The 72,089-nt window shown below is 39.7% G+C and overlaps 1 protein-coding gene across 8 annotated transcripts; it reads right to left on the bottom strand.

Annotated features, from left to right (window-relative positions):
- Positions 1–20,618: 20,618 nt before the first annotated feature.
- On the bottom strand, positions 20,619–68,800 carry akap11 (A kinase (PRKA) anchor protein 11). 8 transcript variants are annotated; one of them, XM_057852557.1, is made up of 13 exons: positions 68,521–68,798; positions 65,438–65,618; positions 63,136–63,222; positions 58,152–58,259; positions 58,024–58,077; positions 57,306–57,437; positions 56,913–57,171; positions 52,269–56,343; positions 50,041–50,169; positions 46,919–47,005; positions 36,074–36,120; positions 26,600–26,799; positions 20,620–24,145 (listed from the first exon to the last, which is right to left on the bottom strand). In XM_057852557.1, exons 3-13 carry the CDS (start codon positions 63,196–63,198, stop codon positions 23,972–23,974), a joined length of 5,328 nt encoding a protein of 1,775 aa, XP_057708540.1. In that variant the 5' UTR covers positions 63,199–63,222; positions 65,438–65,618; positions 68,521–68,798; the 3' UTR covers positions 20,620–23,971. The 8 variants fall into 8 exon arrangements, with proteins under 8 accessions (XP_057708538.1, XP_057708540.1, XP_057708542.1 ...); XM_057852559.1 differs by having other exon boundaries at positions 65,438–65,613; XM_057852558.1 differs by lacking the exon at positions 68,521–68,798 and adding an exon at positions 65,713–65,808.
- Positions 68,801–72,089: the final 3,289 nt, after the last annotated feature.

Below are 72,089 nucleotides of genomic sequence, written 5' to 3'. Positions count from 1 at the left end.
CCCCTGAAACCCTCGTTTACAGACATCGCGCAACCGCTTTTGTTTCAACCCAGCCATAAAACGAAGGTAATTTACTCATATTTATTATTCAAAATGTCTGTTATTTTTAGCTTAGAATCATGAATTGATGTCTAATATTCTGCTTAAAAAACGACTTTGAAAAATTATTCACTCACATATTTTAAACTTTTAAACAATTTACGTCACAATGGAAAAAATGGTGTCTGTAAAAAAGTCACGAATACCTACCTCATAACTATTGCTTAATTCTTTTTTTTTTTTTTAATGTCGCATCTTCTCCAATATGTTAGATGATAAATAATCAATCCAAACAAAAAAAAATTGAAAAAAAAAGTTTAATAGAGTAAATACATGAAAAAGAACATCTCGACCACTCCTTGATGTCTGAGATTTCTGCATCGCGACCCTTGTTATATGACCTTGTTTCACCCATAAAATCCCCCCAAAATCCGGCAGTGACCATTTACAGCTGTGTCTTGAATCTAAAATCATGGCGTCTTTAATTATGCTCTTGTGTGCTCTCATCTCCAATTAGGATTTTGCTGTTAATTTTTTTTTTTTTTTAATGCCCTCCTGTTCAAAAATTTTCCTCCCCCTGAAAATTAAGATTTTAAGCTTTCCAACGATGTATCACACATGCATATAGGACAATTTTGAAATTTGGCCAAATTGAGGGTCTCAGAGCTGAACTTCAAGTCACCTGAGTGTTTTCCGCCATATATATCTCTCTCTATATATATATGTATGTATGTATGTATACATACATACACACACGTAATATATATGTGTATTGCATTTTTGCATCGGGAGAAAATACTTTTACTTAAGTAAAAAAAAGAAAAAAAAAGCGAGAACTTCATCCTACATTGATTAAATATTTGGTCAAGTAGTGGACCTTGAAATATTTTACACGAGATATCTGAAACTGTCTGAGACGCTTGGTGTTGATTAAAACAAGAAGGCAATTGATGTTGAATGAGATAAAGAAAATGGTGGAAATGAGTCAGCAGCAGGTCATCCCCCCCTCTCGCCTCACTCTTTCCTCCCCTCCCTAACTAATTCATGAAGCTTCACACCTATTAAATGTGTGCTGATGAAAGACTGCGCACATGAAACAAAACAATGGAGAGTTTCTTCCTGGCGAGGTAAACAAAAGGCCCAGGCGGGATGATGTAGCCGGTTTTCCCCTTCGACACAAAGCCCTGCTCACAGGAATTATGGATTCCACGGATTTGACTCAACCAACACCCCCTTCCTCCACTCCTCCCCCCGTCCAGTGGACTCTCCCAACAACCCAGCCGTTTGTTGCTGTTGGGTGGGAAGTGATGTCAGCAGGGGATGCACCACGCCAGAACCCGGCCTATCTGATGTCACTCTTGTCTGTGCATAGAAGACAAGACACAACACTCTCTGGATTGCTGACTGATGATTTTCTGCTACACAATGACTGGCGGACTTCATAAGTGCGTGTGTGAAATTGGTTGAATAGAAAGATAACCTTATAGCCTGAGCAACATTCCAGTGGTTTCCACTCGATGGATGAGGGCTTTCTGTGGTTTCGCGATTCCGACTGACGCAACGTCAAAAGTAATAATGGTTACCGGCTAAACCACACCAACGTTATTTGTCTCGCCGAGTATCAAGGCTATGTATGCACTGATAACATAATGTGACCACATCTATTACAGAATACAGGGCCATGTGAAGGACCATGGAGAAGTTTGATGGTGGATTACACCTAAACCGCCAACTATTATGTTCCCATACGACTAGACTGTAAAACATTTTTTTCTTGACAATTATATCGATTAAAGACATTTTAGGAGCGTCCAAGTCCCCAAACTTGTCACCATCGCTTACAACTTGACAGAAAACATGTAGAGGTTTAATCACAGTAGGGTTGGATAACGTTTACTTTACCCTTGATTTTTTATTTGTTCCTTTGTTTTAATTTGGCGTAAACTTTCTTCATTTTACTGCTGCTTTTAGTTCATCTAAATAGCTGACAAAAGAATGAACATTGGTGTGCTTCCATAGCTGGTAAGCTAATTTTTGGATGTCTCTGTTGGTATGTTATCAGTACTTTTCAAAAGAAATCCAAATGTTGCTTGGATTCTTGAGAGTACCGTATTTTTCGGACTATACAGTAAGTTGTACCTGAGTATAAGTCGCACCAGCCAAGAAATGCACAAAGAGGGGAAAAAAATCATATATAAGTCGCACCAGAGTATAAGTCGCATTTTTGGGGGACATTTATTTGGTAAAGTCCAACACCAATAACAGAAATGTCATCTTGAAAGGCAATTTAAAATAGTAGAATAGAGAACAACAGGCAGTTTAAGTATATAGTATGCTCACGCTACATGACGCAAAAACAACAAACTGAGAACGTGCCCGGGATGTCAATGTAACATACAGTCATGTGAAAAAATTAGGACACCCCATGAAATATTCAGTTCTTTATGAAGAAATGTTCACATATAAATGTATCATCTTGTTTTTCTTTATCTCTGGAAAAGAAAGTGATTTATTTGCAGGTCCACAACAAAATTAACATTGTTTTACTCATTAAAGCAAATATATCAACAAGAATGCATATTCTAACTGAAGAAAAAGTTATGACACCCTGACACCTAATAGCTAGTGCAAGCACGTTGGCTGAATTAACTTCAGTGAAACGCTTTTTGGAGCCATCTACCAGTCTTTGACAACGGTCTGAAGAAAGTTTGCCCCACTCCTCAACGCAGAATACTTTCAGCTGTGAGATGTTTGAAGGGGTTTCTTGTATGTACAGCCTGTTACAGCATCTCAATGGGATTGAGATCTAGGCTTTGACTTGGCCATTCCAGGACTAACCATTTCAGCCAGTCCTTGGCAGTGTTGGGCACGTCACTTTAAAAAAGTAATTAGTTATGGTTACTCACTACTTCTTCCAAAAAGTAACTGAGTTAGCAACTGAATTACTCTCCAGTAAAAGTAACTAGTTACCAGGGAAAGTAACTATTTCTGTTACTTTAAAAAGAAGTTGTTGTATGTCAAAGAATTTGAAATTTTCTGAGCAGTATTCGAGTCAGTTGAATACAGAAGAAAAGACAGGTAGTTGTGTTATAGAACCTTGTAATATTTATTGCACCTCAACAGCAAAAGATTTATCCTACACTTGAAGTGCAACAAAAATAAACAGATTTTAATTGCTAACCACAGATGTCGACAAAAGCTTTGCCCCAGGACATAAATTACACTTTACATGCGCGTTCTTTCCTTTAATTTCGACCAACTTGAAATACTGTTTATATCTCCACCTCGTAAAGGACAAATTTTCCTCTGAATGCTCTGCCATCATATCCCTCTGCATCTGTTTTGCGTGTGTGTGTTTGCCGCGCGCGCTGTTCCGGTTTGTGTGTGAAAACACCGGCTCTGAAGTAAGTGCGCTATTAGGCTCGAGCGTTTACGTCACAGAATGGGGAATCACGTGGGATTTGACAACAACGCAGCCATATTGGAAGCAGGTCTGGCTCGCGGGACATTAAACTTTAACTTGCCAGTTCGATAAAGAGACAAACTCGTTACTAAGGCGAAGAACAGATATGTGATCAATTTTAAGGATGTGAACAATGTTGACCCTTATGGGCAAGCCAAAGACAAATGGAGTAAAGATGTCGACGGGCTTCTACAATTACGCAAAATGGACATTCTGCTGTATTTGTTGTTTGGTGTATGTTACTAAACTCATCAGCGATTCCGAAATTACAAATCGCTACAAAGCTACGAACAGTTTTGCTGCGGATAGGTGCAGAACCTGCACATTATGACCGTATCAAACGGCAACTCCATCGTTCTTGCAAAGGTAGGCTATGTGTGTTTACTATTTTCTGTCAGGGAATGCGCGGGCAGGCAGGTTGTGTGGACCCAAAAGCAGAGAAACAAAAATGCAAGGCAGGAGGCAGATGGCGATGAACTCAAAAAACGTTTTAATGATATCTAACAAAAACACAATGTACAACCAAAACCACTGGGGATCATAAGGGCAAGATTCAAACAAAACTTAATTAAATCGGAAGGACGGATACACGAGGGCTTGGACAGGATCTTGGCTTTTACACGGACATAGACGCTGACATTGACATAGACAATGACGCAACAAGGAGTGACAAGAAACTGGGTCATTATATACACACGCAGACAAGGGGTAACGAGACGAGGAACAGCTGAGTAACACAGGTGGATGCAGATTGCAGGATACACTGGGAGAACACACAGGTGAGAGCAATGGGCAATCACAGGGACATGTCACACTAGGAGAAACCAACACAAAACCTAACAATTTTCATTGCCATGAACCTGAACGCACCCCAAGTCTTGGATGACAAACAGAGCAGACTCGCTACGGGTGGTAGTTTCTTCTATTTATTCAAAGTAAGTAACGCACCGCTTTTGACTGTCAGTAACAGTAACGGCGTTGTAACGGCGGAAAAAATAATTAGTTAGATTACCCCATTACTGAGAAAATAACGCTGTTATGTAACGGCGTTATTTATAACGGCGTTATTCCCAACACTGGTCCTTGGTGGATTTACTGGTATGTTTTGGGTCATTGTCATGTTGCAGGGTCCAATTTCGCTTCAGCTTTAATTTTTTCACAGATGATCTCACATGTTCCTCAAGCACCCTCTGATACACGATCGAATTCATGGTGAATTCATTGATGAGCTGGCCAGGTCCTGCTGCAGCAAAGCATCCCCAAACTATGACACTTCCACCTCCATGCTTCACAGTTGGTATGAGGTTCTTTTCCTGGAATGCTGTATTGGGTTTACGCCTAAAATATCCTCTGTTCTGGTGTCCAAATAATTCAATTTTAGATTAATCTGTCCAAAGAACATTATTCCAGAAGTCCTGGTCTTTGTCTTCATTCACTCTGACCTTCATGTTCTTCTTGGAGAGCAAAGGATTCTTCCTTGCACACCTCCCATGAAGGTTGAACTTGTGAAGTCTCTTTCTGATTGTAGAGTCATGCACTTTCAAATCAACAGTTGTAAGAGCCTGCTGTAGGTGCCGTGATGACATTTTAGGGTTTTTGGAGACTTCTTTTAGCATCTTGTGGTCTGCGCTCGGGGTGAACTTGCTTGGACAGCCAGACCTGGGCATGGCTGATTTCATATTCTTTTGAGATCTTTTGAAATCCCTTACCAGACTCATAAGCATCTACAATCTTCTTTCTGAAGACCTCAGACAGCTCCTTTGATCATCTCACCATGGTGTTTTCTCTCACTTCAACAGTCCGGGGCAAACCAAACTTAATGTGAGGATTAAATAAGGCAAGCCTAGTTCAAAACACTGGGTAATGGTGTGATACCCCTGTGTGTGATTTTAGCCATTTTAAGTGGGATTGAATGTGGGGGTGTCCTAATTTATTCCTCAACACGAATTGCAAAATTTCATTTTACAGAAAGTTATTAAAAAAAAAAAAAAATTGTTTTGTTTAGTCCTATTACTTGAATCCCTCAAGATGTTTAAAATTGATATTAAATATCCATATGACCAAACATGTTGGAAAACACACAGGATTCCATTGGGTGTCCTAATTTTTTTTACATGACTGTAGCTATTAAGAGTTATTCAGATAACTATAGCATAAAGCACATGCTCACAAGTTTATCAAACCATCAGTGTCACTCCAAAATACAATAATGTGTTAATAATTTCCCTCCAGAGTATAAGTCGCACCCCTAAACAATGAAAAAAACTGTGACTTATAGCCCGAAAAATACAGTACTTCTTATGTAACTACGTCAATATTTCAGCTGTTGGAGTCACTGATCTTGTGGTTTACTCGCTTGGTTGGTTAAATTCCCACTCAGTGAGGGTGTGAATGTCAGCTTGAGTGGTCTATGCCCTGTGAACGACGGGTGATCAACTGGTGTGGTCTGCTTTGGCCCAAGTCAATTGGAATAGAGTCAGAGTTCTTGGTGGTGCCTTAAATAAGAAGTTGGGTGTACAAGATTTCTGAGTTGCTCTGGACCTCATTGTTGTGGAATGATGTAGGCATTCCCGTACCTTGTCACTTGAAGACTCATATAAGAATTTTGCTCAACAATGACTTGAGTTGGAAATCTGTTCCACCTAGTTTTCCCTCGATTCTTTGTTTTGTATTTCTATGTAATAGTGTATTCTTTTAGATTCTAAAATCCAGTTTCACGAGTATGAGTTTCAAATAACAAATATATTAATATATCTTTGAATTATTTGTAAAAATTGGGGTACTTTCTCTTTTAATGTTGGAAGGCGATGGTTCCATCAATTCATTGAGTTTCAATTGTCACTGTTAAATGAAAGTTCATGATCTAGTACATATTTTAGGTAAAGGAAAATTAAATGGAATGTATGTTGGCCCCGTGAACATTTTGTGAATGAGTTAATTCTCTTGCCAACAGTTCATTTTCATTCAAGAGGCATATGAACACCGGAATCTAGCAACTGCGGTCACCAACAGTTGTACGGTGCATGCATTATCTACATGAGACACGTGCTTGGAGGCAATAAAAACTCAAAGACGCCCTGATACACTTTGAGCAGCAGTATAAGCAGACCTGATGAACGGATTGAGCTTTCTGGCAATGAAGAGAACTGTAGTATGTTCAATTTATTATTATGATAAATCCAACTCTGGAGCAGTTTAGAAAAGAAGTGAAAAAAAAACCATAGACAACCAAGATTTATTCAAGCTGCTTCAAAAACAATACACCACATCCATTTTGGCTTCACAATAAAAGCAACCAAGAGAATCGCTCAACAGTAGGAGCTTACTGTGGCACATTAAATGGCAGCTGAAGAGCTTTTTGGATTTCGGTGGGATTTTACGAATGTAAACTTTGGACGAGTTCGTCAAAACAACCATGCCATTTTTAATGCGTAACTGTGAGGCTAATTGGCGTTTTTTTTTTTGCACTCCGTTGATAGTCCCTTCCCAAACCCGGAAGTGTGATGTAAATTCCCGAACGCAACAGAAGACTATCCACAGCGAGCATAGCAGCAGCAACGATATGAGTAATATTTCCAACAAAAGTAGCCATTCAGGATCACTCTTTCGTGACGCTAACCATAGAAAAGGCCCCCAGGAAAGATTATCCACAATACATTCATACTGTTTGACCCTGAGGCGTCAGATTACGATGGTTTACTCGGCACAGCAGACATTGGTGGTAGGCATCTAGCATCAAGATTTCTCTCAGAACTTTTCCCAGTCATCCTGTGATCCAATTATCAGTAATTGCAAAAACGTATGTCTTTGAAAAACCAAGGTTGTATCCTCCTGGCTTTCAAAGCTGTTGTCGTTGAAATGTTGAAAACAAAGACGTGATTAATGATCCGGGAAGAAGTTCTTCCGCTTGATACTCACAAAAGATGTCCAAATTCCTGCAGAACAAATTTTTTGGGCCACACATGGAAAATGTTTGCAATCTATTGCCAGGATAGCATTGTGCTATACTTTTGTATTGAAGTACTTGCTGGTAAGGTCTTCAGGAATTTACATCATCAGGTAGCGTCCCTCATTGCTAAGGTGTTGCTATGACAGTAACTCAAAAACCACGTGGTTAATTCAAAAATATTTTGGGTAATATGAGTTTTGTGACAGCGAATGATGCATTCCATACAATTTAACCGAGTAAAACACTCATGAATTGAAGTCTTCACCTGCCCTTTGATAAATACTGATAAACGTACTGATAAGTGTAAATAATATATTTAATCCCCTTTTCATTAAATATTAGTTGCACATTTATAATCCAATTGAATTTACGTATATTTAAACAAACCTTTCTTGACTACTTCACAATACCTGTCTCCAGGGGCGCCGTATAGGGGGTGAAAAGTGATTTTGATTCTAAGGGCCCATGCCCTGATTGGGCCCACATAGAAAATTAGAACATTAGGTAATCGTTTGCAAATTTAAATATTAATCATCATAATTTTAATAGGAATAAAATGAAGGGTTTATTTTTCTTGTTTTGTTTTTGGCAAAAAAGTAAACACCCAGAAAGCATATGTATTTTATTCACCCCCCCCAACAACCCCTGTATTTTCATTAAATGGTTTGGTCCGCCCTTCCTTCGATCAGACCAGGAGCAGCGGTGCGCATTTACACCAGTCAATGACTCGGAGTGCGCCGTACTGCAGAAATGTTTTCAAAACAAAAATCGGGTTATCACAAGAGGAAAGAAAAGACAGCAAAACAGGAGAGGTGTAGAAAAGGCCAACAGCATGTGACAAAGTACTTTACAAAGGAAGGTGTGTGTCTTGTAGTGCTGAAAATTAACCTGTTATCTTAGCCCACTCCAGCCCCATCTGGAACCTTGCGATGTCTATTACAAAGCTCCGAAGCGAGGTCCAAGCTCACTCCATAAGAAATACGGGATTTTCCCGGCCTCAATGAGCAACATTCACCTATTCAAAAACATAAATTCCAAATAATTACGGCATTTTTTTGGTATCCTACAGATGTTAAAAGTTGGTGTGGAAATTTTCTTTTTGAAAATCGGCTTTAATCCAGTTTGTCAAGAATTTATTGAATTTATTTTTTCATCAATTGAATGTAGTTTGTTAACAAGGGACCTCGCTTCGGAGATGCAGCCTATAGTGGAGATCGCGGGTTTCCAGATGGGGCTAAGCCTACTTCATAATGAAATACTGTAATTGTTTGCTAGCTAGTGTTTGCTCCATTTTTAGTTTACATTTAATCAGTACAGCAAGCAAACCCTTAGCAAGCTCTTCATACTAAAACAGTTGTATACTGTATACTGTAATGTATACTGTAGCATAGTTAAGTTAAAACAAAACATTTATTCTAAGTCATTCCTTATGGTATTTGCTTTGAGAATATTTCTAATAAAAATATATTTAGATTGTAAAAGATGGCCTTTGTACATTTCCTATAGATGATATCAGTCTATTCATTTTTGCTCTATACGCTGTATGTTTACATAAATATATTTTCATCTTAAATTAATGCAGAAAATGCACTTATCAGTGTGTAAAGATTCACCAGACTGCAGGAAATTACGTAGTTGATACTCTAAATGTGTGTGTCTCCACCGGCGCTGGTGGTGGGGCCCAAAGTGATATCTTTTAATTGGGCCCCAAATCCCTGGCAGCGCCCCTGCCTGTTTCAGGAAATGATAAGTATCCTCCCATAAGGGTACTCAAGAATTGTCAATGGCTTTGGCCAAAGCACATTTTTGGAATTTTACTCACTGCAGAAAAAATGGAAGTATTGTCAATGACCTTGGACTCTAACTCATATTACGTTATGGTTATTTTTTGTTTCACTTACTAATGCAATTATTACTGTATTAATATTGCAACTTTATGACCTTCACAGTGATCCCTCGCTACTTTAAACTTCGCGCCCTCAATCCATCCATTTTTTATCCATTTTATTAAGGTAAACGATGAATGACAGACGTTTAATGTTTGAAGTTTGCTTAACTTGTTAAACAGTTACTCAAACGGCAACTCAGTGTGTGTAAGTGAGCAGCTGGGAGGGTGGAGAGTGTTGGGGCTGATCAGGCTGACCGCTGCTTTCTTCACTCAATGAAGTTTTTAATAAAGCCAAGCATTTTCTGCTTTATTTTTTGTTTAAAAATGGTTCGGTGGGACAGTAAAATGTTTAAAACTTATCATAATTTATTACATTTGAAGTACTTATAAACCATTTTTAAAAATATATATGTACATAAGTTTTTTTTATTATTATAATTTGGGAAAAAAGTAAAAAAACATGTCTTATATATACTGTTTCTTTCCAATGCTAAATCTGAATAAAGTACTTCACAGTTTTTGACTTTTCGCGGCAGGTTCTGGTCCTTAAACCATTTTTTAAAATATATATGTACATAAGTTTTTTTTATTATTATAATTTGGGGAAAAAAAGTGAAAAAACATGTTTTATATATACTGTTTCTTTCCAAGGCTAAATCTGAATAAACTACTTCACAGTTTTTGACTTTTTGCGGCAGGTTCTGGTCCCTATTAACCGCAAAAACAAGGGATCACTGTATTCTTAAAGTCAGAGAAAAAAAAAAAACATTCAGAAGCAATTGCAAAGTAATGGAGCACACAGAAATGCTTTGGGGGACTATGAACTAGCTCAACTTTTCAGTAATGAACTATGAACCGAAATAGTTGATTTAAAACATTTTTGAACCTCACTTATTACTATTATTATTAATATTTTTTTTACAAAAACTTGTTCAAACTTTCTCAACACTGTCTACCATTGGCGGAGTTTGACTTTTGGGGCGGGGGGGGGGTCACAACATGTTGATGACCCCGAAACGCAGTTTCAGCAATAAAATTAACTTAAAAGAATATTTATAATAATAAGTTGACAGTGAGCATTTTTTTGTTTCCCATCATTCTTGAGGGGAATTCTAAATCAGGCTGCTTAGGGAATACTTTTCGCCAAGATCGTCATCCATTGAATACGGTACGCCTGGCGGTGTTGTGCCAATTTAGTTACCCAGTCAAAAATTATACAGTGCCCTCCATAATTATTGGATATATAAAAATTAAAAAGGGGTGCTAATAATTGTGACACACATTATTTGATGTCAGATAATTATTTCTTTATGTGGGATTTTCCCCCCACTGAATAAATGCACTTGTATTGAAGGTTGGATTTTTCTCTTTTTTCCATTAAGGTCCCATTTTATTTAGAATAAAAATATACTGTATATATTAGAAGCTAAAAAACACACAGTTATTATAAATCCAATAATTATGGAGGGCACTGTATACCCTGGGCGGAGACATATGGCGGTAGATTTGTGTCTTTAGTATTCAATCAAAAAACAAACAAACAAAAAAAAAAACAAAAAAAAAAAAAGATGCATCAAAATATATATTTTCAACCAAAAAAAAAAGTCCCTTCATTAAAAAAAAATGTGTTTGAATGCAAAAATAACTTTGAAACTCCAAAAAACGCATGTGAAAGCTATTTTTCTTTGATTTAAAAAAAAAAAAAAAAATTGGGGTTGAAGTCAAGTTTTTTTTGACTGAAGTAATTTGGTTTGTGTTAGGGCCACATTTTGGCTAGGACATTTTTGTCTTTATTATTCAATCAAAAAATAAGTTGCTTAAAAAAAATCACATCAATCAAAAAAAAAAAAAAAACAAAAAAAAAAAAAAAAAGAAAAATTTAAATCATGGAAAAAGTTTTTAAAGCAAAAAAAATATTAGAGATTGAAAAATTTGCATTTGAACACTTAATTTTTTGTCGAAAAAGTTTTCTTTGATTGAAGCAATCCTTTTTGTGTTTGGGTCATATTATGGGTAGGACATTTTTTGTGTAAATCATTTAACCCCCCCCCCAAAAAAGTTGCTTCAATCCAAAAAAACAATATTTTCAATCAAAGAGAAAAATAATTTGAAAAATAAAATTGCCCTCCTCTAAATTTTTTTTTTTATAAGCAAAATTATAATTTGCTTATAACCATAAAGTTATAAGCAAAGCAAATGACCGTCTAAGTTGCTAGTCACATGATCTGTTTGAAAAATTATTTTGACCCATTATAAAAATATATTTCTTTTGTTCATATCATTCATTTCTGTTGCAGTTTTATTGCTTTACAACTTTTATATATATAGGGAAGTCAATTACATGCAATGACACTTTTCGGCCACCCCTGGGCCCCCCTTAAAATCCGCTTATGCTGTCTACACCATTTGACTTCATTTAGGTTATGAGTTTGCTGCAGCCTTAGCCAGCTGACTTTAGGCAAGACGCTGATCAATAGTCTTTTAAAGATTAATCTGTTATTGGGTGACAAAGATGAAAATAAGCCATAACATACATAAACAACAACAAACAAACATAAGCCAAACATTTTGAAGAAATCTGATCCAAAAACAAAACAATTGGTCGCTGTTCAGCGAAAAGAGAATCCAAATGTTCGAATTTCTTTGTCTTATTTTCTGATAAACTAAAGAATCGAAAAGATTTGAACCCTGAACAGGATGGAATGGATATACATTCTTTTGCTAAGTGAAACCTGAACAAATGATTACAACACACATCAACCTTCTGCGTCAAACCTCAAGTACAAATCACACGCTGGATGATATTCATGAAACGGTATCAAAGAAATGATAACATTTCTCAAAAAGACAAATTGAGTGTGGATGAAACATCACGCCCTTTCAGCAAAATTAACCTTCTTTGTCGCCGATGGGAAGCCGACGGTTTCCCGCTGCAAAGTGTTTGGACAACAGCCTTGGAATCATGGCTCGGAGTGGGGATCAAACGGCGGTTTCCCACGGAAAGACAGTCCGCTGTTTTGTTGACCCAGCTGTGCACTCTGGCGCCCTCCCAAGTGCAAAAAAACCTCCTCCTCCTCGCCAGATTGCAACGTCATTCGATTCCCTCGCCAGCGCTCAGACGAAACTGACACTAGAAAATGGAGTCAGGTGTTGGGGAACCACCAAGAAACTTCCAAACTACCTCAGTAAAGATTGTGTAAGCTTCTGGAAAGACGATACTGGAATTTTACGATAGCAATTATACAGCAAGCCATTGCTGGAACACTTTAAGTGACATTTTTAGATACATTACTCACAGTGTATATTACTTACTTCCTTTCGTGTATTACAAGGAACAGATATGCATGCTCTCAAAGTGGACTCCCGCATGCAATTTTGGATGTTTGTACCGTTTGAATAGTGCGTCTAAGTAGATCTATTGATAGGAGTGGACAAAGGGATTCTATTATACTTTTTAAAGACGACTACAAAGAGCTCTAGAACAGATCCATGAGGGACATCACTTGGATAAATTGTGTTTTTAAAAGTTGCTTTTAGACCAAAAGGTCACGCACAATGTTCTTCTTGTTGAGCATTCTATCTAAAAATTTACTGTTATATTCTAGGGATGTACTGTACTGAATACTCAGCAATCCTCTGATTAATTGATTGCAGATTTGGTAGACGTAACGTTGTACAGATCACGAAACATTCATCAGGGGTATCTTACTATTAACTAACTAGCTAACTATTACTATTAACTCATTCAATACCAATGATGTGTTATTACTGCTTTTTCTTTCGGTGTGATATAGTACAGTGGTACCTCTACATCCAAATTTAATTCGTTCCAGGACCTGGTTTGTAAGTCGAAATGGTCGTATGTCGAGTGGGATTTTCCCATATGTATACATTATAATTCAATTAATTTGTTGCACAGGCCAAAATCCTACACTAAATCCTTAATAAATATTGCAAGGACGTAGATTTGGTCTCAACATCGGTAGGGACGAAATAACAGCATAACCTGCATGTACACTTTTTGCTGGCTATGGGACATTAATAAAACCAAACAGATTGGGTGAACTGGGTTCAGGGCTACATTTCTCATGAATATGAATCTAATTAATTGATAGGCTGAATAATCAATTCAAAATAAATCTCCATTAACTTATACTAACTTTCATGTATATTGGTTCCGGTGATACAATGTTTGATTCAAACCTTTGTTTGCAAAAACTACTAAAGAAACCTTTTGAGGTGCTAGTCCCTTTTTAAAAAAAAAAAAACCCAAAAAAAAAAAAAAAAAAAAAACAGGAAGCTATCCAAAAATTGGTCCAATTCTGGGAGACACTGGAGCACCACGGGACACAAACTAAACTATTGTAATATTAAAGTGATCCGGGAAAAAAATTAATGAGAAAAAATCTGACATATCTAATGACCGATCTACATCTGAGGCATACTACCAAGACTCGAACCAAAGTACTCTCATGTAATTCTGATGTGTGATCTCATTTCAGATTTTTTTTTTTTCCATGTCAGTTCGTATTCATGTCAGTGTCCCTCTGAAGTGGACCCATTCTTGGGACTTGCACTCTGAAGCCAACACGTTGTATTACGGAAATGCACATAACATAATGATCCAAATGAGGGAGGGCTACCTTGGCTTAGTTGTTCCTTGTGGAGGCTGGCCTGACCGCAGTAGTTTTGCAATTTAGCAAGTTCACACAGATTAATGCTATTCTAACTCTGATGCAGGTCGGACTTTTAGTAGCAAAATTAGTGGTGTTTCCCCCACCTCCTCAACATGAACGTCTTTTTACATTACTTACAGTGGCTTGTGCTGGCCGAAAAACTTCTCATATCCCTCTTCGAAGGGGGTGGAGGTGGCGGCATGTTGTATTTCTGTCAGTGGGTTGTGTGAGTGTTCGTCTGTGTGGCGGGAGGAGGGGGCGGGGGCTCAAGCCATCAGCCAATCAAACATTGGTTTGAGGATTCGTCAGAACACCTGCACATACAACAAGTGAAAAGGGATAAATGTAAGTCTGAACATAATAAAAATAATTCACTTAATAATGGTAGGCTCTATTCTATCCTTCCAAAATATGGGAAGACAATTTACGTTTCTTATATAACCGAACTAATTATATATAATGCAAATAAGGTTGCTTAAAAGTTGGTGGGGACAGTTTGAGCATCAGAAAAGTTGGTAGTGTTATGTCCCTACTGTCCCTATGCAAACCTAAGCCCTTGAAATACTGCAAGTACAATAACAAATAGCAATTACACATAGCAAAACACAAAAATTATTAACACATTTCGGAATAATATTAATAAATCGGAAATAAAAAAGCGCTTTTATTCTCACCTTTACTTATGAAGACTGGCAAACGGAGGTCAGAGGAGACTGCAGGTGAAGGTAGAGGAGGAGGAGGACCGTTTTCAGAGATTCAGATTCAGAGATTTAGAGATTTTATTTGTCATTGACACCAGCTCTCAGAAGATGATAACAAATGCAACGAAATTACGTTCGATGAGTGAGCATCGGGCCGCTGCAGACTTTGTTCCGCACCGCCACTTCTCTCTCTTCTTCAGAAATTACAGAGCAAGGTACAAGTAGACACACATATATCATACAACATTGAGATGGTGGACATATGCAGGCCGTATTGTTAGGCAGTTCACTGACGTGCACACCACGCTCATATCTTTTTATCATTTCCTTCTTAATTTCAATAGGTAAGCGTTACCTTTTTCCGTTTTTCACCACCTGATCTTCAGTGTTGTTTTCGTCAACGATGACTGTAAGGAAAACATTTCGTCAACGAAAATTTTTTATGACGATGATGAAACGATAACGAGCTAACAACGTGTCTTAGGAGACTAAAAGATAACGAGATTATTGGCAATTTTCTTCTGACGAGATGAACATGCGCCATAATTTCCATCACATGTTAATGTGTAGTTAGACTGCATAATAGCAGTGTCTGGTTGTGTCACTCATATGACGTGCTGCACCCCCCAACTCACCATTATCCTCTCCCGTCTCCAAACTGGCACACACGGTAAGATTTTTCTTATGTTGACAAGACAGAGCATGCAATGTTGCTTTAGCCTTTAAAGGTCTGTGCTGAGTGATCATTATACACTAAATGTAACTCGTAATGTTAGCATTAGGCTAATGCTAATGGCGGGCGTTCTCTTAAACTGTGTGACTTTTTATATATATATATATATATATGGTCCAAGTGGGTATAATTTAAAATAATGAACTGTTTTCCTGCTGGGTGTATTATCGCCAGGAAGTTGGTGTTGTCCTTGTAGACACTACATCGTCAGTCAGCGTTCATTCGAAATACTTGGAAACCTTTTTTATTTATTTTTTATTTTATTTTTGGAGTAAAACTTTTGAATTTTACACACAAATTTTTTTTGGAGTAAACGCCGACTAAAACTAGACAAAATTTGTTTTTCGTCAACAAAAACTAGACAAAGACATTTTGAAATGACTAATATATGACTAATACTAATAAGTATTATCGTCCAAAAGACTAAGATGAAAATTAAAAGGGCTGCCAAAAACAACACTGCTTGGGACCCATGTTGATTTCTCTCACAAGAAAATCTGCCGTGCTGCCGCCTTGTGGGAAAACAATGAAATTACGATGCTGTCGTAAATGGCGTACCGCACGCAGGCTATTTTTAGACCGTGACGTCGCATCGTAAAGCGGAAGTAAAGCCGAAGTGGGACATTATAGACCCGCCCTCGCATAGACTCAGCGTAAAAAGTGCTACTTTTCTCCGGTAATCTTTCAAAAACAAACATGCCGATCACGCATTGCTTTTTTGGGACATTACGACCATGAAGGATGTTTTCTTCATACGTTCCCGGAAACCAAAAACTCAGGAGGAAAAAATGTGAAGACCAATCAACTTGCGCGGACTTTAACACCAGCTCGGCGAATCCATTCACGTTTCATGTGCAGTAAACATTATGTTGGGTTGACATGGTCTTTCAGAGGACAAAGAGGTAAGACGTTTTTATATTTTTAACTTCTTTTTTTAGAGTAACGTTGTGCCGTACTGCTTCTGTCTGACAATGAATGACCTCAAAAGAATTACAATGGTATCTGACTGCCACTGTTACCGTTTCTGTTATATATATATATATATAAAAACAACTTTAGTAAGGGGGAAGTGTAAAGAAATGATAGGATTAAGATGTGTTATCAATGAAAAAATTAAAAGTGTTCGTTGGCTGTCACTGAGTAGCATTTGCGACCGCTACACAAAGCTAACTAAATTACCCCCAAGAACGGTAAGAGACGTAGGACAACCAGAGGATATATAAGAAAGACAGGGCTGATGGTAAAGGATAGCTTGTTAAAACTGGAGAATGTCATTGTCAGTCGCGTCGATAAAAAAGCTAAAGCTATGCTTAGGTCGGCTCGTTTTTTTCGTCTTTTTCAGCCTTCGACACTAAAGCCATCTCTTTAACTGAACATTTTTATGTTCTTCCACATCTATGCCAGTCAATTTGGCACCAGGCACATCATTTTCGGAGAGAATTGGTAGGTTTAGCGCTGTAAACATCTCCTTCGTACACGATTTCCATTCATTTCCTATTAGGGACAAACGGTGGCTTGTCCTAGCTTTGTCCCAGCTTAGCAACAGTAGCTAATGCCATGAATATTAATGACCGGAAGTGACGTGTTGCTTGCGGTACGCCATTGTCGTATTTCGAGCATGACGTCATATGTCGAGACTAATGACGAGTCAAAATTTTACGTCGGATGTCGAAAGGATCGTATGTTGATGCAGTCGTGTGTAGAGGTATCCCCTGTAATCTAAAATCATTGATAATGTTTTCTGCTATTTAAAATGGTTGAGTTTTTCTTGCAAGCCTTAGGAGTCGTCCACATTTTTTATTACCTGAACCCAAGCTTTCCATAGTGACATCACTCATTTTCTAAATTTTATTTTGGTTTGCTTACGGAGAGGTGGTTGTCATACACACTCCTTGCCTGCAGCATCATTCAAAATAGCCTGCAATTAAAGTTTCTACCATGTATTCATTCTTCTCCCTTTTTTTTTGTCACCTCACTCTCCGTGTAAAACAGATACTTTCATTCATGAGCACCACACACGCACAGACACACACCCATGAGTGTTGTCTTATTACACGTAGGCCGTAATAATAGTCATCAAATCACACAGCAACAGAAATTTTGTTTTTACCTCTGTTATTGAGACCATCTTTGATACAAGACTACAAGACTTGTTTGTTTTGGTACCTGCCGGGCAGACTACTCTCGACATACTTTTACGTGCAATTACAGCACGCTTGTTAACTGTGACTCAATGTGTGTTGGCCCTTGGAATGACAAGCAACAACAGGTATTTGAATAAACCTGTCCGCAATCACCTTCCCAACAGGATTACACCATTACTATTATTAAATATCAGATGTGTTGGTGTTGGCAGCTAATGTCTGGCATTAATGCTGTGGTTGACAAATTAGAGTGCATTGTGGGAATTGTAGCCAGCTAATTGATAGTATTCAACAATTGCATGAATTCATCCGAGACATTGAGTAAAACTCAAATATTACCAGAACAAAATACAAAAAATAAGCACACTAAAAGTTTATTTCTGTGTATATTATAACATAATGGACAAATTATTTTTGTCATTATTTTGTTTTAATTCTAAACAGATTCTGTGGAACAACTTGTGGAGTAGGGGGCACAGGGATTGAAGGATACGTCACACAGAGAACAACCATTGTTTGAACATAGAAAAAGCATACAGAGGGGCAAATAAGTATTTAGTCAACCACTAATTGTGCAAGTTCTCCCACTTGAAAATATTAGAGAGGCCTGTAATTGTCAACATGGGTAAACCTCAACCATTAGAGACAGAATGTGGAAAAAAAAACAGAAAATCACATTGTTTGATTTTTAAAGAATTTATTTGCAAATCATGGTGGAAAATAAGTATTTGGTCAATACCAAAAGTTCATCTCAATACTTTGTTATGTACCCTTTGTTGGCAATAACAGAGGCCAAACGTTTTCTGTAACTCTTCACAAGCTTTTCACACACTGTTGCTGGTATTTTGGCCCATTCCTCCATGCATCTCCTCTAGAGCAGTGATGTTTTGGGGCTGTCGTTGGGCAACACGGACTTTCAACTCCCTCCACAGATTTTCTATGGGGTTGAGATCTGGAGACTCCAGGACCTTGAAATGCTTCTTACAAAGCCACTCCTTTGTTGCCCTGGCTGTGTGTTTGGGATCATTGTCATGCCGAAAGACCCAGCCACGTCTCATCTTCAATGCACTTGCTGATGGAAGGAGATTTTCACTCAAAATCTCTCGATACATTCATTCTTTCCTTTACACAGATCAGTTGTCCTGGTCCCCTTGCAGAAAAACAACCCCAAAGCATGATGTTTCCACCCCCATGCTTCACAGTGGGTATGGTGTTCTTCGAATGCAATTCAGTATTCTTTCTCCTCCAAACATGAGAAACTTTGTTTCCACCAAAAGTTTCTATTTTGGTTTCATCTGACCATAACACATTCTTCCAGTCCTCTTCTGGAGCATCCTTTGAACTTTAAACAAATGCTCTCTAGCGAACCGCAGACGGGCCTGGACGTGTACTTTCTTCAGCAGGGGGACACGTCTGGCAATGCAGGATTTGAGTCCCTAGCGGCGCATTGTGTTACTGATAGTAGCCTTTGTTACTGTGGTCGCAGCTCTCTGTCGGTCATTCACTAGGTCCCCCCGTTTGGTTCTGGGATTTTTGCTCACTGTTCTTGTTATCATTTTGACGCCACGGGGTGAGAACTTGCATGGAGCCCCAGATCGAGGGAGATTATCAGTAGTCTTTTATGGCTTCCATTCTAATAATTGCTCCCACGGTTGATTTCTTTCCATCAAGCGTTTTACCTATTGCAGATTCAGTCTTCCCAGCCTGGTGCAGGTCTACAATTTTGTCTCTGGTGTCCTTCGACAGCTCTTTGGTCTTGACCATAGTGGAGTTTGGAGTGTGACTGACAGATTGTGGACAGGTGTCTTTTATACCGATAATGAGTTAAAACAGGTGCCATTAATACAGGTAACGAGTGGAGTCTCGTTAGAAGAAGTTAGACCTCTTTGACAGCCAGAAATCTTGCTTGTTTTTAGGTGACCAAGTACTTATTTTCCACTCTAATTTGGAAATAAATTCTTTAAAAATCAAACAATGTGATTTTCTGTTTTTTTCCACATTCTGTCTCTCATGGTTGAGGTTTACCCATGTTGACAATTACAGGCCTCTCTAATATTTTCAAGTGGGAGAACTTGCACAATTGGTGGTTGACTAAATACTTATTTGCCCCACTGTAGCTGTCATGTTGTACTTTTATTTCTGCTACTGAAAAGCAATATTGCTACCTAATATAAGGGGTCTATGTTGTGATGAGTTTCACAAGGAAAAGAGATTATGACCTCCAGGCATAAATACTTTCTAGCAGCAGCTGATTCATAGACCATTGCCAGAGGGGCAACGTTTACCATACTGTCCATAGTCATGCTACCATGGGGAAGCCAAGGGGTGGGGATTAATTGTGGTTAAAGTGCGTATGACAGGATTTAAAAAAAAAAAAAAAAAAAAAAAAGTCTTAAATAGCATTATGATGTGAATTAGTATCATATTTTGAGACGATTCGACTATAAACAACAATTTGGCAAAGTGCAGATGACGAGAAATTAGTCTTTTAACCTGCCGTTGAGCCACGCCTACCATTTTAGGGCTCTAGAGTCCCCAACAGAACGATGAAGTCGGCAAGGTCATGGTTTCATCCGATTTTGAATTCAGCTCATTGATGGGGAATCATTCAGAACGAGGAAAATGTGACGAAGAGAGCAGCAAAATGTAATTCTTTCAATCTCTACTCCAATATTTTTACAGGATATTGGGGAAAAATACTTGGATAAAAAATCCAAGTATTTTTCCCCATTTGCTAAATAAATGGTATGGTCATGACAAATAAGTTTTGTGCTAAATGGAATATGAAATATTAAAAATGCATTTATTCAGTACGACATGGCAAAAAATTACTCCATAATGGTCAAAACTGTTGACTTCACCTTTACTGTTGCACCTCCCGAACAATATTTTATGCCACGTACTTAGTCCGGCTTTTGTCATTTCCCTGCCCCGGCTTCGGAGAATGTAAACAAAGAGGTGTGACAGCTAGCCGACATGCTAACCCGAACGGATTGACATTTTAAGTCTTATTTGCGCTTTTTGAAGCGAAAAATCACACAAAACTAGCCCGGGTCATCTCACACGGTGGCAGGGTTGTCGACTGTCTTCGCCAATCGGCAACCCGCCCTGCGGCGAGCAAGTTACAGCTGTTGTTCCCCTGCTGCAGGCAGAAGAGCTCATTTTTGGGGAAGCAGCTGGACAATGACCGCCGGACAAACCGGCCAACATTGGAGGAGCGTTAGCTGCCACATGGTCAACACGAATATGGGGTAAATTAATGCTTAACGACACGGCAAGGACGTAAACAGTGAGAGAGTGGTGTGCAGTTTTGTGCAGCTAACAGCGTTGATATCAAAAAGAAATATGTAACGCATTATTAGCATTACTTAGCTTCCAGCATTATTAGCCTTACTTAGCTTCCATTCACACCTAATTTAGAATGTTCAACAGTTCAATTCAAAATATGTATACATTTAGCAAACCAACATATTGCCTAATCATCAACAATCATTATACCTTTTCGAAATCAAATGTTTTTTTCCTTGTAAATCCTGGTGGTCCTAAAAACTCAATGGAGTTTCACAGCAAACCCGAAAGAGGGTATGACGTCATGTGAACTTGACCAAAACTGAGATGCCCAAACAACATTTTCAACATTTTTATATTTACAGTAATAACCAAGTATGTTACGTATGAAAATGAGCCAAAAGTGTAACCACATAGAAGCTTTATTGTCACACTGGTAAATAAGGTGTTGATGTCAAGCTTACAAATGTGTATTCACGATTCAGCATTGTCACTGGGGAGAACACTTCGCCCAATTACTACCACATTATATTCAATATATTTATTGTTTGTATAACTTAATTTTTTAAAATACATTTATTTGGCAGGAGTTTACACATAAGCAGAAACAAAGTGTGAGCGAGGGCTCAGGTGGCAAGGGGGTGCTTTAAAAAAACAACACTGGAATACAACAGCAGCGGCCATTTCACGAAATTTTGCAGGTGCACATCCAGCAAGCACAAATACAAGCTGGAATGTCAAGGGAATGACTTTGTACACAGATATGATCTTTCACAATTTCTTGTACATTCCTTTTAACTCAAGACACTCTGTAGGGTAATTAATAATACTCAACCTTTTTTTTTTTTTTTTTTTTTTTAAGTAAATACAGTGTAACATTTTTTTTTTAAATAGTGCATTTTGAGATATAGTTCACGAGTAAACAAATGAGACAAACACTGTTTTAGATTGGTATACTTAAAGTATCATTTCAGTCAGCAGCCTATAGAATTGCAGCAAGAGATGGAATGGAGCTTTAAAAATTAAAAGCTCAATCCATGCAGGTGACCGCCCACAACGAAACGACGGATGCAAAGCTATGCTTATATTACAGTGTCTCCAACAAATGCTCACCATCATAAGCATGTCTTCATTGTCAGGCAGAAATGTTCAAATGTTTTCAATTTTATATACTTTTAGCAAATCAGCCAGTCACATATGGGTCCTTCATACATTTGGCTCCTTCATACATAGACATTTTATATAGTGTATGTATTTCAATCAATGTAAAGTGTTTAAAACAATGTTCGTTTAGGAGATGTGAGAATTCCACTCGACAGCAATGATGTACTGTCCTGGTTAAATGATTTGGGACTTGCCGATGTTTCATCAGATTTAACAATTGCATGATTTGTCGTATCAAATGCTCTAAAGGTATCATATTCGGCACAGGTTACCCACCACTGTCATGAGATCATTAAAAGTGCATCTAAGTAATTCTGTCATTAATCTTCCACAAGCTCACTCACTGAAGATGGAATCTAATTGGGGAAGTTGTGGTCATCTCTCTGTGAGGTGACATTCTCGCCATAACTTTTGGTCAAAAGATTCACGCCATCTGCGTCAATAGACCTATGAGGACACTACGTGGATGACGCTCATGATGGTAGGAGTCAGCATGAGGTCAGTTTTGCAACATTAAAGCCTCTAATGTTGACTTATTTTATTTTGTGACATTGATAAAACGATCTCCTGATCGACCTGGGACACATAAACCAATCTCGGGATGGGTACGGTTTAAAATAAACGTTTGATTTTTACGATACAATTGGTGAAATGGAGTATGCTCCTCGACTGTAACAAGCAGTTGTCCTCGTTTCACTCAAATTTGCTTGTTACCATCTGAGTTTGTCCTGGGAATTGACCGTTTTCTGTCTCAACTTGATTGCTAGCAAAATGTGACCATACTTCATGCATTTGTTACATCTCTCCTTGACTATTATTAAGTTTTGCTTACGTCTTCCCATGTCTAGTAATTAAAATCCTGCAATTAGTTAAAAATGCTGCCCCATGACTTCTGATGATAAGAAAGTTCGATGATTTTACGCTGATACTTGCTCTGGCTACCAATTCACTAGCGATGCAATTTTAAGGTCTTGCTACTTTCTCACACTATACTACCGAGCTAAGCATCTATCTTCATTGTCAACTTATTAACACCCATAAATGTGCAACTACGCGTCTCTTGGTGAGCCAGGGGCCAAAAAGAAGTCTGCGGCTTTAAAAGCACTCTTTATTATGGGCCCAGTACTCTGAAACACCTAACTTTTGGATATTAGTGTGGCTACCTCAGTAAAAAAATATATATGAAATGTTACTTGCCACAGGAGTGTAATCAGTACCAGAGCCAGATCCAAGGCGAGAACATTTGGATTTTAAGTGAGTTCTGCAATCACCGAATCAATGGGTAGTGGTTAAAATGCAACTCCTTCTATGACACAGTTCTCCTGCCATGTTGTGTTGAAAGCAAACACTACTTCTTTAAAGCAGAGTGGCAAATACATTTTGGACCGTCTAAGGCAATTTTTGCAGTGTTTCTGTATGGACGAGGTGGAAAAAAAAAGTTTCAAATACAGGAATAGGTTTTGAGCATGTTAAAATTACATATGGATGAAAGTGGAGGATGAAAGACAACAATGGAACTCCTCGATGGAAAGAAATACTTTCTCATGATCCTTCTTTGATAATGTAAGGGAGTTGTGTTCCTGTCGTGTGTGTGTTCCGCTCACATGTGGAAACACCAATGCTGCCAAGGTGAGCTGTGGATGTGATGAACTCATTGGCCTGGCAGCCATGGGGATCCCCTAACAATAACAATAACACACTCGCTCTCTGTGTCGTAAATCGTAATGCCAGGGATAAGCGGGATGGGCCCCTCTTCCGTTTTAGGAAAGGGTGAGGTGTGAGTTTTTTGTTAAATAAACATTTGTAAGGATACTGGACAATCAAACTGAGTGGGTAATAATACTACAGTCCCCTACTCAGCTGACAGCACCCTCTAATGGAAAAATGCAGTGGTCGCATTTTGCTGTGAGGAACAATATGAGGCCTTTAGGTGTGCTCAAGGAGCCACTTGAATAGGGGAATGCGATGAGAGTCTCTGACCGACTGAGGCGTCTCCTCCTTTGGCTGAGAGTGCGGCTCTTCACAGTAGCGCAAAAGTAGGTGCAGTAGGTCTCCAACTCTCCATTTCCTCTCACGCAGCCTTTGAACCACGGATGGCAGCTGAAATCAGAAAAAAAATTAAAAATCACTTGACTTTCCTCAAACTTTGTATTTGCATTACAAGAGGTCACTCTAAGGGGAATACCATGAAATCAGTGAGACCAAATTCACAAAAATAGCTTATATATATATATATAATATATATATTAAGGGTGTAATGGTACACTATAATGTCATTTCGGTTTGGTTTTTTAAATGCTCAGTTTGGTTTACTTTTGGTACAAAAAAAGACAGGAAAAAAATTAAAAATTTATTCCCAAAATTGTAAACTATCCAACTGGTGTAAATAAATAATAGTGACCCTTTTTGGGTGATATTTCATATAAATTACAATCAGGGTTTTTAAATTAAAACAAATATAACAGCTAACAATTTTAAAATCTTAAAATTATGAATGAACAAGCAAAAACTAAGTTTTAAATCCTTAGAAGCAAGTGACGATATAACTGTGGATTTATCCACCTGCCTTTGTCCATTGCTAAATTTAACACGGAAGCCAAAAAGTGTTCCCAGCGCTGCCACCTGTTGTAGTCTCCTGCCAGGCGCAGCCTGAGTGTCCGTTGCAACACCATAAGCTGCTCCAGGTGGGCCGGCCTATCAGTAGAGAAGTTAAAGGGGTGCCCTGAGCGTCTGACACTTAAGGCATCCGTGCAGAAACTCCCACAGTTGATTCTGCATGTAGCGCTGAACTGGCGCCAATAATAAATTTTATGAGGAAAAACAGCAGAAAATAAAATCGAATGGTACGCAAGTGAACCAAACCGAACATACATCTACATAGTCTAAATGTCCGGTTGGTCTGAACAGTTTTAATGTTTCACGTTGAGAGTATGACATACTCCCATTGTGATCATTCAACATACCTCGTTTATTATGACAAAGCAACAAACAGGAAGGGGTTATGGGGAACAGAAGAAAAGAAACACAAGAGAAGAAAGAAAAACACAAACAACAACAAGAAATACATTGAACGCCTACACCACAGGTGTCAAACAGATTCCAGAAAGGGCCCAGTGGGTGCAAGTTTGCTTTCCAACCAATGAAGAGGACACCTTTTGACCAATTAGATCTTTTACATGTGTAATCAGTTAAACTTTGTCAGGTGCTGCTTGTTTCAGCAGGAAGTTCATTTGTTAAACTCTGCGCGTTATCGGGTGGAACAAAATCCAGCACCCACTAGGCCCATATTGGAATCGATTTGACACCTGTGGCCTACACTAACTGTTAATATGTTGGTGCCATTGTCACCTAGATATTATTCCGGTTGACACCATGTGGGGGGCCTGTGGACCAGGGAATGAAGGGGACGGGGGGTGGGGGAGTCTATAAGCAAAGTGATTGAAAGGGATAGCGTGTACACAAATCAGCTCTGTGATCTAGAGCCCAGTAATCGTGTGAATCCCTTGTGAGTGTAAGCCCGTTGGCGACCGACCCATCGCCCATCCCGGCACCGAGACCCCCCACCCGAACGCGCCCAATCACATCCAGCCGCACGCAAGCCCCACCAAGCACGCGACAGCCACGCAGATGAGCAGAGACGCCACGCGGGCGCCAACCCAAGGCCACGGCCCCCACCCAGCCAGCCCGGGGAGGAAGGGAGGGCATCGCAGCCCATCCCTCCTCCCGCAGGCCAGCAAAGGAGCCATCGTCTCCCCCTGGGATCCAGGGTAGTCCCCCGGGCCACCCGCGCACCCATCAAAGAGGGGACGCACCACCAACCCCACGCCCAACCCCGTCCACCCGCCTGGCCCACGAGCCACAACCGCAGCCCCCCAAACGCCACGGGACCCCCAGCCGCCCACCAAGCCCAGGGCAGGGTCCCCTGTCGGAGCAGGCAACATCCAGCCGATACCCTGGCGCCCAGCCAGCGACCCGCAACGGAGCGCAGGAGCAGCCAAGCAGGAGAATGCCAAGGAGCCGCCGTGGGGCAACGCGAGATCGGAGCCCCGACCTCCCCCCACTCCCACGGCTGGCAGCCCAGGCAGAGGGGAGGCCACGCCCCGGGAGCCACGCCATTGATAAAAAGGGTGGGACCGACCTACCACCCTATTACTGTGGCTGCCAGGTTCCCGGCTGGCAGCCACCGAACATACATCTAATATATCCAGTTGAACTGTTATTACTTTAATATACTGTATACAGGTAGAGCCGGGTTACAAACAAGTGACATTTAACAAAATTAAATAATTTTGGTAATCTTGATTTACCTGAAAAGGGGGTGGGGGGTTAGGCTTGTTTGACTTCAGACAGTGAGACAAAAAAATGTGTGTTGTAAATATTGGGCTTAAACTGGTTAAAGACATACCGATAGAGTGGTGTGAAAAGGTTTGAGCACCCTGACAATTTCCATTATTGTCATTTGTAAATCATTGAGTGTCTGGATCGACTACTTCATTTTTAATACATCCAAAAACTGATGGACTGAGTAATATTTCAGAAGTGAGAACATATTACCTGCTGGAGCTCCTTGTCAGGACTCAGTTGAATCAGTGGGATGCCTGCAATAGAGGCTGCCGCCCACTGTAGCAAGCTCCTCAGCTGGGGGTCAAGGGTCATGTGTTGATGGCCCTTCCGGAGTTCACGAATGTCTGAGTTCAGGATAATCAACAAACTCCTGGGTGCTTGTATCTGTGTTGTGTCCACACACAATGTTCCTAGAGCAAAGAGGAAATATCATGTGTTAAAACTATAAAATAAGATCTTTAATGAAGAAACAGCAAAACTTCAAGGACAAAGCCAGCAAGCAACAGTGTCAGTGGCCATCTCAAAGTTCCTCAAAATCCCACTAGAATTCACAAACATGAATCTGTCTGTCCGGTATTTCCGTCAGTCCAGCTTTATTTGGAGACTCGCATGTTCGTCAAACCTTGTGGGAGGGTGTGAGCGGAGAATGAGTTCACAATTTTTAAGTGATTGGTCAACAAAAGGCCTGAATAACATATGATATCAACATAACACAAATCATTGTTTCCATCACCACCACCACAAATCGCCATTGCTACATTATTCTGAAATTAAGATTCAACAGGTTATAATTGTCACTTTACAGGTCAGTGAAATTGTTCGACAGCACAGGGGTGGACTCAAAAGGTCACTTACTTTGTTTTTGTTCTTCTTGTTGAGGACACGGACTATAATTGCTATTCTTCCGTTGTGCGTGTCGTGAACAGATGGGAAACAAATGTGGAATGTAAATTCTAGGGATGCATGCATGTCAATCTTCTGAGCCCCAATTTTTTGTTTCTTAAAGTTTATGGCCATCACGCGGGGTTTGAAAAATGTTGATAAATGCATTGTTAGCTCAAAAGCGTTCCGTTGGTCAGTCTGAGTTTTATTTGTAACTGTTTATAAGTTTTCTCTCAATTTTTTTTAATTGCCAGTCTCTATTTTGGCCCAAAAAATACTAAAAAGAAAAATGTCACTTTCATTAACAACACTTTGTACCATGAAATTATTTTAAGCTTTATCTAAAAATTATTTACTACAGACTGTGTTACATTTAGATAGCTGATTGCATAAGTTATTGATACCTATTAAATATTAAATTTTAGTGCTAAGTGACAAAGATGCTATGTTCTCATAACTAAAGATCAAATTTAATGACGAAATGTGAAGTAATTTCATAAAATGCCAAATAGGGTCACAATTAAAGTAATTAAACATTGTCCAACAAATGAAGCATGAAAAAATAATTTATATGTTGTATATTTGACAAAATAATCGCGTTTCCGAAGTTCGAGCCTGAAAGGGGACGAACTCGGAAGTGATACGTCACACCAAGAACAGTGATGGCAGTGCTCCATACGGCCGCCCTACAAAGTCCTTCAATGATTCAAACAGCGATATAAGAAATAGATCGAGCGCAAGTGAGGAGATCCAAGTTTTTGAAGAGTTGGAGGACGAGAAGGAGGTTGGAATTTTATGTTAGACCGTACATGTATTAGCCAGACGCTAATCAGGATGCAAACAACGTGCCCAGACTACCTGACATGGAATGGAGACAAGACCCATTGAGATTACAAGATTGGTAAGATATAGGCTGTTATTATTTTTATGATTTGAAGCATGTCAGGTAAATAAACCACCTACTATTGCCTGGGATATAAGAAAAGTTTTGATGAATCCCCGATTGTGTTGTGGAGTGGGCGGTGGAGGCTGCGACGTTGGCTTTTGTTTGCCTGGCATGTTTCGGCGAGCACTTCCGCCTTCGGACCCTCCGACAGGGGCGGGGGTGTTCGCCGAGGCATGTCAGGTGGTCGGACCCTCTGACGGGGGCGGGGGTGTTCGCCGAGGCATGTCAGGTGGATAAACCACCTACTATTGCCTTGGATAAAAGAAAAGTTTTGACGAATTCATAAGTGTAGGCAAAATGAACTCAATACAACTATGATCGGGGATTGCCACGTCGCTGGCTTCTGCTGTTCGTTCCGCAGCACGAACGGGGTTTTGCCTCGAGTTAACTTTCGGCTGGCGTCGCTACCTTCAACTGTTCATTCCACAACAGTTGGCAGCTCTGCTTTGACAAAGTCATCAGTCATCCATCCATCCATCCATCCATTATCTTCCGCTTAGTCCGGGGTCGGGTCGCGGGGGCAGCAGCTTTAGCAGAGAAGCCCAGACTTCCCTCTCCCCAGCCACTTCAGCCAGCTCCTCCGGCAGGATTCCAAGGCATTCCCAGGCCAGCCGAGTGACATAGTCTCTCCTGCGTGTCCTGGTTCGACCCCGGGGCCTACCGCCAGTGGGACATGCCCGGAACACCTCTCCAGGGAGGCGTCCAGGAGGCATCCGAACCAGATGCCCGAGCCACCTCAACTGGCTCCTCTCAACGCGGAGGAGTAGCGGCTCGACACCAAGCCCCTCCCGGATGACCGAGCTTCTCACCCTATCTCTAAGGGAGAGTCCGGACACCCTGCGGAGGAAACTCATTTCGGCCGCTTGTATCCGGGATCTTGTTCTTTCGGTCATGACCCACAGCTCGTGACCATAGGTGAGGGAAGTCATCAGTCATCTATCCAAAAATCACACTTACTTTTTTGCAAATTCTTGATCATAAACAGACCGGTTGAGGAAGCAGGCATCTTCGAAGTGTTTGTAGCAGAGAACACTACTCGATGATGGCGTGAAATTCATTCACTTCGTGCGAATGAAAGATGTCCATTTACGTGCCCTGCTATCCTTTGGCCACTCATACAACTTTTCTTTAGACTGAGAACAATACATCGCCACACACCGCCGTGGAATCTTACCGAGAAGCAATGCCACAATACTGTTCTATGGCGGACTTCCCTCGCAGTTCTCTGTGTGACGTAATTTCCGAAGATTTCCGAAGATTGTCGAAGAAAAGCATTTTCGTTGTCAAGGAAATTGCTATGAGTTAAACAAAGAATCTGGAAGGGTTGTGTTAAAAAAAAAAAAAAAAAAAAACGAAAATATGCTTATAATTGTTTAACCATTGATATTATTCAAAAACATGATTGGCCAACCTTACTTCACATTTGGTCTTTAAGACCATACATGGATCCAGTTTACATTTATGTGGCATGATTAGCCATTGTAATTCATTTGGGCAACTGTTTGTATCTGTAGATAATGGTTTTTGGGATGTTAAAATAGGCTTAGTACCATAATTTTCGGACTATAAGCCGCTACTTTTTTCCTTCATTTTGAATCCTGCGGCTTATAGTTCAGTGCGGCTGATTTGTTGATTTATTTGGGTTAATAGGTAACACTTTATTTGACAGCGGCGTCATAAGATTGTCATAAGACCATCATAATTATGACATGACACAATCATGGGCATTACTGAATGCTTATGACAGACGTCATTAAGTGTCATCTGTCAAATTCTGTCAGTAACTCCATTTATGTCCAGCTTGGATCTTTTCCATTCATTCAAAAGTGACATAATTTGCTGGATAACACTAAATGACATCCGTTATAAGCATTCATTAAAGAGCATATGACACCAGAAAAAAAGTCTTAAATGGCATTATTATGTGAATTAGAATCATATTTTGAGACGATTCGACTATATACAACAATTTAGCAAAGCGCAGATGACGAGAAATTAGTCTTTTAATCTGCCGGTTAGCCACGCCTATCATTATAGGGCTTTAGCGTCCCCAACAGGTGGATGACGTCAGCGGTAGACTGGGCTCATCGGTTTTACTATTCAGCCCATTGAGGGGGAATTGTTCAGAACGAGGAAAACGCGACGAAGAGAGCCGCAAAATGTCATTGTTTCAGTCTCTCTACTCTTAATATTTTTACAGGATATTCTTTTTATCCAAGTATTTTTTCCCCAATAGCTATATAAATGGCTTGAGAAGGACCAGTCAGCCCGTCGAGGGGGAACTATTCACAATGAGGAAAATGCGACGAAGAGAGCGGCAAAATGTCATTGTTTCTGTCTCTTTACTTCAATATTTTTACAGGATATTCTTTTTACCCAAGTACTTTCCCCAATTGCTAAATAAATGGCATGGTCATGACAAATAACAATCTTGTGCTAAATGGAATATAAAATAATAAAAATCCATTTATTCAAGACGACATGGCAAAATTACTCCATAATGGTCAAAACAGTCGACTTCACCTTTACTGTCACACCTCCCGAACGATATTTTATGACACCTAAATCGGACATATGTAATTTCCCTTCCCCGGCTTCGGAGAATGTAAACAGACCAGAAGGAGTGACAGCTAGCCGACATGCTAACCCGAACCGAGGGACGTTTCAAAGTCTTCGAAGTGGAAAATCACACATAACTAGCCTGGATTATTTGACATGACGACCCGGTTGTCGAGTTTCTTTGCGGATCGGCAAACCGCCCGGCGGAGAGCAATTTACAGTTCGTTCCCTGGAGGAGGGTGGCTGGAGTTGTTGTGGAGCTAACGTGCTAACAGCTAATGAGCATGAGGATAGCTTTTTACATGCCTATCAATGATCGAACGTAAGTAGTCCTTTATTTAAAGGAATTTTATAGTGTTTACTTTGTAATCACTGTATTCGTATTTGACATAATACAAAACAAGATGTTTACTCACTTCCTTGTAAGTCCAATGGTCCCACAGTAAATATCCACGGTGAATGGGAACCTTTTGAAACTCCAAAAAGGCGCATGCGCCTCTCCCGCACACAGAATGATTTTTCTGCAGCCGTTTGGCTGGCGTGATGCAAAAAATAAAAGTATTAATCCGCAAAATCGGCTGAATCCTTCGTCCTCATACACAACAGTACACTGTATAGTGAAGAGGACGTCTTCTACCGTACACGTCACAGCGCCCTCCTCCTCAATGAGAGACCGAAGCCGGAAGTCACTCATTTTCATGGCGCGGGATTCAAAAAACTAAATAAATATAGCGATCGCTTCCACACACATCCAAGCGGTCCATATCATTCAGGGGCATAAAATACCGCGTGTATTATGAAATAAACATGTTTTTTCGTGTCACAGGCACTTTAATGCTCATGACAGTGTAATGTCATAATTGTGATTGTCTAATGAATGTCTAATCTTATGGTGCCACTGTCAAATAAAGTGTTACCAAATATCATCACTACCAATTAATGAAAAAACGAACAGTAATTGAAGACATAATTAGAACAGAACATGAATTTTGATTGTTATTTACATATGTAACGCTGCAATGCGTTGCTAGGAGCATGGATCCCCCTATACCCAACAGATTGTGGCGCACCGCCACACCAAAATAAAAGCCGCCACGCCTTGCAAATGAGATGCATTTTATTTATTTATTTTTAAAAAAAATTTCAAAGGCCGTTTCAAACTAGCTGCAGCCGAGTGTGAAGAGTTTTGCGGAAACCTATTCATTGTGTATTGTAATGTTCGTAACTATGCGAGGCCACCTTAAGAGACAATCGGACTGGGGAGCTGTGATGCAAGGGGAACTAGTAGGAAGAATGGGAGAACGAGTGAGATAGCGAGAGATAGCGGTTGCAGGTCGTGGCAGCCCGCTGTTATTTTGTTATTGTTTTTCTTTATTATTGTTACCACAATAAAGTGGGTAAGCCAATACAGACTTCTCTCCTTCTTCCCCATATACGGGGCATTACAATAGTTTGGATCGGACTTTTCGGCGGAAGTGAGCGGTGGCTGTCTTGGAAAGAAAGTAAAGTTTGACTGAATTTGCGCGGAGAGGCGGGGCCCAAAATAAAGCATTGCTCTATTTTCAGAGCGCCGGTGTTCTGCGCCAACTTTGACAACGAGGCACAGGTGTACTTTATCTGTGCTATTAGACTGTTTAGGCTGACGGATATACGCAATTACGGCTGACGAAACTTTGATAAATGCGCTTTTTTTCAAGTTTCCCGAGCTCTGGGACACTCGAAAAATGACTCTCATACCTCTCCTTGCTAAGTTAATGGTACCTCGATGTGCGTTTGTGTGGAAATTTAGTTCACGAACAACGAGAAAAAAACTATTCACCTTCTCACCGAATCTAGTAAAACTCTTTACACGGCTATTAGAATCCCCCCCCCCCCCCACTCCTTGAAATGGGTCCGTTGACAGAAGGACTGGTATTGTTGTAGTAATTTAGCACTCATAAGGGCCAAATAAAAGGAAAAAGAAGGACTACGACGGTGGTCTGCAACCCGCAGCTCTAGGGCCGCGTGCGGCTCTTTAGTGCTGCTCCGGAGCTTTTTTTATTTGAAAATGGAAAAAGATGGGAGAGGGAAATATATTTTTTGTTTTAATAGGATTTCTAGGAGGACAAACATGACACAAACATTCTTTCAATTCATTAATATTGTAATGAAGTTAAACGTGTAGTGGCATTGTACAACAGAGTAGTCACGTCGTGCGTCATTCTCTATAGGATCCACTGCAGAGAAAATAAACATTAGTCATTTCGATACTAGGCTAATATAGCTAATATCGATACATACAGCCATTGTTGCTATCATTATAAGGCTTATGCAAGGCTTTTAATTTTTTGCGGCTCCAGACATACTGTATCAGGTTTTTTTTGTTTGTTTTTTTTTTTTTGGTAAAATATTGCTCTTTCAACATTTTGGGTTGCCGACCCCTGAATCACTACGAGATGTAAGTTGTACTATTGCCACGAGAAAAAAAGTCATATTATTACGTAGGGTAACGCAGCTGTAATCAGCTATGCATTTTACGTACAGTGCCTTGCAAAAGTATTCGGCCCCTTGAACCTTGCAACCTTTCGCCACATTTCAGGCTTCAAACAAAGATATAAAATTTTAATTTTTTGTCAAGAATCAACAACAAGTGGGACACAATCGTGAAGTGGAAGAAAATTTATTGGATAATTTAAACTTTTTTAACAAATAAAAAACTGTAAAGTGGGGCGTGCAATATTATTCGGCCCCCTTGCGTTAATACTTTGTAGCGCCACCTTTTGCTCCAATTACAGCTGCAAGTCGCTTGGGGTAGGTTTCTATCAGTTTTGCACATCGAGAGACTGAAATTCTTGCCCATTCTTCCTTGCAAAACAGCTCGAGCTCAGTGAGGTTGGATGGAGAGTGTTTGTGAACAGCAGTCTTCAGCTCTTTCCACAGATTCTCGATTGGATTCAGGTCTGGACTTTGACCTGGCCATTCTAACACCTGGATACGTTTATTTTTGAACCATTCCATTGTAGATTTGGCTTTATGTTTTGGATCATTGTCCTGTTGGAAGATAAATCTCCGTCCCAGTCTCAGGTCTTGTGCAGATACCAACAGGTTTTCTTCCAGAATGTTCCTGCATTTGGCTGCATCCATCTTCCCGTCAATTTTAACCATCTTCCTTGTCCCTGCTGAAGAAAAGCAGGCCCAAACCATGATGCTGCCACCACCATGTTTGACAGTGGGGATGGTGTGTTCAGGGTGATGAGCTGTGTTGCTTTTACGCCAAACATATCGTTTTGCATTGTGGCCAAAAAGTTCAATTTTGGTTTCATCTGACCAGAGCACCTTCTTCCACATGTTTGGTGTGTCTCCCAGGTGGCTTGTGGCAAACTTTAAACGAGACTTTTTATGGATATCTTTGAGAAATGGCTTTCTTCTTGCCACTCTTCCATAAAGGCCAGATTTGTGCAGTGTACGACTGATTGTTGTCCTATGGACAGACTCTCCCACCTCAGCTGTAGATCTCTGCAGTTCATCCAGAGTGATCATGGGCCTCTTGGCTGCATCTCTGATCAGTTTTCTCCTTGTTTGAGAAGAAAGTTTGGAAGGACGGCCGGGTCTTGGTAGATTTGCAGTGATCTGATGCGCCTTCCATTTCAATATGATGGCTTGCACAGTGCTCCTTGAGATGTTTAAAGCTTGGGAAATCTTTTTGTATCCAAATCTGGCTTTAAACTTCTCCACAACAGTATCTCGGACCTGCCTGGTGTGTTCCTTGGTTTTCATAATGCTCTCTGCACTTTAAACAGAGCCCTGAGACTATCACAGAGCAGGTGCATTTATACGGAGACTTGATTACATACAGTTGGATTCTATTTATCATCATCGGTCATTTAGGACAACATTGGATCATTCAGAGATCCTCACTGAACTTCTGGAGTAAGTTTGCTGCACTGAAAGTAAAGGGGCCGAATAATATTGCACGCCCCACTTTTCAGTTTTTTATTTGTTAAAAAAGTTTAAATTATCCAATAAATGTTGTTCCACTTCACGATTGTGTCCCACTTGTTGTTGATTCTTGACAAAAAAAATAAATTTCATATCTTTATGTTTGAAGCCTGAAATGTGGCGAAAGGTTGCAAGATTCAAGGGGGCCGAATACTTTTGCAAGGCACTGTACATGTACCATAGCTGAGAGCTACGACATTAGCCTAGCTAATGAAATATTTCAAATATATCTTTGTTATGATTCTTCTTGGGGGAAAAAAAAAAAAAGGCGTCGTGGCACGACATGGTGAGGTTGTCCGACTGCGATGCAGCCCACCACCACAGCTTCAAAAAAATCTAGGGGAAACATTGAGGAGGTATGTTGGTCAACGACAGTGTTGAAAGCAAAGGTGGCAGCAGAGGTTGACTGTCTCCCCCATGCGAGCAGTGATGGTCAAATGAAGGTTCTTGAAGCAATGAAGCTTTGCAGTCAATAGGTTCAAAGCTTCATGGTGGTTCATTTGTTTTTGTGACAGCCGTATGATGCCGCTGTCAAATAAAGTGATACCGGTTAATATATTTTGGTGTAAACATTCCATAATACAGTGAGGACAGGTGCGGCTTATAGTACGGTGCGGCTTATGTATGAACAAATGCAGTTTTCATGCCAAATTTTGTGGGTGGCAGCTTATTGTGCGAAAATTACAGTAGTTAACTGTTTACTAGAGGGAAGCAACTAATAGCATGATTATACTTGTTTCGCCCCATTTTTTGCGAATGCTAAAATCTGTATGCCCCTTGAAATCGAACCACATTTTTCTATACTATAATGTGTAATGTGTTTTGAGTTTGGAGGAAAAAAAACAATTATTCACAGCACTTCTTAAAGACATTTCAAATGTCTCACAGTGTTATTAGGAGGACAAATCCAAACAGGATCTACAGGGGTCTACAGTCAAACTGCGAATTTGGGCTTTCAGAAGAACAGACAGTGGGGGGGGGGGGGGGGGTTAGAGTGTGTTTGTGTATGTGTGTGTGTGTGTGTGTGTGTGTGTAGGGGGGTTGGGGGGCTTGGGGCTGCACAGACCTTATAATAATGAGTGTACACGATGAATGAACGTCAGTGTGGCTGACTCGCACTACGGGGGTGGTAAAATCCCCTGCTATGACACACACAGACAGTCAATGGCAGTCAATGTGGATGTTAATGACTGGCGAGAGCAGACTACACTTAAATTACAAGGACTATGCCCACTCATTTATCTCTGCTGCTTTTATGTTACAATGACTAATGTTTGAATGAATGCGGTGAATTTGAACGGAAGTAAAGGAACCCTTACCATTAGATTCCTCTTTGACATCTGTCTCTTTGTCGTCTGTATGGTCACTGTTGGATTAGTCACAGAGAGAGAGGTCATTACAAACCAGTTAAAATCAAGAAACCCATTCCCGTCCTGCAAAATGATTTCCAGTAACGTTCCTGTTTTCACTTCAGTCATGAGAAGGTTTAAGAGGAACAATGTAATTTCTCAATTCTGAAATTTCTTATAACACTGATTTTTGCCAATGTAAGATGTTTAGAACCTGCTTCTTAGTCAGCTGGTTACTGTAACTCATCGGTTATATAGTCGGTGTCGTTAGTCATAAGTTGTGCAATGTACACCCTTGGTTAAAGGTTTTGAGACACTTTCTCATCCGACTGAATGGTGAAGTGTCTCAAAACCTTTGACTGCAGGTATACATTGTACAGGGGGACACAATAAGTTATTCGTAGTACGCGGGTGGATGTATTGAAACAGTTTAACCTGTGTGGTGGTAGAGAGCCTGTTGGCAGTGAAGGACATTTCGCACATTTAAAATATAATTTAAACTATTCCAGTTTCTTCAAAGTAATTAATTTTCACAAGATTGCACACCTGCTACATTCTTCAAACCCAAATTATGTATGTCATTGTCTAAAGGGCTGAATTTCCAAGGAATATGACTTTTTCGGTGACAATAAAGCAAAGCATGACTATAGTTCAAGTTTCTTAGTTTACATTACTACACGCTTGCAAAGTTGACCGCTGGGTGAAGTTATGCTATTTTTCATAGGACCTTTAAAGCAACACTAGGTAACTTTTCGGTTTTGGTTGTTTTAGCAATGCCGGTGGAGAAAAGCGGTAGTGTTTTGCCTTAAGGAAGACTGAGTTTCCCATGAGGACCAGCGCAAACTTGCACAGTGTCGTAAAATCATGATCTCCCGGTCACCTGCAGATGGATTAAACGACATTTCTGTTTCCAGCGGCTGTCTGAAGGATGAAGAGTAATAAGGCAATGAATCCAGTTGTGGCTAAACAATGGCATATGACAGTTAACAACCGTGTGGCTGAGTGGAGATTGGGGGCGTCACGCCAGCGGGTGATGTTTATTCTTAGTATCCTTTTATCCTGGTAGCTAGAGGTGGGAATCTTAGGGCACCTCATGATTCTCTTAGGCTTAAATAAACTACTATTTCAGTGTCAAGTTAACAGTTCAAAACAGTAAATAAAATACTCACGTTACCATTCGGTATCAGCAGCTTTAAACTACATTAATTTAATTTGATGTTGTGAATCAACCGTTAAAGTTTTGAAAATTGCTCCCGTGATTCCATAATTTTCCTTCTGTCTACTTTCAACATGTGAGAGTTTTAAAACTGGTTCATCATTTAAAGAGAGATTCAAGTCAAGATTTTGCTGATTTAGGAGTATTTTAGATAAAAAGTTAATTAGGTTAGCTCGGAAGGTTCGCTACAACAGCCTTCCAGAGAAGTCTACTGCTTTAAGATGGCGGCAGTTTGCTAACACCGCCGAGTCTGCCATTTCGCATCTAGTTCTTTATACATGTGCTATCTACCGTAGCATTTTGTGGGCGTATTCTGTAGCTGCTGTCGGCAGTCATGTATTATTGTTTTTTTATCTAGCGGCATGAGTTGAGCCAGAGCCGTGAGTTGAGCATGATGTTTACTCTCGGTCCATTCCTCATTGCGTCCTGAAGACCGCACCGACTATGTTTTAAATCCGCTTTTATTGGCATATTTCAGTAATCGGAATTTGGATGTTTGTGAATCGTTCTCAAATCTTTCACTGCCTAAGAATCGGAAATTTCGCACGCCTCTACTGGTAGCTTCTTTTTTTCCCCTCCTCATACAAAACTTTTGGGAAGTGACGTATGCCGTAAAGCAGTCAGCACATTTTTAGTTTTTTTGTGTGGAAGGGTTCCTGCCACCCTCCTCAAAGTTAATTAGCGCCTGTGAAAGCGATACAGACCCACTCAAGATATAAAAGAGGTGTCATTCAACTCGTTGTCAGTCGACGCATCATCAAAAATGTTATGAAAATATTAGGGGTGTCAAACGATTAAAGTTTTTAATCGAGTAAATAACAGCTTAAACATGAATTAATCGTAATTAATCGCAATTCAAACCATATGCCATATTTTTCTGTAAATTATTGTTGGAATGGAAAGATAAGACATAAGACGGATATATACATACAACATACTGTACATACAGTTGTGGTCAAAAGTTTACATACACTTGTGAAGAACATAATGTCATGGCTCTCTTGAGTTTCCAGTTTTTTCAACAACTCTGATTTTTCTCTGATAGAGTGATTGGAACAGATACTTCTTTGTCACAAACATTCATGAAGTTTGGTTCTTTTATGACTTTATTATGGGTGGACAGAAAAAAGTGATCAAATCTGCTGGGTGCTTGACAGTAGGCATGGTGTACTTGGGGTTAAAGGCCTCAACTTTTCTCCTCCAAACATATTGCTGGGCATTGTGGCCAAACAGCTCGATTTTTGTTTTGTCTGACCACAGAACTTTCCTCCAGAAGAAGATTCTTAGAAGAAGAAGTCTTATCTTTGTCCATGTGATCAGCAGCAAACTTCAGTCGAGCCTTAAGGTGCCGCTTTTGGAGAAAGGACTTCCTTCTTGCACGGCAGCCTCTCAGTCCATGGAGATGCAAAACACGCTTGACTGTGGACACTGACACCTGTGTTCCAGCAGCTTCTAATTCTTGGCAGATCTGCTTTTTGGTGATTCTCGGTTGAATCTTCACCCTCCTGACCAATTTTCTCTCAGCAGCAGGTGATAGCTTGCATTTTCTTCCTGATCGTGGCAGTGACAAAACAGTGCCATGCACTTTATACTTACAAACAATTGCTTGCACTGTTGCTCTTGGGACCTGCAGCTGCTTTGAAATGGCTCCAAGTGACTTTCCTGACTTGTTCAAGTCAATGATTCACTTTTTCAGATCCATGTATGTATATTTTTGACCCAGCAGATTTAATCACTTTTTCTGTTAACCCATAATAAAGTGATGAAAGAACCAAACTTCATGAATGTTTTTTGTGACAAAGAAGTATCTGTTCCAATCACTCTATCGGAGAAAAATCAGGGTTGTAGAAATAACTGGAAACTCAAGAGAGCCATGACATTATGTTCTTCACAAGTGTATGTAAACTTTTGACCACAACTGTAAGTGCTGTATTTGTTTATTATAACAATAAATCCACAAATGGCATTATTAACATTCTTTCTGTTTAAGTGATCCATGGATAGTAAGACTTGTAGTTCATAAAAGATGAATGTTATAGTTACAAGTTATAGTAATTAGGGCCCGAGCACTAAGCGTGCGAAGGCCCTATTGTTTTGCAAAGGATTATTATTATTTTTTTTTTTTTCAGGGCAAATGAAAACGGCCAATTTGGAGGCCTGAACATGCACGAAAAGTCACCAAAATTTGCACATACGTCCGGAAAATTGTAAATTTCGATAATTTTGCAACGTTGCAAAAAAATATAACAAAATGGCTCAGTGGCGCCCCCTTGAAATTTTAAAATTGGCCTATAACATTAGGGTCTGTCAGCGTAGAGCAATGAAATTTGGGGGGTCTATACCTTGTCCAAAACCGCTCCAAAAAAGCATTTACACGCATATTCCAAACCCAACAGGAAATCGGTTATTTTGGATCAAATATGAAATTTTTATCGATTTACAGGGTGCACATTTGAGACCTTTTCGCCGAAGGAGTTTGTTGGATCATCTTCAAAATTGGTGAGACTGTTCAGGAGACATATGAAATCTTAAGTTTTGAAAATGGTGCGTTTTCATTCACGGGTCTGACCTGGGCGTGGTGCCAAAGTCGACCATTTTTTCGGCAAAATGACAAATTCAGTAAATGACTTATAGTTCCTTGACACAACGTTCAATCTTTTTCATATTTGGCATGTATGTGTGGTATCCCACCCTTAACACGAGTGCATTGAAATATTACCCATTAGGTCTAGCGCCCCCTAGTGAGAACAGGAAATGCCTTTTTTTACGAGACAGGTTCCTCCTCCAAGGGAAAAAAATCTGTTGACCTCAAACCTGCATCAGGGGAGCCTTAAGACCTGTGTTCAGGTGCCTGATGAAAAATATTGAGGTTTCGTTGAGGCGGAGGGGTCCAAACAGGAAAGTGAAAATGAACGTCAACAATTTGTCACGCAAAAAACTTTGAACAGTCATAACTCGGCAGATATACAACATATCTGCGCCAAACTTCCCGTGTTTGTTGAGAGTCATACCCTGAAGGTTCTTGTAGGGGTCATTTGCATCAACTCTACAGTGCCAACTAGTGGCGACAGAAAGAAGTTTTAAAAAAGGCCTTTCCTATTGGGTTTTTTCAACATAGAGCAAGGAAATTTGGGGAGTAGATACCTTATGCAAAACTGCTCCAAAAAGTCTCTTGCACCCATATTCCAAATCCAACAGGAAATCGGGTATTTTGGATCGAATGTGAAATTTTCATGGGTTCACAGTAGGAGTTTACATTTGGAGGCTTGAATATGCACAAAAACTCGTAAAAATTTGCACATACATGCGGCTTTAGATAACGTTCGATAATCTTGCAATGTTACGAAAAAATGTAGCAAAATGCCTCAGTGGCGCCCCCTTGAATTTTTCAAAAAGGCGTTTCCTATTAGGTTTTTTTAACAGAGAGTGATGAAATTTGGGGAGTCGATACCTTGTGCAAAACTGCTCCAAAAAGTCTCTTGCACCCGTATTCCAAATCCAACAGGAAATCGGGTATTTTGGATCGAATGTGAAATTTTTATCGGTTCACAGTAGGAGTTTACATTTGGAGGCTTGAACATGCACGAAAACTCACAAAAATTTGGACATACATGTGGCTTTGCATAACGTTCAATAATCTTGCAACGTTACGAAAACATGTAACAAAATGGCTCAGTGGCGCCCCCTTGAAATTTTCAAAAAGGCCTCTCCATTTAGGTTTTTTCAACGTAGAGGGATGAAATTCGGAGAGTCGATACCTTGTACAAAACTGCTCCAAAAAGTCTCTTGCATGCATATTCCAAACCCAACAGGAAATCGGGTATTTTGGATTGAATGTGAAATTTTTATCGATTTACAGTGTGCACATTTTACACCTTGGCACCTAGGGAATTAGTTTGATCATTCTCAAAATTGGCGAGACTGTTCATGAGGCATATGAAATCTTAAGTTATCAAAATGGTGTGTTTTCATTCACGGGCCTGACCTGGGCGGGGTGCCAAAGTCGGCCATTTTTTCGGCAAAATGACAAATTCAGTAAATGACTAATAGTTCCTTCACACAACGTTCAATCTTTTTCATATCTGGCATGTATGTGCGACATCCCACCCTTAACATGAGTGCATTGAAATATTACCCATTAGGCCTAGCGCCCCCTAGTGAGAACAGGAAATGCCTTTTTTTACGAGACAGGTTCCTCCTCCAAGGAAAAAAAATCTGTTGACCTCAAACCTGCATAAGGGAAGGCTTAAGACCTGTCTTCAGGTGCCTGATGAAAAATATTGAAGTTTTGTTGAAGCGGAGGGGTCCAAACAGGAAAGTGAAAATGACTGTCAACAATTTTTCTCTCCAAAAACTTTGAACAGTCATAACTCGGCAGATATACAACATATCTGCGCCAAACTTCCCGTGCTTGTTGAGAGTCATACCCTGAAGGGCCTTATAGAGATCATTTGCATCAACCCTACAGCGCCAACTAGTGGCAATAGAAAGTCACTCGTTTTTCCAATACATGTCCAGTTCTTTTCAGGTTGGTCATTGTAATTTGAAGACCTATTGTAATACTTATTTACGGCCCATGTCCACGTGTCTCTGTCTGTTGCCGTGATGACCCTTTATTCGCCATTTAAAGGAAATATTTTTTTTCAAAGACTCAGGCAGCTTATATAGCCACAATATTTGGCACACTTCGTCGAATTGGCCCAGTTAGAAGATTAATTTTGGTTTTGAATAAGGGCTTGGCTGCACAGCTCAGTAGTGGCTCCTTTTTTGTAGTACTCTCTCCAATAGGGGTTTTTATCTCTTGGGTGTGGGAATGTAAATAGGCGACTTTCGAGCATGTTAGGTTCTAATGAGATGATTAGAGAGGAGCATCTGCCACCACCCTGACCTGCACACAGTCCGAGTTGCGTGACGTCCGAGTTGCGCTAGATTGCGAGGGCCCGTTCAGTCCTGCTTGCAGGCCTAGTTTTATATTAAAACCCCTCTTCATATTTTCGTTTGAATAAAATTTGTACAATTTTCAATCAAAAGTAGAGTTAATATAATAATAATAAGAATAAAAATAACAATAATAAGAATTGAGTGACCAAACTCTGAGTAATGCCAGTTCACTTTGCATTGTTGTTTAGCTGTGTGAGAATAGGGCCTCATTACTACAGACTGAAGTGCTTTTCTTTTTGTGAACATTATTTTTTTTGAGAGAGAGCAATATTATTTTTGTTGTGCTTTCACTAAATGATACTTCTGTTTGTTGTGAAAGAGTTGCAGAAGCGTATGCCAATAAACGGCGCAGCCCAAAGAAGCAGCCTGTGTCCACTCGCCTTTATAACAGAGCATATCTTACCCAAAATACAACAAAAGACACATAATTGCCACTAAAAGAAAGCAAACTTACCAAAATATGTGTGGAGCACAAAGCAACAGCATAAACGTCTCACAACTACTAATTCTCCCACTATTAGAAGGAATAATAATAGTATGGAACGGCACTGCGCTGCCCCCAAGCGGCCGGTGGCATTCTCTTCACTCTTAATGTCCATAAACGGCCTCATTGAAATCTGTTTGAGGCAATGCGAGAGCGGCTCATTCAGTGCATGCATTAATTGCATCAAATATTTTAACGTGATTAATTTAAAAAATTAATTAACGCCCGTTAACGCGATAATTTTGACAGCCCTAAATATTTTATAAAGGTTAAAAAGTTACCTAGTGTTGCTCAAATGTAATTTTATTAGTTTTGCAAGAAAATATGCATTAAAAATGGCCAAAAAATGCAATATTGTTGCAGTTGCTACAACTACGAGACTGGCTTTAATTCCCAGAAGCAAATCCAGTGACATATGGATTTAGTTTGATGGGAACGGCATCAGTCCATAAGGTCGGAAATTGCAGGAACATAAAAACGACATGTGACAGTCACGATATATGTGATACTGAGCAGTAAGAAAAGTCTTCCTTGCGTGAGAATGTCACTGCAGTATGCAATCAAACTGTCAGCATTTGTGGGAATAGTTTTAGGACTGGTTGTGAGCTGATGCAAACATTTGGGATCACAATAGAGATGAGTTTTGAGGGGAGATCTGTCAGAAGCTTCTCCCAAAATTGAAAAATGATATTGAACAGCATAATTCTCAGGTTCTGAAGTTGCAATAAATGCGTATGCATGTTTAAAAACATGCTCGACCTACTTTCTGAGTTTAGCTTTTATGTGGGAGTGAATGAGTGAGTGACTGATTGTGTGACTGAGCTAGGCTTTGATGGTTCGGATGAGGGTGGGACGCTGTGTAGATCTGGTTGATCTGATCCGATTGCTTGAAAAAAAGAATCTTCATAAATAAGACTTAGTTATTTGATTTAATTTAATACTGCTCTGTTGTCTTAAACACAACTGCCACCATTCAACCTTGTAACTGTTTAAGTATTGCCGCTTTGCTGTGTAAACCAATATTGAAACGGCGACATTAATTTTCAGTGACCTCTAAAAGAAATACGCTTGTGCATCCCGGTTCTGCAGTAAACACCTTTCAGGAGAGACTTTAACCAACAAATTAAATATGGGCAATAAAGCGAAAACAGAGACACCATTATCCTGTGGTAAATTGTTGACTTTTAGCCTAATACCTCAAGCCAAAGGGTGTGAGCGGTTGATGAGTATAAAAATAGTCTACTCTAAACCAAAAAGGGAAACACCCAAGAGCTATTTTGGTGTTGTCTACAAATATCATCAAAACAAAAACTAGGGATTCCCTATTAGGAATAATGCTGAACAGCAAACTTTGTAAAATCTACAATCAACGGTGCTGACGCTGTTACACATCTCTATGGCTCACTATTTTTCCACGAGATTGTCATTAGTTTGTGTCTGGCCTGTGATACGCCAACAAAAAACATTATTTTAAAATCAACCCCTATTAAAGTTGTTAACTACTTTTTAGCTGTTGTTTTTGCCTACAGGCATGCTTAAAAAAGACAACATGAAAAATAAGGTGGCAACAACTAAGAATACTCTATCCATTCATATCTTGCTGTATTCCAGGCTTGCATCAAAAATGTTGGTATTCATGCGGCTACAATTTAGGGGTGTGACTCTAATGAAACTGGGACAAGTAGTAACAAACTCAATTTTCAAAATTAGTAACAATTTAGAGCTCAAATATGTAAAGAAGTGAGGGTAAATTGTGGTGCTTCAGTAATAGTACTGGGCACTTAAGAAAAAACCTATAGGAGCCATTTTAAATAACAATAACGATATGCCACGATAACAGCATGTATTTAACATTATTTAATGAAAAATTATATGATTATGACAGCTGCCCCCTGCAATTTCAAATTGCCATTAAACAGACCTGTCACAAATGTGAACCGCATGAATTTGTGTTGCAACATATAATTATCTAATGTAAACAGAAGCAACACTGCAGCATACATAATCTTTGCACAAATGTATAAGCCATCTTTTGAGTAATCGTAAGTGGTAAAACAACTCAAGCGCCACACATAGGTGTGTCACCTCGGGGGTTTAACGTTAATGTTATTGTATAGTTAAGCTTGCATGATGAATAAACAAATTACTGTATAATGTAAAAAAATGGATCCTCTTTTTTCAAGGATTACATCTAGAACTGTGGGGGGAAAAAATCGAATTGACCGATATCCGTTCGTAAATATAAGATATATGACGGAAAACACTCAGGTGACTTGAAGTTCCGCTCTGAGACCCCCAATTTGGCTAACTTTCAAAATTGTCCGATATGCATGTGTCACATCATTGGAAAACTTAAAATCTATATTTTCTTGGGGAAGAACATTTTTGAAAAGGAGGGCATTTAAAAAAATAAATAAACAGCAGAACCCTATCTGGAGATGAGAGCACGCGAGAGCAGAAAGACGAAACGACTTTAACGAGATATTATCGCGTACTTACCTTGTTTCGATCCAAAACATCCATGTAGCATGTATCACTGAGTGTCAAGACACAGCTGTGAATGGCCACAGCTGGATTTTTGGGGGATTTTATGGGTGAAATATTGTAATATAACAAGGGTCGCAATGCAGAAATAGCAGACATCAAGGAGTTGCTGAGATTTTTTTTGTCATATATTTACCCTGTTAAACTTTTTTTTTCATTTTTTTCTTCATTTGGATTGATTATTTACCATCTAACATATCAGACAAAATGCGACAGTAACAAAAAAAAACAAAAAAATACAAGTAAGCGATAGTTATGAGGTAGATATCCGTGACTTTTTTACGGACGCCATTTTTTTCATTGTGACGTAATTTGTTTAAAAGTTTAAATGTGCGAGTGAATCATTTTTTAAAGTCGTTTTTTTTTGTTAACAAAATATTAGACATCAATTAATGATTCTAAGCTAAAAATGACAGCTATTTTGAATAATAAATATATTTAATTATCTTTGTTTTATGGCTGGGTTGAAACAAAAGCGGTTGCGCGCCGTCTGTAAACGGGGGTTTTCCAGGGTAAAACGGACAAATTTATAACGGTTCGGGGGCTTAATGCGCCATGAATCTGCTATGGCAGCATATAGACATATTGTTCTATCAAACACAACAGTTCTTCTGGCTTAAAATACAGCAGTTTCTTTTAAAGAGGAGTGCAAGAGCAGAAACTGCTTTTTCAGTCTTGTCTGTGTTTTCTGCCATATACAAATATCAAAGACAAGCTCCTCAATCGATACAAAACCCACTAGTCAACCAGAACTACATCGGTTCTGGAGTTGTGCATAAGCTATCGTTAGGCTATAGGAATTGGTTATCATATGGTTTTCTTTTTTGGAACACTTTTTTTCTTTCTTCAAAACACTGAGTTCTTCCGATATATCAGCTATTGCTGTTAATACAACCTCTGGAAAATTATGGAACCACCAGGCCCTTGTGGTTGTTGACCAAGTTATTTTATTAAGTAGAAAAAAAATAAATCATAGAAAACTTTAGTTATTTCAAATGGCCTTTGGCTTTAATAAACACACAAAAAAAGAGAACTGTGGTATTCGGTAACATTTACTTTTTCCAATCCACCAGAGGGGAAGAAAATATGGAATCACTCAATTTTGAAGAAATCTGTCAGCAGTGACCCGTGATAATAAGTCATGTTTAAGATGTTTTTAGGAAAAAAAGATGCAAAACACAGCTGAAATATATGCATTTCAGACAACGTTTGTCTACGGATGTTTACCTGTGCGTGCCCCCCTCTCAAAATGGCGACACGTTGCTATGCGAGATGACGTCATCGTGACATCACGCCGACTGCGAGAATAGTCCACAACAGCTTTTCTTTAGACCATTGTAACATTGTTCTTTTTTGCTGAAGTGTTCGTGATGGATTTTTTCTTGGCTATAATGTAGTGTTCCCTGAAAGTTGCCATTCAAAATAATTTAGTTTTGGTTCATGTCGATGATGTCATTCATTTCTATAAAATGAAACAACTGAGTATATGAACATTCTCTGATGACTGGTGATTCCTTAAGTTTTGCCAGGGGTTGTAAACATATATTTAACACATTGAAAGTCATTTTGCAATTCCTCCCTCCTTCTTGCAGCTATCTCAGATTCCAAAGAACATTGAATGTCAACTAACCTGTCTGAGGGTGAGGATGACATGTGTTCCTCAAAGGGCTCCCCCTCCAGGCCAAGACTGCTCCAGCTGCTGCTATTTCCATTGCTGCTGGAGAAAGGAGGCCAGTGACGTACCAAGATCTCAAGGTTGCATTGTAATTTTTTTACCCTATCAATATTATGTTAGATGCTCGCAAAAGAAACAAGATCTCACTCGACGTGCAAATCAATTACTTAAACGACAGTGTGCATCACTGTCAGGATGGAAGGATAAGTTTTATTATATTTTTCATTTGCTATTACATATTTCAACTACTTGGAGTGTATCGCGTCATGCTCCAACATCCTTTGAGGATGAATTGTATTTTCCCTTTAGTCGTTTCATCAGCTAAGCGGAAATGGTCACAACAGGCTTTTAAAGGGAATCTAATGAATCACACATGGCGGTAGACATTGTTCTTGCAGAAACAACGCCTGAAGAGACAAAAGCACTCTTTTAAGACACACCTTTAGAAAATATTATGATACATTAACTCAATCTCCTCTACAGTCGAGGCACTGTGTTCCTTTGATACCGAGGGAAAAGGTTCTCATCGTCAGGTTTCTATCCACAGAGCGATATCCCCATTTTGACCAAAAATGGCAACTGGTGTGAGAGCATGTTAAAGGAGGGATACTCTAGACTAGTTTGATCCATTATCTCTCTTGTGTATTGATATCTATTGCAGTTTCTCCATTCAAAACCATATTTCTTCTAAGCTACTTTAGCGCATTCCAACTGCATGAAATATTTTAGATCTTAGACCGCATATATATTTTTCCTGACGTAATTGAATAATTGTACTTACGCAGCACATATCAAGTAAAATCTTCAAGTATATATAGCATTTTGGGTTAAACAACTACAAGGCCCCTGTTCTGCATTTTGGCAAAAGAAAGTGCGACCCATCTAGTCTCAGGCTACATTCACACTGTCGGTCAATACAAATCTCTTTTTGATTTGATTTATAGAACAGGCCAATTCAATGTTGACCTGGGCTCATTCATATGTAGATGAGAATTTGATATCTATCTGATATCTGACTCCCCTGGAGTATTAACGGATATCGCCATTATGCGGCAACATATGTGATCAACAATTGAAATACTTTACATCACCACTGCTTGAGAAATATAAACCGCAAACAGCAAAACAAAAAAATTGGAATCATGGATTATTATTCTATGACTTCAATACAATAACTGCATAGTACCTAGACACAAAAACTGAAATGCATTAAGACCTGCGGTATGAACGTAGCCTAAGTTACTTTAAAAGTAATTTATCGGTTACTCTTCACTATTTTTTCTCCTTTTGCTACATCAACATAAGAACGACAACAGAAAAATGTCATCGCATGTAATTGACTTTCCGATAATTTAAATTAAAGGGGAAGCTCAGAATTTTTCACATAGGGCTTAATTTTCGAGTTAGCGGGGATTTAATTAATCAATGGATTTGATTTCAACCACCACTGAGTCACGCTAGCTTAGCCACTTCCTAGCCCTGAAACTAACAAGTAACTGACAAAATGCATGGAATTTGTTGAAATCTAAAAGTTGAAAACTAATTAAACCCCCGCTAACTCGAAGATTAAGCCTAATGTCAAAAATTCTGAACTTGGGGTTAGGGTTTAGGGGTTACACAAATACACAAATGAATTGCACAGTGCAATAAACACAAAGGTGGGGAGCGGGCGCGAATGCGTGCGCACAACCCGAAAGTACGCCGTTCACACACGCGGTCAATTCGGCCACAAAACGTGGCGGCAACTAAGCACTTTACACTCAGTCGGACTTACAGCACATCCCAAAGATGCTAAACGAACACATCACTTCACGGCATAAATGCGCAACACGAATATGATGTAAACAATGCTCCCCGATGCCTAACCGCCATTGCAACGGCAAAGCTACGAAACAGCTGCACATGTAGCGGCTTCAATCTATTGCTAGAACCCTCCAAAATGAAGGAAAAATATTCACGTACATTCATGGACGCACACAGATCAACATTCCCCCTCAACAAGTACCTGCACTCGGCTCGAATGTGCACCCGCAAACCTCACGCATCCCAAAACACTTTGCACATGTGATTCGAGACCAAAATAGGAAGTAACTATGAGCGGTTACCAAGGAAACGAACACGTAGGAGGAACCTTCTATTCTAACTTTCTTATTAAAAATGCCCTTCGTACATGACTACAATATTCTTCATTCTACATACATTATGAGGCAATAACAAAATAGTAACGCACAGACACTAAGGAAACTAACTTTAATCAGATTACTGGTTTGGAAAAAATGTAGGCGTTAGATTGTTCGTTACTGAAAGAAAGTAATCAGATTACAATAACGAGTTACTTAGTAACGCGTTAGTGACAACACTGGTGATACACCAGAATGGGGGGTGGGGGGGTGAGGGGGAAGGGATGAAGTGAGAGAGGGAGATATCGTGAGACATGTCCCTCGCATGGCAGTACACTATGCCTGTGTCTTGCCATTAAAATTTGAGCCAAAGCCTCATCCACTCGCACGTGTGAGACCATTAATCTTGTTTATCCATTTAAACATATTCTAATCAACTATTTTTGAAGTGATAAATGCCACGGATGCGAGCGGATTGCAGAGGAACGATCATTTAAAATTACTTCAGAGTTGCAACGTTCAAAAGTGTGCATTAGTCTGCTCTAAAGTATGATTAAAGGCTGTTGAAACCAAAAGCAACATGCCCAAAAAATCCTTGTTTAAAACTGACACGAACAACAGCAAAGTTCCTTTCTCTGCTTTAACCTGTGAAAATGTGTCCACACCCAGAAAGAGCAACAAATGCACAACTATTCTCTTTTTGTTTAACATATGACAAGCTGCCTTTTCAAGAAGGAAATCGCTCTGATTCTGAACATTGTCAACATCAAGTCGCAAATCCATATGGATTAAAAATTCTCACCAGTGCGGCGTTTGTACAAATGTGTGCCTGACAGCTGTCAGTGTTGTTTCAGTGGTCAAGGAACAGGACATGGCTACCGCATTTTTGGTGCCTCACTAAAAAAATATGATATTCATGCATGATCTCATAAATAATTCATTATTCAGAATGTATACCTGTCACTGAGGTGAAGGAAGCTGCTGTTATCATCCTCGAAGCTAAGGTTTGACCAACTGCCCAGACTGTCATCCCCAACACTCAACTGCTGGGACACCGTGGACTCAGTGGCTTCTCTGCCTGGAGAGCTACATTAAAAATAGATTAATATTAGAAGCCCTAAAAAAGTCACATTTACAACTCAAGTATAGTGATGTGTTTTCATTTTAAATCTGGACAAAATGGTAGTTAAGTATGGACACTAGGGGTGTGATAAAATATCGAAATGGTAATATATTGTGATACTTTGTATCCCAAAAGGTTATCGATATGCTCCTGCCAAGAATCGATATATCGTTTTAAAACGATGTCAATGTCTAAGAAAAATAAATAAAGATAAACCAACAAGTTGCTACCAAAATCTTCCACCATAATAGCGTCTCAGTTTAACTCTAAGGCTGCATTGACGGTGCTCGACGCCCAATCCATTTAGACTGGGAACGTTCGTTCTTTTAAAATCAGAGCATTGACAGTCATTCTGTCCGATTTTCAGGGCATTTACAGGTCACTTGTTATCTATTTTAGGGCATTTACAGGTCATTGACTGTTGAGTTTGAGTCACTGCATATTCATTTGGGTGATTCCCAGGTCACTTCCTATTCTGTAACTCAAAATAAACCAGAAGTGACCCATAAATTACCCCAAAATCAACATGAAAAAACTGAAAATTAACAGGTAAATAACCTTAAATGGCCCAAAATTACCTAATTGCCTGGCATTGGCTGCCACTACCGGCCATAGACGTTCGGTCCGTTTGAAGTGGGAGGGATGGCAGCGAATGAACATGGATTGGACGTCTACTAGAGATAAAATCAATCCAATTCACAGCAGAAGCTTGTTTTTTCTGTTTAGTTATTAGTTATTAGTTGTTTGTAGAATACCCTAGAAGGATTTTCCGACCAATGTATCGATAATCGTTCTATCGCAATATCGTCAGACCATCGTTAACATGAACTTTGTATCGCAAATCGTATCGTGAGGCACCAAGAGGTTCTCACTCCTAATGGACACCTCTTGTCACATTACAACTCTTGAAACTATACCGCGGATGGAACTAGGACAATTTTGGTAGACCACTGTGTCCTTGTTCCGCTGGAGCGATTCTTTAAACTAACTTCTGTTAAATGTATCAGGTAAATAGAAGTGGTTGCTAGGAAGGTGGTAACCTCAAAAGGCTTCATAAACCACAGCACCTCAGAAAAATACCAATAAGCAGAGCATACATTAAAGAGGCACTAAAGTCATTTTCCAATATTTTGAAACATTTCATATAAAAGTTAAATCATTCTGCAAACAGCAGATTTTGAATTTGATGAGAGTGTGACATCACACCGTGCCTTACTACGAAAGTACGTGCCCTCTTCGTTCTCCCTCTACGCTCACTAATAAGGAGAGCGCAAAGGAACCAAGTAAGCTAGTGTCTGTGGTTTCGTCTCGACCACTTCCTGGTTTTTAACAGTTTTTACTGTGGTTTAGTACAATACTTTTGTTGCACGAGCAGTTCCTGTCTTTGTCCCTTTTTTCTTTCCCTGCGACTTCCACCACCGAACATCGTTGTCTGCCAGGAGCCAGCTTCAATGCCTGGTTCTTGACAGAACTTTACCCACCCACAACACCTCAAGACGTTTGCAGTATAACCTACAGACTTGATGCACCGAGTGAGTGTGTTGGCGTCAAGTTAGTGAATTTTTAATTTAGTACAATAAAGGATTTTGAAACCAGGACGTCACGGCAAAAGCTTGCCTCTTGACTGAAATACAGATCTCTGCACACACAGAACCCCACTGAAACGGGAAAGTCAAATGAGTGAATATTTTATGTTTGTTATGTGCAATGCAATTTGTCAAAGTCACCACACACCCACTGCACTGAATGCCAATCAGAGCAAGGGTTGAAATTCAAAATACTGAATATTCAAATTTAATCAAGTTCTATCATCCTGCATAGTAATGGGAAACAGGATTTTGCAAAAGCACAAAGAAAAGGATCAACTCAAATAAAAATAAATTAAAAAAAAAAAAAAAAAAAAAAAAGACATTCTGGGCACTTTTAATGCAAACTGTAACACGAACCTGGTTTTAATGACATTCAAGTTGATGAGAAAAAAAACTTTTTAAAAATCAATCAATGAATAACACTTTAGTGCCATGTTAAGATTCTATCGCAGGTGTCAATGCACTGTTTGTACCTGATGCTGGCTGCTTGGCAGACATTGAGTGCAGAGGTCATGATCTCAGCAGTGAAGCTCTCTGCGTAGCTCGTTCCATCATGGCCGATGCCACTGTCTGCGTTAAGGCTTGTGTTGCTCAGCTCACGTTTTGCGTTCTCCATGGCCAAAGTCACCATCTGCTCTGCAAATGCCGACTTGTGTTCTAGGTCAATGTGGATTTTAGGAATCTCTAGCCCATTGAGGGTTTCTGGCTTTGCTGGAAATGGTGGTCCCCTTCTCCTCCTCTGCAATATTGTCTGGTAGTGACGCTGATTAAATTTGGTGCAGTAGGGGCATTCAAAATTCTGACAGAACTGGCAGGTCATCTGTCCCTGGACTGATCCAGATCTAGTCACTTCAGAAAGCCTTTGGGCGTGTAAGCTTTTGTCCAAGCCGGTTGTCCTTAGATGATGCTGGGAAGAATGCCCTACTGAAGCTAGGCTCAGCTTTAGCGTGTCATCAACTATTTTCCTTGCATAGTGCTCAATGACCTGCATCATCCTTCTGTTGTACCCTCCATCAAGCAAGCTTTCTGTGCTGTGGTAATGACTCACCTTAGAATCCTTGGACAGTAAAGGACAGGAGAATGAGTTCCTAATGAGGTTCTCAGTCATATTTTCAAGTTTGGATTTTTTATAAAGACAAGAGTCAGTCAGAGACTTTGAGAGGCGTACAGAAGATAGACGAAGTGTTCGTGTGACATCACAAGTGATATTGTGGGCTAAAGATTCTGCAAAGTTCACTAGTTCAACACTGTCTCCCGAACTCTGCTTCTTTCTGCAACAATACTGTGGATCCTCACATGAGGGACCACCCACTGACTGCATCAAGTCCTTGCTTGCTGTGGACTCACTACTCGATGTCTTCCATTCATCCGGTAACGACTTGGAAGGACGAAGGCGGGTACCAGCAGATCTTTGTTTTATCTTGCGACTAGCATGAGCCAAACCTTGTTTTATGGACCGGTAGGCCAGACGACTGGCATATTGATCAAGGACCAACTCCCGACTGCCTCCCTCTTTTCTTAGCACCCTAATTAGGTAGCCGGCGTATTCATCGGTCACACTCTCACAGCTAGGAAACGCAGAGGACAATCCAGAGCTTGAACGACTAGACGTGGAACCAGGTGAGCGTAAAACCGAAGCCAGGAGATTGTTTGACCATTGTTCAGCCACCCTCTCCACCCTCCAGTCCCGGTTCTGATCTGTGCTTGCAAGAGTGTGATGGTGGTGGTGATGCAAACACTCTGCGCTGAGAAGATCTACACTACCTCTTGGAGAACCTTGGACAGAGGTCACCATCCTTTTCACATGACTGATCACTTCCCCGGCCACCTCACCCGCATACACCCATAAGGAGTTTAAAGTCTGTTGTGAAAATTGAGCTACACTGTCACGCCTTCTCTCACCTGGACCAGCAAATTCCCCAACCTCATCATCAACTCTCAGAGTGTCTATTTCGGTTGCCATTGAGACTATATGACAAGCCAACTGCTCAGCATAATGGAGAGCTTCCTTGTTGGAAAGCTTGTGAGATGCCAACTGCCTCAGTTCCTGCGGACGACTTTCTGACTCGACTGATTTGTCAGTGGCACTTATGATGGGATCTTCTTGTATATCATCTTCCTCTTCATCCTCATTACCATCTGCCTCTTCAGAAAGAGATCTCATCAGTTTTAACATAAACTCTGTCTTATCTGCCTCTGGACTCTTTTCTGTTGGACCCAGGCCAGGTTCAGGGTGATAGTGTGGAGTTGGAGGGGGGGTAGCAGGGGAAAATTCTTTGGCCAACTTGCTTTTTAACTTTTTGGAGAACTGTTTTATTTGTTTCTCCTTGGATATTTCACTTGGCTGCTGGGGGGTGGACGGAGGAGTGCCTGGTGTGCGACCCGATTTTTGACCAGAGTTTGGAGTAGCATTACCCTCAGAGTGAGACATCTTTTGTCCACCCAACTCTGCATTTGGTACATGCAGAGTCGCCCTCTGGCTCACAACTGTATTTGCAAGAATGTCAGAATCATCATCTAAACTTGTCTTTTTTTTAGAAGCACTTACAACCTCACAAGCTTCAGTCACTATCATTTCCACCATGTTGCCAGAGAAGTTTTGGAATGGTGATTTTCCATACAGGGAGCCTTTTTCACAGGTGGGTGTTTCAGTTACATTACTGTAAATGTGAGTTTCCGTACATGTATCTGAAGAAAATATTTTTTTAGGGCTGGCCTGTAAGGTATCTGATGAACTGGAACCGCGCTGGTCTTCAGGGTCCTTTAGACAAGAGATGGCTTGGCCCACTTGGGGCACAGGAATACAGCTTGCCATGCCTGACACAGTGAAAATAGCATCTTTCACCGTGCAGGGGGCACTCTCTCCTGAGGTTGCTGAAGTATCTGCTGAGTTTTCATTGGAAAGCTGCTGGTTTGCCAATGAACTGCGTGTGTGAGCACTCATATTCCCTGCATTAACAGGAGAAACACTGATGGCTGCTTGGCTAGTGAAGGCAATGTCAGCCTGAGAGAGCTCAATGAATGCCTCCTGGATAACTGACTCAGATAAGTCTGAAGCATAAGAAGTAACCACCTCCTCTTCCTCCTCCTCTTCATTCACACGGCCAAAAGTCCAATCACTGGGGGTTAATGGTGTCGACGGGTGGGAGAACTGACACACCTCCATTATACCTTCAAAAATCAGCTCTTCTGCTAAATCTGCCGCGAACTGGCTTACTGTGCAATGGAAAATCTGCTTTTTCACGTTCAAGAACTCTTTCAGTGCACCAGATATCGCCTCTCCAACCAAGAAGTTTGCTAACCCATTCATCGCACGGTCCTTCAACACATAGGCCTGCCGCATACCAATTTCATGAAAGGCCATCTGAAATACTGAGGATGTGAGTCTAGCAGCTAAGTGACACAAAGTGGTGGTGCAAGTAGACACACCTTTTTGGAGGTCTCGCAAAGCACTACCCAGACTCATTTCTACAAGGTCAGTTGCAAACCTCTGGATTCCATCCTTCAAACACTGTGATGTCTTTTGTAGCTTAGCAACAGTTACTGTATCCTGGATATCTGAGAGCTTCATCGTGTAGCCTAAGGGGTTGGTGAATTCCTTGTGGCAAACACAACTGAGATTTTTGTTGTCATTAATGTCTGTAGCAGATTGGTACCCGCAGACAGATCCAAGAATTTCTTTTGAGAGATTGCTAGCAAAGTCTGAGTAGGTTTTATACAAAGAACAAAGATCTTGAGGTTTACGTAACTCAGTGGTGCATCTTCCATCCTCACTTTTCTTCCAAAAATATTCCAGCACACCACTTGAATCTATCAGAGGGCTAAAGGCAGAGGAGCTCACTGGACTGAAGAGTGGACCAGCATTGTCCTCTGTGGGACTCTGTACAGGTTGTGGGGAGTCAGGCACCTCAGAGTGCGGTCCATAGGGGGAGCTTGGCTTAAGGGGAGTGGGTTTTTTCACATTGGCTGGGAGGATTGGTTGATCAAAGCAGTGAGGAAACATGCCTTTTGTTGAACTGTCTTTGGACGCCATAACAACAGTGTTAGATTCTACCGTCTGTGTGGTCGAAGCACTTTCATTTTCCATAGGCAGCATGAGAGGGCCCCTTTCTGAAGTGAAATCTTCGAGGTCATCAAACTGGTCAAAGCTGTCAAAAAATTCACTCACTTCAGAGTCTGAGTCTTCTACCCTCTCTCTAGGACCTCCCGGCACCTGAGGAATGTCCAGCTTGGCCAACATGCTTTTCTGGTAGCCCACCTCGTCAAGGAAAATGATAGGGCTGGGGCTGGAGCCATCAGATTCTTCTGATTCACTGATATGAACTGGCGGGGAGGATAGAGGTGCTCGTTGACTGCAGTAGGTCCACTGAGTTTCCGTGCCGGAGGACCTCTGCACAGTGACAGAAACCTCTGGCCCCGGCTTGTGTTTCGACACATACTTCTTTGAAGACGAGCTTATTATAATGTGAGAGCCTGAGAGTTCCTTTCGTCTCTTATGGGCAGGTACTGTCTGTGACGCCACATCACGTTTTTTAGAAGTGAGATAGGCTTCAGGTGTCCATGGAAATCAGCAAAAAAAAGAAGACGGAGAGAAGCCAGATTAGAAAATGTTATATTGTCTTCAATACATTCCCAAGACACACACCATTAGTGCAATGAAAAGAGTATTTGCCCCCTTCTCAAATTCACATATTGACCATTTGGTCCCACACTTCCCACTCTCCTGTGGCCAGTAAGACTGTACCAATTCGGCTTTGTGGGCCAAAATATCCCAAAATAAGAGGCTAATCAATTTCCAGAACTGTATTTCCGTTAAATGAGACTTAATTCCTCAAACAGTGGCAGTGCTACCTCAACCAAATCACACTAATCCCTGAAGAGCAGATATGGATTCTCCATAGCTTAATTGTGGTGCTGTTACTGTGTAGTTTTTTTTATTGTCTAAGACTACTTATCATTTCACTCGGGAAAACATTTCTCACTTATCTAATGATTTTCATTCCTACGTAGTTGAAGAAAGCAAGGGCCACTGGGCAACTACATTAAGAAATTTGGTGGCAAGTTACCGCTGTATCGAAAGGGTTCTTCTGTATATTCTACTGAGCATTTCAACTTACAGGAATTCTCTCCCGTTTCGTCCTCCTCGAGATTCTCAAGCGCAGTGACAAAATCGTCTTCGATAGAGGAAACAGACTGGTTGGTGTCATCGTCCTCTGAAGGTCTCGCCTCACCCCTGTGGAGACGTTGCAGCTCCAGCGCATAGCGGACACCGGTGACGTAACACCCAATTAGACCGGTCAACGATGTGAAGGTAGCTGGATGTTGCCCGCTGACACAAGGGTTGTGTCGAAAGACACATACAGCCTTTAGCCAACACTGTGATGAGGATTGGAGGGAAGAAAAAAAAAGTTCTTCTCAGGTTTCAAAGGAATCTGGTTGTGGCTATTTTGCATGCCGTGTGAAGTGTAAGGTGGTGGAATTTAAATACAACATCATTTTTTTCAACCTACTTGAGGCCCACTGTCATTGGGATCTTTAAGTCTTCGGGAGTCTTTGAACAACTGAACTTCATCATTTCTCAGACCATGAACATGGAAGGTCCTGAGCATCTCACACATTCCAGCCGGAAGGGAGGCCAAGGCCTGAAAGAATAAAGAATACATTGATGCATAATAAATCCACTCACTGTCATATGTATATGATCATATGCAACACAGTCTAAACTTATAGCACTCTCTATAAGGACCATGTGAAATTGCAGAACAGAAGACCACTTGATCCGCTGTGGCACTTAATTCAGAACTAAGCAAAGGCGCAATATTACTCAAACTGAGCACATAAACACAGGATTCTTAAATCATATAATTGGAGGATAGCACCAATATTTGTAAAAAAAAAAAAAAAAAAAAAAAACACAACAAGATGTGTTAATTAAAGCTATTATGGAAAGTGGAGTTTGAAATGTCACAGTAATGACACGCCAACCTATCAGACTCTGAGGAATTTAGTCCCGTATGATCTTATTGGTTGCTAATAGAATGATGTTTTTTTTTTTTTTAGGTTATGGCCCCAATCTGAATAAAGAAATTTGCTGATTCAAATTCACCCACATCTTCCCCCACGATTCCATGTCAATGCTGTTAACTGATAACAGCAACTCTGCAAAAAGGTGACTTCGAAACACAAAGTGAAGGGGCTACTTATCCGTGGTGAAAATTATAAAGGCACCTGATCCACAGCATCGTCGCTTTCATTCTGACCAGGCAGGCAGACAAAATGAACCTAAAAGAGGATAAAAAGCTCTCATCTTGGCTTATGATTTGAATTTTGTATATGCCTGTGTGCATGAGACAAACCTCTGTCACTTTTGTACTTTTGGATGGGAGTTCCAGGTTGATACTGCATAGATCCTTTCTGCTACGTAAAATACTCTTAACAAACTGTGCTCCGGTGTCACGAACAGTCTGCAAACACAAATGGATAGTCATTGCTAACATATAGACAGATCAACCATAGTTAAAGGGTACCATGGATAGAAAGACATGTAGTTCTTAAAGGGAACCACGGATAGAAAGACATGTAGTTCTTAAAGGGTACCACGGATAGAAAGACATGTAGTTCTTAAAGGGTACCACGGATAGAAAGACATGTAGTTCTTAAAGGGTACCACGGATAGAAAGACATGTAGTTCTTAAAAGATAAATGTTAGAACGAGTTATAATAATTTGGTATTAAAACCCCTCTTAATGTTTTCCTTTTAATAAAATTTGTACAATTTTATATATAAAAAAAAATAAATAAACTACCGTAATTTTCCGAATATAAGGCGCACTTTTTTTCCCCAAGATCAACTTGTAAAATCATGGTGCGCATTAAACACGGGTACAGGGATGGAGACAGAAATATATACATATATATATATATAGATATATATATATATATATATATAGATAGATAGATATATAGATATAGATATATAGATATATATATAGATATATATATAAAGACTGATTTTTTTTTTTTTTTTTTTGACACGGCCATGTTGTGTTGGAAGAAACGTATGCGGCGATCCGTTGCCGACCATTACGGTACTTGACGTCACCATTTTGTTTCGTTAATAACTCAATCTGCTTGGTCGAATGATTTCGTCTGTGTTAAATTCTGCTTTTTTCACTCTTCATAAAGCACAGAATTTAGTTTCTTGAACTCATTTAAGTCACTGTTTATTGCAGCTCCGCAACTCGGACCATAACAAACGTAACACAACAAAGACTTCCTGTGTCCATCAACTATATCTGTCCCTCGGGAAACTCAAACCCAAATAACAATGGTTCCTATTGTTACAGTCTAGTGTACAGCGATGTGCTTTTTCCGATTTCCGACGTAAATCCTCTTTTATTTTACTGTATCAATCCATGGAAGAAACATTTATTCATCATGATGAAACGAGCAAGTTATACAGCAGCCTTTAAAAGAAAGGTCACATCTGTTTTGTTTTCTCATGGATTCTGGTAAGTTGAAGTTGTCAGATCATATTCTTAGTTCTTACTGTACATATTGTCAGTTTACGGTAACGTTTTGAACACCAATGTGCCATGCTGGTGCTGTGTTTCACCAGTCAGTAAAATGGCATTTCTGTATCTGTACACGAGCTCTGTTTCCTTGTATTCTTCTATTTATTGGTGCTAAAATTAGGGTACGCGTTATACACTAGTACAATAATTTCCCCTAGATTTTACAAGTAAATTTGGGGTGCCCGTTATACATGGGTGCGTCTTATATTCGGGAAATTACGATAATAGCTCGCCCTTGTTGAGAAAGTGACGTCACATTGGCTCACTGCCGTACTTCCACAGTGTCACTCTAACTATTTAAGGTAGTGATTTAAATACACCACAAGGTGTCAATGACAAGTTTTAAATTAATTAGAAATCAAGTCAACGAGTAAGTTTTATGTGTATTTTGCATATTTTGATTGTGAATGCCAGTTCTCTTTGCATTGTTGTTCAACCGTGTGAGAATAGGGCCTCATTAATACAGATTGAAGCGCTTTTCTTTTTGTGAACACAATTTTTTTGTTAGCAGTATTTTCACTATAATATACTTATTTTTCTTGTTAAGGATTTGCCAAAGCTTATGCCAATAAACGGCGCGGTCCAATGAACGCCTGCGTCAACCCGACTTTCTCTGCCTCTTAGATCTCAATGTGCAAAATAAGGCGTCATTATAATCTTTTGGGCATGAATACATTTATTCGTTTTACATGTTGCTTATTCACCGGGAAGCAACGGGCAGGATGATCAACAATCTGGACACCTGCTTTTACGTGACAAGAATAAGGTAAGACGTCATTAAACGCCATGAAACGTCTCGGTAGAGGCACGCGTTTTCGTGTGTTGTGATGCACGGCCCCGGGCTATCGGGAAAAATAATCAAAACTGCCGTGTTTCACTAATCATATGTAAGGCACATGGCAGCTCTGGATGCTAACTATCTCCATAATAATATTGGAATAAGTTGGATCCCACAATAGTTTACCGTGAAGCTCTGCAAACAGTTTTTGACATCAAACACTCTCCTGCTCTCGTCACTAGAGCAGAGGAGTGCTGTCACTAGCGAACTTGACCCATAAACGCTACTCGACTCCCTTTTGCTGTCCTTGACATTAATGTTCCACTCGGGTACAAATTGGAAAGGCAGAATCGAGGACATTTTAATGTGGTTGAAGAGTGACACGGTGGAATTCCGGCAGCGTGTCCATGTGGCGTCACTGCCCTGCGACTTCAACAACAATGCCGACCTAATAGTTAAAATAATTTTACAAATTTTATCAAAACGAAAACATTTAGAGGGATTTTAATACCAAATTATAACTCGTACTAACATATATTTTTTAGGAACTACATCTTTCTATCCATGGTACCCTTTAATAATAACTGCCAAAGTAGTCCTTTATATTTTGTTAAACATATTAAAGTTTAATGCGCCAAGAAACACAAGGAATGGACATCAGGCGAGTGGAAAATGTGTGGTTTTAAAAGTCTGAGGACTCCAAATTTCAGATCAACCTCATCGCCCTAGAATGCACTGTGCACTCAAAAATATGGCGGCTTGATATTGTCGACAAAAAAAAACATATCACTGGAATACATGGCATTCCAACCCCAAATATTATAGTAGAGGCCAGTGGTTGCGTTTGTAAGTCCCTTCTCAGTTCATTGTTTATGCTTCATGTAATGTTAGCTGAGTGTGTTACGTTGGCATACTGTACACCTAGTCAACCTGTTGTTCTCTATTCTACTTCTTTTGTAGCGACTGTAGTCACTGTTCTTATTGGTCAGTTCCGCCCGCAAAGGTTAATGGGTATCTTGTAATAGCCGATTACCGAGAGTAGGGTTGTTGACTAAATGCTTGCGCAACTGCATGCAGGTCACAGTGGTATTGTTAAAATGAAAGAAATGGCGAGAAGTTATTTTTGGTGGCCAGGATTAGATAAACAGATCGAAGAGACGGTAAAAAGTTGTTCATCTTGCCAGAAGATTCGCAACAATCCACCTGCAGCCCCACTTCATCCTTGGGATTTTCCTCAGGACCCTTGGCACCGCGAACAGCCAGTGAAAGTAAAGTCCTGTGTCTCCAAACTTAGTCCCTCACGTCACTTGCCAAATACTTTTATATTGCCGTTCTAGATTAAATTTTTGTTTTTGGTGCTGAAATTTATCAAATAAGTATCCCCATAAAAATGTGACTCGCACTCCAGTGTTTTTTTTTTTTTCTTCTTTACAATGCATTTTTGTCTTACTTATATACCGGAGTAGGCATGTGCCGGTATGATATTTTGACAGTGCGATAACCGTGAGCAAAAATACCGCGGTTTCACGGTATCACGGTATTGCAATTATAGCTCCAAAAAATTTCGAGATGTATGGGTTAAAAAAATAACTTTTCTATTGAACAGGATTTTTTTTTTCAGACCATAGTTGCAAATTGGAACATGAATATATTGTTAAAATAAATAAATTATCAATTAAAAAAATAGTTTAAATAAAATTAAAGTAAATATAACTTGTAGACTATACTCACAGCCACAGCTTAAGTTGCTCAAGATTAGAGCAAGAACAAAATAATTTCTATAAAAAAAGTAAAAACACTTCTGAATAAATTTTTTAAAAAATTTATACTGCATGACTTTTTTTGAGGGTGGAAAAGCTTAAGTGAAGTTTCGCCATTTTCAGCCACTGTGTCAACTCTAGTCTACATGATGTCATGCCTTTGTGTTAAAAAGAACAAAGAATTCATAAGTCAGTTAAAAATGTATAAGTTAGTTAAAATTGTTGTGGAAAGGTTTCATTAAAAAAAAAAAAAAAAAAAATTTTTTTTTGGGAACATTGGGAATGAGACCTCTCCTTGATCCAGCGAACGTGGATTTCAGCTTAGGGCAAGATCATCTTTCGCAATTAGCGATCTTTGACGCTATCACTTTTTCCCCTTCATTCAAGCGAATCAAGCTTGTTTTCTCACTCTGCGGCTGTCACACTCAACGAAGTTGCTCTCCCAGCTAAGCCTAGGCTAACATTCATCTTTGTATGCTTTTAGTTAGTTTGTATATTGAATTTGAAAGGAAAATGTGTGTTTTGTTTTTGGCGAACTTTTTCCATGGTGCTAATCTTTTGAAGCTACTCACCTGAAAAAATCTAATTGTACAACATTTTAAATGTATTCATTTTGTATATTACACTTACCACGATTTGAGAGCTCAATAAATTGAAGAACAGTACGCCTTATGTTTGGAGTATTTGTTTTTGGGTTAGCTGGCTGGCTAGCCGATAGCGTCACTTTCACACACAGCAACAAACGGGAGGGGGTGAGCGCTGCTGCGCCAAGCCGCTTCTGGCTGCATTTTTGACACAAGAAAAATAGCGAATGCCGTACTACGGTCTGACGGAAAATTTTAGTGGCTTTGAAACCGCGACGTTTTCACACCACGGTAAACAGTGAAACCGGTAACCGGCACATGCCTATACCGGAGCGACTTATACAAAAACACTAATAATTAGCCTTCACATTTTGCATGAAGTAAGCTTGTCAGTCATTGAAGCCTTTCAGCCAGTAGTTAACTTGGCGCAAAAGGCAATTAATTCCCTTAAACAAATCTTTTTGTGTGTTTTTTTTGTTTGTTGGTTTCACAAAAGCATGTTGCTTATCTACTACATAGCTTTGCAAGTTTTCTGCTGGAAACCTCGATTTGGTTTCACTTTCCAGCTGGCAGTTCAAGTAGTTTAGACATTTAAACATTTCATACATATTTACCCAAAAGTAGCATAAATTATGATCGCTAACCTCTTTTCTGACAAAAGCCCTTGACCTTATTGGGGCTCCTCGAACACGTGCACAAGCGTCCATGTCAACTAAGGAAGGCCCGCACTCCTGGAAGCAGAAAGCGTCATTAGAGGGAGAAAAACACAAATGATTTCAAATGAAAGAATCAGAAGTTTGAGGCTCTAAGCTCAAACGAATTTCGAGTTATGGCCCTTCAAGGTTTGGGTTTAACGGCAACTTTTGGGAATAGGAGTTCGACACTAAATTCTGGACCATATTTGGGGACCCTCATCTTGTTTTAATATTGGTATATCCATTTAAATTGCTATATTTAATGTATTTCTCTGAATTTAAGGTGCACTTTAAAACCTTTGTTTTTCACCAAAATCCAATGCACCTTATACAGTGGTTCCTCCACATACGATTGCTTGGACACACTATCTTTTCGACATTGAACGTAAAATTTGACTTGCCATTTGTTTCTACATCTGACGACATGCTCGAAATATGACATGACAGCGCCATGCAGGCGTACGCACGGCAGATTTTCTTGTGAGAGAAATCAACACAGGTTTCAAAAAGTTGGTACAGGTGGTGAAACAAGGAAAAAGGTGATGCTTACCATTGTAATGAAGATGCAAATGATAGAAAAATATGAGCGTGGGGTGTGCATTCGTGAACTGGCTCAACAATACAGCCATAGAATGTCTACAATCTTCACGGTCCTCTTCCGACCTTCGATCGCCAGTCTTTATAAGTTGACAATTATGATTGTGGTAACACCACCAAAGAAATCTCCAGCTTCGTCAGGTTTTTATCATTTATTTCATAAGTTGTGCAACACAACACATCTACTGTCCGCCGCAGTTGACGGTGTTCTCACCAAAACATTAAAAGTGAACTCTGCACCGCACCGCTCCCGCTCTCTGTCACGTCAGCGACACGGTGAGTTCAGGTACAGCACGCAAAACATGTTTGCCACATTAGAACACAATTCATTACGTTATTACAGGAATTATTATATTATTATTCCGATTTTTATTTAAACCGTATTAATTTTACTATGTGTAATTGCCATTTGTAATAGTACCAGCAGTATTTATTAAGGATTTGGTGTAGGTATCTGGGCTCTGGAACGAATTAATGGAATTATAATGTATTCTTATGGGAAAATCCTGCTCGACATACGACCATTTCGACTTACAAACAAGGTCTTGGAACGAATTAACTTCGTATGTAGAGGTACCACTGTATATGAATTCTGGTCATGCCTAATGACCTCAAACCTATTTTGTTGTTGCGTAAGTGTATTATAGACCTCCAGTATATCATCAAGACACATAGTCATCAAGGCCCCAAATCAAATAAACATAATAAATTAATTAATGATAGAATGCGCCCGCCTTATATAATCATGTTAGCCATATTCATGAAAATACACTTGCTCATTGATGGTACGCATCATGTGCACAATATAGTCTGAAAAATAAAAATTAAAAAATGATATCAGTGATCCCTCGCTACTTCACGCTTCGAATTGTGTGCCCTCAGTCTATCGCGGATTTTTTTTCGGTCAAAAAAAAAAAAAAAATAAATAAATAAATAGAGAAAATATGGTGTAAAAGCTGCCCGTGCCCTAGCAGAAGGCAAGGAGAGCCCGCCCAACTCAAAATCCACTGCTCTGATTCGCTGGCCAGCATCACTCGGGAATATCCAAGTTGATTGGCCAAGACGTTTAACCTTGCTGCTATCGAAGGGGACCGCTCTCGCTCGCCTTCTTGAGCTTGTGACGTCGTTGAAAATGGCTCCAAAGCGTCCTACACCTGCTAAATGCTTTAGCGAACCCAAGAAGAAAAGAAAAATGATGACAGTGCACGGGAAAGTTCAATTGTTGGACATGCTTAAAGTTGGCCACAGCTATGTGTCTGTTACACGCCATTACGGACTAAATGAATCAACCGTTTGCTACATAAAAAAAGACTAAGCAAAAATCCGTAAAACGGCCTCACTGTTGTTTTCCATGGACACTAAGCGAGTTGTGACTCCTCGCAACAAGATGATTGTAAAAATGGAAAATGCACAAACAGTGTGGAAATTGGACTGTCAGAAAAAGAAGGTGAGTCTCGATACAAACATGATTCGGGCAAAATACAACGCGCTGTATGATGGCCTCATTCCTGAAGGAGTTTAATGAAGGTGGAGGTGATGACGACTCAGACGAAAATGAACCACAGCCTAGTACCAATGCTTTAAGTTAAGAAAATTGCGGTTTTGTTTGCTTATTCGAAAAATTTAAAAAGGGGTTTAGACTTCGCAGCGTTACGTTGTAAGGGGGAGGCCTCCTCGACGGACCATGGCGCAGACCAATTTTCCCAATTAATTGAAGAGGGTGGCTATCTCCTGGAGCAGGTGTTTAACATGGATGAGACTGGCCTTTTTTGGTAGAGGATGCCGTCCAGGATGTTCCTTTTCAAGCAAGAATTGAAGAGACGAGGCTTTCTTTGCTTAAAAGAAAAAACAATGGTCACAACTCCCCATTACGATGTTCCTTGTGTGCAGGACACCTCCTGCAGAAGCTTCTCAATAAATCATCTTTACCTTCTTCATCTCCATTGTTCTGCCAATTCTTCATTTATCAAGATCATCAGTGTGGTGAGTACATTTTATTCATCTTCTGCATGTTATGGTATATTAATATTGTATTTACGTTTCAAACTACTGTTCTGTATACAACAAATATTTAAAGAATGTGCTACACATCAGAAAAAAATATCCTGTGTCCAAGGGCTGAACAGGGCAGATTTATACATAAAAAAAAAAAAAAATTCTGGGTGGTCGCTACTTCACGTTTTTTCACTTATCGCGGTGGGTTCTGGTCCCCATTAACCGCGAAAAATGAGGGATCACTGTATTCATCTTTTGTATTAGAATTTGCACACAAAAAAATCTTAGTTCCATTATTTTTTGGCATATTAGCCCTTTGAAAGTGGACATTTTAAATGACGATTTTTATGTTTTCAGTCAAAATAGATTGGATTTCTGTCGTCTTGAATGGCAGCTAATGATTAAAAAAAAAAAAAACTTACAACTTGCAGCAGCAGGAAAATTGCTGATCTGTGTTGCCCTAATTTAAGTGTGTTAACCTGCCACAGTTAGTGTGTGGTCAATGTAAAAATGTATTTTGGAAGAAACCTCTTAATTCTTTTTCCAAGTGTTTTCATGACTGAAAGAGACTTCAACCATAAATAGCAAACTCACTTTCTTCTCCACTGCTCTAATTCCGGACTCTATGCCAGTGGTTCTTAACCTGTGTTTGATCGAACCCTAGGGGTTCGGTGAGTAGGTTTCAGGGGTTCGGTGGAGCCTCTGCCGCTGAGGTCAAGACAGAAAGACTCACTGCGTCTATAGACCCTACCCACCGACGTCACAAAATCACGTGATCGCTGTATTGTTCCGCCCCATTGTCCGTCATTTTGTGTCTGTATTATCAATGGTCTCAATTGATCGAGCAATTTATAATGCATTTCATGGAAGACCCGGTGCTTTCGGATGCCGTAAACTCACTGGATGCGTTGCATAAAAGGCGTTATGTGGAAAAGCTTCAGTTTATCCAGTCGCCAGATCAATATTTGATGACAAATCGATTTTTTTCGACCCGCTGTCTTCGCCGTCTTTGCCTGACATCTGCTAGCTACCCTGATATTTACAACTATCTTGTCCACACAAAATCAGCCTATTCTCACGAAAGTTTGAAAAACTTTAAGAGCTTGGAGGCTTATAAATACTTCGTTGCTGGTTGGGTGAAACAGGTCCTCGTCCACGAAAATTCGGCAGGAATCTATCTTGTGCTTGGAAAGGTGAGTTACGAAATTTTCAATTCAAAATCTTTTCTTCTTGCTAACATCCACTGTCAAGTCTAATGTATTTCATGTCATTTGTCAATGGAGCTAGGGCTTTTAATGTTTATATGGTTTAGCGATAGCACTCTCACTACATACATACGTGTATGTTGTCGGCGATTAGCCTAGCAATGATCTTAATTGTGGTTGTCAGCCCAAAACCCTCTAAATATATATTAAATGCATCTTACCAGATATAAAATGACTACTACATAATCTGTGGTAATCGTTTGGAGCCCAGTTTTCTCGTCGAATTGCAGCAGCCCATCTCGCTCTCCTCACCGAGTCTCTCAGAATCCGGTAGAACTTCAAGTCTCTCCGTCTATCTTCTCTGTTATTGCAACCGACCGCCACACACGCCTTCACCATTTTGATTATTAATGTTAACGAGCAGAAAAACACGCCGTAAATAGGAGGAATGTACGTAGCCGTAACAGGTAAATACGATGTGTTGACGGACAATTGTGCGGCACCAGTCAGGAGGGCTGAGTTGTGACGTCACGTGGGTAGGGTCTATACGCGATGGCATTCCCCTATGGCCATCACTGGCTGCAGATGGCCATGTGACATTGCTTGGCCAATCCGTGCTGCGAGGAATTTAGTGCACTCAGGTGTGATCCAACGCGTGAATGTCACCGTTGTACATCATGTAATTACTTTATACATATTTCAATCCATATTAACTCCCTTGAGCAAAAAAGAAAGTGGTTGGATGGATATGTACAATTGGGATTCTCATGTATTGTACCACTGCTCTATGCTAAATGTTAATTTTCAATTAAAACTGTTTAAATTTTTTAATGTTGAAAATTACTGAATAAAACTACAAATGTCTTCCCTAATATAATGATTGCGATACAGATAATTGTACAATATACATAGTCAGTATAAACACAGACAATATACACACAGACACTCAAACGGGACTGAATGCGGTTTTTATGTTAAGAAAGGCAAATGTTTTTGTTATTTTAAACGCCACAATTACTGTATGTGTTTAACGTTGTTCGTAAATAGAGATTATTTTTTAAAAAAGAGCTTGCTCTTAGTTGTCCCTCGTTGAACAAATAAAGCTAGGACTGAATTAAATTGATGATTATTCAATAAGGTTTTAATGTAAATGTGTAAATTGTAAAAGCATAGCTAATGACAGAATGTACCTATTTATGGCCTCACACTGTGGATGCTGATGTTGTTTTACTATCACATGGACGATGGACATTAGGACGGGCAAAACAATTATGTGATAAATAAACGACATTCGTTTGAAAATATAAATACATCGGTGATATAAAAAGAAGGAGAAGGACTGGCATGCTCGTTGAAGGGCTGTCAATCAAGTGAGCTAGCAAGAATAATAATAGGCCGCAGTTAGCAAACGCCTTGTTGTCACCAAAAGCAGTAGCTACCAACAACTACGCAAACTAATGTCAATTTAGACGTACCCCAAATGACGTAAAGGACAGCGAATGCAAAACATCGACATGGTCACGTTTGCGTAGTTTACCTGTGCTGCTCGGTGATGTTGATCGATTTCCAGCAGCGCCGCCGACGTTAAACGCTGTGCGCCCTTCACGTACACAAAATCAGCTCGGGATTTTTCGACACTTCTCTTTGGAAGCGTACGTGAAATAAACAGTGCCTTCATTCGCCTCATTCATTCAGACCTATGAAATCAATTACATTATCATCACAAAGAGACGCGAAATAATACTCCATGAGGGTATTTGAACGTGCATTGACGTTGTTTACAGAGGCACGGGAAGTCGACTGGCGTCCACTTTGAACAATTTCTTTGAATGCAACTCAACTCTCTTTTCCCAATGCATGAATGCAGTACTGTGTGAAAATGTGAAAACAAGAGGATCTAAGACATCACTAATCGAAGCCTGAACAACAGCGTAATGGCGTACCGCACGCATGCTATTTTTAAACCGTGACGTCGCATCGTAAAGCGGAAGTAAAGCCGACGTGGGACATTATAGACCCGCTCTCGCATACAAACGACGTAATTTGTGCTACTTTTCTCCGGTAATCTTTCAAAAACGAACATGCCGATCACACGTTGCTTTTTTGGAACTTGTAGAAACGACTCTAGACATTACGACACATGAAGGATGTTTTCTTCATACAATTCCGGAAACCAAAAACTCGGGAGGAAAAAATGTAAAGACTGAATCAACTTGTGCTGACTTTAACACCAGCTCGGTGAATCCATTCACATTTCATACGCAGTAAACATTTTGTTGGGTTGGCGTGGTCTTTCAGAGGACAAAGTGGTAAGCCATTTTTATATTCTTAACTTATTTGTTAATACAGTGGTATCTGACTGCCACTGTTACCGTTTCTGTTTGTATATATATATATATATATATATTTATAAACAATTTTAAGTTTAACTTTAAGGGGAAGTGTAAATAATTATAGAATTAAGATTTGTTATCAATGAAAAAATGAAAAGTGTTCGTTGGCTGTCACTGAGTAGCATTTGCGATCGCTACACAAAGCTGACTAAATTACCACCAAGAATGGTCAGAGACGTAGGACAACCAGAGGATATATAAAAAAGACAGGGCTGATGGTAAAGGATAGCTTGTTGAAACAGGAGAATGTCATTGTCAGTCGCATTGATAAAAAAGCTAGGGCTATGCTTAGGTCGGCTCTTTTTTTTTCATCTTTTTCAGCCTTCGACACTCAAGCCATCTCTTTAACTGAACATTTTTATGTTCTTCCACATCTTTGCCAGTCAATTTGGCACCAAGCACATCATTTTCGGAGAGAATTGGTAGGTTTAGCTCTGTAAACGTCTCCTTCGTACACGATTTCCATTCATTTCCTATTAGGGACAAACGGAGGCTTGTCCCTACTTAGCAACAGTAGCTAATGTCATGAATATTAATGAGCGGAAGTGACGTGTTGCTTGCGGTACGCCATTAAACTGCGTAGGATAGATACGCAACAATCGGGCTGCATTCCAATCACGGTTTGAGTTGTCCTCGCTCACTTGCCATGAGCACTGCCATGAGTAGCGCTATACTGCCTATTTCAAATCAGTAGCGCCTCCCGAAATTCTTCATAGGGGTGGCCAAATGGGGCCACTTAAAACCTTGGGGTGGCACACCAAAAAATAAAAGCCATAATTTCAGGTTTTTACTATGTTGTAGTATTAAACAGGCCAGTGCAAAATTGTCAGAAAGACTTCAAGACACACCTTCTGATATACTTTTGTTGATGGTGTTATATTGCTTATGCTATACTGTTATCAGGCCCGGAGTGACTAATCGGGAGCTTCTGGACGATTCCAGAAGGGCCGGCCGGCCAGATGGGCCGGTCCGCGTTTTATTAAAAAAAAAAAAAAAAAAAAAAATTACACTGTTATCATTTTTTGTTTGGTATTTATTTATGACAGTGTCACTGAGTATAACTTACATTCTGTTACCGCTGTCCCTGTGGGCCGTCTTAAAAAAAAAAAAAAACAGTATTATTTTTTTTTCCAGACTCATCCTCACGTGTGCAGACGAAAAATACAGCATGCAGCTCCGCCCCCTAATTGTAGTCTGTATTGAGCCAAATTAGCTGCTATCTCGGTGCTCGGATGGATAAAAAGAGCAAGGGTGGCGCTGAAAAATAAGAATTAAAAAGAGAAAAGCACTCGTGAAAGAATCGGCAAAATGCGCGAAAATAGCTAATGTTTTTTCATGCAACGACCTTGCTGCCTCAAACTACAGAGGATTACAACGAAAGTGGTAAGGCCAGATGGCGAATAAAATGCAACTTGCATCGTGTGATACGACAATATGTAATTGTGGAAACTTTGGCTTCTTGTAGCACCTCACAAGGGATATGTAGCAGCAAGCATTAGCCATAATGAACACACCACAGGTGCAGAGCTGGAAGGTAGGATTGCCATGTCGTTCAGCGAGTGAACATTAGAATTAATATAATCAATTACGTGGCGTTTTTAAAGTGGAAATGGAAAATGGATAATAGTATCATTAGAAGTTGTTACAATGTGCAATACGTATTCTTTATTTTTCATATTGTTATGTTGCTATGTTTGTTTTATCTGTAAGCACTCATTTTGTTAATATTTGATGTTGCAGAAAAGGTCTTATTTATTCATTTATTTTGGGGCTGCCAAAATTATCGCGTTAACGGGCGGTAATTAATTTTTTAAATGAATCACGTTAAAATATTTGACGCAATTAACGCACATGCCCTGCTCAGACAGATTTAAATGACAGTACAATGACATGCCCACTTGTTAATTGTGCTTTATGGAGTTTTGCCGCCCTCCGCTGGCGTTTGGGTGCGACTGATTTTATAGGCTTCAGCACCCATGAGCATTGTGTAAGTAATTATTGACATCAACAATGGCGGGCTACTAGTTTATTTTTTGATTGAAAATTTTACAAATTTTATTAAAACGAAAACATTAAGAGGGGTTTTAATATAAAATTTCTATAACTTGTACTAACATTTATCTTTTAAGAACTACAAGTCTTTCTATCCATGGATCGCTTTAACAGAATGTTAATAATGTTAATGCCATCTTGTTGATTTATTGTTATAATAAACAAATACAGTCCTTATGTACCTTATGTTGAATGTATATATCCATCTTGTGTCTCATCTTTCCATTCCAACAATAATTTACAGAAAAATATGGCATATTTTATAGATGGTTTGAATTGCGATTAATTACGATTAATTTTTAAGCTGTAATTAACTCGATCAAAAATTTTAATCATTTGACAGGCCTAATTTATTTTTCAAATGTATCATTTAATATAGTTTTTTTTAAAATCCATTTTTAAATTTGTTCAAAATATGTTGTGTTGCACTTGTTAAAATAAAGCCACCTTGTTAAACAACCATGACCTGCACTGAATTGGAATACACAGAATTACAGTACACGGCTTTAGAGAACACTGAACTTAACACGTGTATGCATAATGACATAATTTTAAATGAGTGGGCCGGTCTGAGGCATGAAATTCCAGGGCCGAAAATGAGTCCCACTCCGGCCCTGACTGTTATTATACTATTTAATGTACAAAGTCCATAATAGTCCAG

The sequence above is a fragment of the Corythoichthys intestinalis genome, chromosome 12, assembly GCF_030265065.1.
Source record: "Corythoichthys intestinalis isolate RoL2023-P3 chromosome 12, ASM3026506v1, whole genome shotgun sequence".
Taxonomy (NCBI): domain Eukaryota; kingdom Metazoa; phylum Chordata; class Actinopteri; order Syngnathiformes; family Syngnathidae; genus Corythoichthys; species Corythoichthys intestinalis.
The sequence above is the reverse complement of the archived record's forward strand: the minus strand, read 5'-3'. Positions and strand labels throughout refer to the sequence as shown.

What these genes read in the sequence shown, in the direction of transcription:
- akap11 (XM_057852555.1), bottom strand. Translation starts at nt 68,670, where the DNA reads ATGAGGCGAATGAAGGCACTGTTTATTTCACGTACGCTTCCAAAGAGA. An exon ending in CCAATGACAGTGGGCCTCAA is followed by an intron (nt 57,172 to 57,305) that starts GTAGGTTGAAAA and finishes TCCTCATCACAG; the next exon opens with TGTTGGCTAAAGGCTGTATG. An exon ending in TCATCCTCACCCTCAGACAG is followed by an intron (nt 36,121 to 46,918) that starts GTTAGTTGACAT and finishes CTAATCCAACAG; the next exon opens with TGACCATACAGACGACAAAG.